This window comes from Perca fluviatilis, chromosome 4, assembly GCF_010015445.1.
Source record: "Perca fluviatilis chromosome 4, GENO_Pfluv_1.0, whole genome shotgun sequence".
NCBI lineage: Eukaryota > Metazoa > Chordata > Actinopteri > Perciformes > Percidae > Perca > Perca fluviatilis.
In genome coordinates this window covers 27345824-27415846 of record NC_053115.1, presented here as the reverse complement: position 1 = coordinate 27415846, position 70023 = coordinate 27345824, and the positions used below count along the sequence as shown (strand labels likewise).

The window sequence follows — 70023 nt, the reverse complement described above, 5'->3', positions numbered from 1 at the left end:
AAGCTTGGCCGAAACAGAAGAAGCTCTGGCTCAAGCGGTGTGGTGTTGGGCTGGTATCGCAGCGTGAGTGGCACTTGTACATTTGACGTAAATGCCTTTTCTGGCCCTTACTTTTTCTTGAGTTTGTCAGTGTTTTTTTTCTTTTTTCTTCTTCTAACTGTGTATCTTCTGGTATTTCAGTGACCACAGCTTTTCCCTGCTTGCAGACGATGTTTTGGGATCGTACCTCCTGTGCCCACATCCTAAAAAACCCAAATGTGGCTCACTCATCATTCGCTTCCCCTCTGGCCTGAAAACCTACCTCATCGAACACACAAGTAAAGGGAAATTAGTGCTGGAGGTAAGTGTGTGTGTGTGTGGCACGTGTGTGTGTGTGTGTGTGGCGCGTTGGTTGTGTTGGTGCGTGTGTGTGTGTGTGTGTACGCGTGTGTGTGTGGGACGCGTGTGTGTGTGTGTGTGTGTGTGGGGCACGTGTGTGTGTGTGTGTGTGTGGCACGTGTGTGTGTGTGTGTGGCGTGTGTGTGTGTGGCGTATTGTGTGTGGCGCGTGTGTGTGGGCACATGTGTGTGTGTGTGGCTGTGGCACGTGTGTGTGGCGTGTGGCACGTGTGTGGCGTGTGTGTGTGTGGCACGTGCGTGTGTGTGTGTGTGGCATGTGTGTGTATATGTATATATACATACATACTGTATAAATACTAGTTGGATGTTGATATTAAGTGAGGCCAAAGTTTAAAATAATGTGGTAATGTAGGTAAAAGCCATCCCTGTGAGCAAAAACCTCAGGCTCAATCAGTTTTTTTCTGTTCTCTACTCAAGCTGACATCAACAAATGTATATGTAAATAAATACATATAACACAAAATTGTAATAGTCTGAAAACTACAGTGGACTGACTTAATACTTTTTTACTCAAACTGTAACAAAACTTTCAACCTCTGTAGCACCAGTGCTATGTTCAAGAAGGGTTAACGTACAGTACAGCCCTGTACATAATGGTTAGCAAACAGTGAGTGTGCCAGGATATTTGCTTAGATTTGTAGTGTAAACAAAATCACAAGCTGTAAAGTGAATTACAGAGGAACTATTTCACTCCCCAGAAATGTATCTTTTGATTCTTTCACACTAGTTGCTTACATATGTATTGCATGCAAAGTCCCATAAATTGAGCACTTAGACAACCATATTCACTCTAAAACTCCACTGAAACCAAAAATCATTGTTATTTTTGGCATTTGAATATAAATGTCTTGGCAAACCAATTCTGTGTAACCCAAGTTGTGACTTATGAATTTACAGTCATTTTCTTGTTTCTTTTTTTGAATCTTTGGGGCAGAAATGCAAGACCGAATTCAGTTCCATAGTAGAACTGATCGAACACTATACAGAGAATTGGGATGAGCTGGCCTGTCTGCTGAGCTGTGCCCGGGTAAACCACTGTTACGAGTGGGAGGAAAATACCAGCAAACAGCAGGCTGGAAAGCCACACAAAAGCCAGAACAAAGCCAACATTAAAAGTACCCCCAGAAAGGACTGGGTTTAAACCCATGACACTGGACCTTGTGGATTGCCAACCTCAGAATAAGTGACAACTTTTTACTTTTTATTTTGCACATATATCCTCCCCCTTTAAATCCTATTTGGTGTTTTTGTTTTTGGGAGGCTTTACAAACTGTATAACACAATGCACCTATTAACAGTTTTGGCACTTAATGTAATCAAAGGGTACTTATTTGTAAAAGTGTAATATTTTGTGCTTGCTGCTTTCTTTGGTATTTTTTTTTTTTTTTTTTTTAGAATCTTTAAAAAAAAATTTTTTTAATTGTGTCTTGAGGGCATCTGAGGAGTTTGTGTTTTTTAACATGTGAAAGTTAACAAATGGGTAGATTGAAATTGATCGAGGAAATTGATCAAATTTTTTTTTTTTTTTTTCTAAATAAAAAAATATAAATCTTTTTTTTTTGTAAAGATAATGAACAAAGATATATGATTATTCCTTGAATTTTATCTAGTTTACACATTTATCTTTGTGTTTAGACATTAGACCTGGATGATATGTATGCATTAATCCTATACACCAAATATGTTCTATATCCTGACTCTGTTGTGTATTAGTGCACTTATATCATGGCCACTACAAAGCGACGTGTTCAAATGTTATGCGTTTTTAAAGGTTGTGTGCAGTCAGTTTCTGGTCATGTTTGTATGCAGCAATATACCTTGCACACTGATTTTAACAGTGGTATGAAATTAGTTCTTTATCATAAGATTGTCTGTGATCTTGTTATCTGGTGAAGAGGCAGCATTACAGTTTAACTAATTTGAGTACTTTGTACCATCTTTTCCACATATGCCAACAAACAATTTGCATTCGGCTGTTTGAGATTAAACCACAAAATTAATGTTTTTTGTTATTTCTCAGTCTGCATAGCACAACCTCACCTGCAGCTTTGGTATTAAGATATGAATTACTGCTGTGAATTATTAGGCAACTCGTACTGTACACAGTTTCTAAATCTTAGAGCAGAACTCCACATTGATTGGGATTGCTTCATGTGTGCAAATAGATTCACAGATTTCTACACTGATTGGATTATACGCTCAGTTGCCAGTTTATAGGTACACCTAGTTTAAACTAATGCAATGTTAAATAAATTTAGATAGGTGTTAATTCAACCCCATCAACGAGGTTAGGCTAAATAACAGAAATGCCTCTCTATAATAGTTTAACAGCACCACAGTCAGTATCCTCCAAAATAATCATAAAGTTGAATCATTCAACACATCTCAAACCGTTCTTAAAAAAACTGACCATTTACCTTTTATGAATATAGGAATTATTGCAGAATTGCTGTAGCTAGACTGAATTTGTTTTAGCTATGTGTAATTGCTAGCCTAACTAATAAACTGTCATCTGAGTGTATTTGGTAAAAATATATTTAAGAAACATAATATATTTCAAACCTATTAAATTTCTTTAATCTATTAAGAATTTCCTCCCTGCAGTAAAACCTTATTTGACGTAACATTTATTCCTCTGAAGAAAAAAAAAACCTCATCCAGTGTGTTAGCTTAGCTTACTTTTGCTACCCAGCATTTACCTAGTATGTAAAAAGAAAAGAAAAAAAAGGCACCATTTATAAAATCTCCTGGCAAGGAGACACCGGGGTAATTTGACAAGGCAGACAAAATGAGTAGCCAAGTGTTAATCCGTCTCTGGTTAAAGATATCTAGTCAGATTTGGATTAAAACATCTCGAGTTTAGCTAAGTAACGTTAGCTGGAAGGACGAAAGAAAGATGTAACAGTAGCTGGATGGATATGTAGATGAAGACTCCAAATATTCATAAAGGGACTGTAGTTTTCTTTCTTGGAAAACATGGTTTTGTGGTAATATACAAGGATATAAATGTTTGTGTTCTTGCACTCGACCTCACTCGCTCCTCACCAAAATGGCCGCAGGTCTGCTCTGGAGTACCTCAACGGTTGTTTTTGGTTGCCAAGTAACTTCAAAACGCCGTGTGGAAGAAGAGCAGAATGGCAGGAGACCTGCAACTATAAGCGTACCTGAAGAGGACAATATACTTTCAAGTAGACAAGTAGAATTTCAATCTACTATGAGTATTTTCGTACCTTGCGTTTGAAAGCTTTTCTCAGAGGACTTAAACCGGGATGCCGCTAACGTTAGTCGGCACTGCAGCGCTTGCCTGATTGTCTGCTGCAACTCAGCTTTATAGACATGATGTATTCAAGCAGAATTTAACGTTTTCCTTGCTTTTATCCGTTATCTACTGTACAAGCCAACTGGCGTGGAGTGGATGTTGAGACATGGGGTCAGAGTCGGTGAAGGTGGTGGTCAGGTGCAGGCCCCTGAATGACAGGGAGAAGGCTCTGGGTTCTAAGATGGTGCTATCAATGGACCTGCACCGCTGCCAGTGCTTCCTAGTGAAGACTGGGGCAGTAGATGAGCCGCCCAAACAGTTCACCTTTGATGGGACCTACTTCATTGATCAAACCACTGAGCAGATGTACAACGAGATTGCCTATCCTTTGGTTGAGGTAAGCTGTTTTTTTGTTTGTTTTGTTTACAGTGACAATGCACAGCAACAGTCTTGAGATCCAGGCATTACAAAAGTAGCACGCTGGTCACTGGACACCCTCAGTCCAACAACAGTAGCCTATATCTTATTGCCAATGACTGCAGAGCTCATTATTTACTTAACAGTCTACTGTCAGTCACTTACAAAGGTCAGCAGAGTGTTGATCCTTTTAAGAAGCCTCATGCAAAAGGTCATTTATGTGCTATTCTTTTTTTTTTTTTACAGGGTGTCACTCAGGGATACAATGGCACAATCTTTGCCTATGGACAAACTGGAAGTGGGAAGTCTTTCACCATGCAGGGAGTACACGATCCTGCAGCCCAGAGGGGGGTCATTCCACGAGCCTTTGAGCACATCTTTGAGAGTATTCAGGTAGGCTGGGCAAACTGTTATTAATTGGTGCAACATATCCCACTTATGAATTTGGGTGATTGAGTCTTCCGCATTCCAGTGTGTAGCTATAACTTGTTTTTTCTGTCAGTCTGGTGCTTCTAGTCTCTGCCCAGGCTTGTCTTAACTTTGTGTGCTCAGAGAGAATAATTTTATGTTTGTGTCTGTGTGCAAGCTAGTGTGCAGAAAATACAAAATTCCTGGTGAGGGCCTCCTACTTGGAGATTTACAATGAAGAAATCCGAGACCTTTTGGGAAATGACACTAAACAGAGATTGGAGGTAAGTCTTGTCTTGAAGCACTGTTGTTGTTGTTGTTGCAATAAACAAATCAGGATAGACCGTGTAACTTTAGAAGCCAGAATAGTTATTGTTTTTTTCTAAGTACAGTCATTATGGAACTTGTTGCTCAGACTATTCTCTCACGGTGAGCCCCGTGCTTAAGGTTTTGTGCACATGGTTGGCATGGTGACTCAAAAGCACAGTAGTTACAGTGATTCCTTGAAAGGTCAAGGTGTTTGAACAAGGTGACAGATTTGGTGTGTGTGTGTGTGTGTGTGTGTGTGTGTGTGTGTGTGTGTGTGTGTGTGTGTGTGTGTGTGTGTGTGTGTGTGTGTGTGTGTGTGTGTGTGTTTGTGTGTTTGTGTGGTTGTGTGGTTGATGGAATGCTTAGCTGAAAGAGCACCCAGAGCGTGGGGTGTATGTGCAGGACCTCTCCATGCACACTGTGCACAGTGTGGGGGAGTGCGAGAGAATTGTAGAGCGAGGCTGGGGGAACCGGGCAGTGGGCTACACGCTGATGAACAAGGACTCCTCCCGCTCACACTCCATCTTCACCATCCATTTGGAGATCTGCAACACAGGTGAACACACAATGATACAAAACATGTTGAGACATATCTACAATAATGTATCATAGAGGTATTTTTATTTGCATAAACACGTGCTTGTTCCTATCACATCTCCTAACATCACCAGCTGCTCAACATCAGAGAGTTATTCTACCTTCTGATGTCGTCAAGCTGTTATGCTTAGGGTTTCAAGAGTTATTTTTATCCTAGCGTGTTCGTTGTTCTTTTTTGTGCACCCACTTTCCACTGAACTTATATTTTCAATAAATGTTCAGTCAGTTCGTAATATGTTGCTTTAAGAAAATGTGGCAGATGAAAGACAAAACCATTTAAAATAATTGTATGAATTCAATGTTAGCCAGGTAGCTAACATGTTTTTGAACAAAAAACACAATGTGCCTCATGGCCCTAATTGCATCCTGCTTTATTTGCCATTTTGGGTAGAGAAATTGCCGTCCCATGATGAATTTAAATGCAAAGTGCAAAAAGGCTAAACAATATACTAGCCAACTCAGGTCTTTTTATTTATAGAGCACATTCAAAAGCAACATAAGTGCTTTGCAGAGAGATGACAATTCTTAACAATTAAACCACAAAAAGAAATACGAAATCCAAAAAATTAATAACTGCATGAAATGGCTGAAAGTATAAAAACACAATAGGCACATTGCACAGAAACAAAAGAGTAATAAAAGTAGTGTGACTAGCTATGTCTGCAAAAAGTCGTAGTGACTCCCTTTGTCACCCCGCATTCATCAGATGCAGCTGGCCAGGATCATCTACGAGCAGGTAAACTCAACCTTGTTGACCTGGCGGGAAGCGAGCGTCAGTCGAAAACCGGTGCTACAGGTGAGCGACTCCGCGAGGCCACCAAGATCAACCTCTCCCTCTCGGCCCTGGGTAACGTCATCTCTGCCCTGGTGGACGGACGCTCCAAACACATCCCCTACCGGGACTCCAAGCTGACCAGACTGCTGCAGGACTCTCTGGGAGGAAACATGCGCACCTTGATGATCGCCTGTCTCTCCCCCGCCGACAGCAACTATGAGGAAAGCCTAAGCACAATGCGCTACGCCAACCGGGCCAAGAGCATCCAGAACAGGCCTCGTATCAATGAGGACCCAAAGGATGCTCTGCTCCGAGAGTATCGGGAGGAGATCAAGAAGTTGCGGACTCTCATCTCAGGCCAGCTGGGCACTGCTAACCTTGCGTGTATGTGCTATATTTTGGGACTAGCCTTTTACAATAAGGGAAACAACATTTTTATTTGAACAAAAATGTCTAATGGTTTAAATGCAGATTTTGAGAGATCTTTCATTTGCAGTTGCTTCTTTGTGTAAAGATTTGTATTACGTGTATCCTACGTGGCTGTTGTTTATCATGCAGCTCTGCTGGCTGGTCAGTTGTCGGAGGCGTCTCCTGCTGTTCCTTCGAGGCCACCGTCCAGCACCACAGAAGCAGAGAAGGAAAAAATTAAAGAGGCAACTACAGGCCGTTCCCGCACCAATATATCACTTCACATCTCTACAGGCTTTGTCTAAGAACCAGGTGATTTATAGGACTGTATTCTGCTCTCGCCACAGGAGTACGAAGAGAGGCTGGCCAAGTTGCAGGCTGAGTACAATGCAGAGCAGGAATCCAAAGCAAAGCTGCAGGAGGACATCACTGCCCTGCGTTCCTCCTATGAATCCAAGCTGTCTAATCTGGAAAAGGCTCGAGCCAGCAGGGGGAGCTCTGTCCCAAAGAATGAGAACAGAAAATCACCTGGCGCCAACAAAGAACCATGTAAATAGTTTATAAATTTGTTCTGTTAGTCTGTTTAAAAAGCACTAGTAAATCAAAACTTCTGACAAAGTCTGAACAAAATCTGAACACAAGCAAAGTTGTTGTATATTATTGCATTGTTTACCAAGAGTTCTTGTTATTGTGTCCAATCCCTGTATACTGACACTGCTTTGGATTGTCTTGCTTGTTGCATCAGTGAGCTCTAGCTGTATGATGACAGAAGAGCTCTGCAACAACACTGATCCCATGTGCCACATTACATCTGGAGAAACTTCCCTGACCAAGGTACTGTTCACTAGCACCTTCCACCATTACCACTAAACATGTTATACAGTAGTTCCTAAACGAGAGGTATCAACCACTTCAGAAAACAACTGTTTGCATGAAAATGCAATTATGGAGTATTAGAAACTTATCGGGTATTGTTTCCTCGGGTCGGTGAGCCAGCCCGATGAACCTGGTGCTGCAAGCGGTGCCCCAAAAGGTCCAGATGGGCTCATAGACTCGTCTGACATCACTGCAGGGCCTCTGGACCAGCAACACGTCCTGGAAAGGTTTGTGACTAAGGCTGCACAATATATTGGTTTTTTTTTATCCTCATCGCGATATCAACTGCCGCAATAAACACATCGCGAAAGGCTGCGACATATCGCAAAGTGGTGCCTTTTATATTCAATTCGTTGTTCAGTTTGTTCAATATAATGAAAGGAAATAATTTCCTTTCATTTGTTCTAAATTCAACAAGCAATTTGTTGTATTTTAGCAGAACTGAGTATACATGTACATAATATTGGTTTATTTATCGCAAGTTATATCTTTATCTCGATATTCAACGTTATTGCATATTTTCCTCATATTGTGCAGCCCTATTTGTGAGCACACATTTTTACCAACCATCAGCACTGCTTGCACTTTATGAAAAGGTCTTTCTTCATCATATCTTGCCAACAACGTCTTGTGAACACACTGATTGAAGATAATATTTTAGCTATAAATCAACTAGGCCAATATATCGGCCGATATTAGCTCATTGAAGATATATTGGTATCCATGCCTATGCTATGCTATTAGGGCTGGGGAAAAAATCGATTTGATTTAAAAATCGAGTTGGTAGGTCAAATCGATTCATTTTTTTTTTTTTTTGATTTTTTTCAATCCAAATACAGTATAAATAATTTGGATGTTTAACAATCTTTGTTGCACACTGCACAGTGACTTTTCAGTTAGAGAAAGGGTTTGCCTTTGCAATTTTGTTTATGTTGATGCACTTTAATTAAATACAGTAAATATATATTTTTTAAATATATTTACAGTTCGCAGTTATTTTGTTTTAAATGGCAGAGGGGGGGAATCGAATCGTAAATCGAATTTTTTTAGGGAAAGAAATCTCCCAGCTCTATATGCTATATAAATAAAGTTGCCTGTATTGGCCAATAAGCTAAAAAAAATTGCAGTACAGAAATGCCAAAAAAGGTTTGAAGTAGTCCCACATTGCCAGACCTATCTCCACAGCGCTGCGGAGAAAGGTCTGGCACCTCCACACAAACACTCCTGGATAGGAGAAATGAAAAAACAGTCAGGGGTTGTTTGCATTTCTTTAAACCAATCACAACCGCCTTGGGCGGGGCTAAGCTCTGGATGCCAACTCTGCAAAATGATCTCTGGTAGGAACATCTTTAGGTTTAACATTTGCACCCCGCAAAAGAAAATGCCACAATATTAAATGAAGTTAGCTGGATACATGGTTAAATGTAATGTGCTCTTACCAGTGTATCGCCATATGTATTTTGTCCATAGCAAATCCCCGCCAATATGTCCCAAAACGTCCCAGTTAGATAGTAAATGTCGTAAACATATTCTTTGTAAATATTTGCGTGTAGCGTTGCTCAGAGGTTCTGGTTAATTTTCCTGGATGCGACCAGAGTTTAAAGTAAACGCAAAGAAATTGGAAAGTGAGGGACATCCGGCGGAACTTCTGGCGGCGCCGGAACTATCCAATAAATCGTCTGGATAGTCGTCTATCCAGACTAGGTTAGAAGCAATCTAGAAACAGTGTCACCATTACATAGTTTGTCCACCAGAGAGCAAGTTTAAAACATCCTGCTCGGAATGCTTTTCATTTGTGTCTATAACAATTTAACCAATAAAAGGAAGAGATCTTTTACTCTTTATATTGATATCGGTTTCGGCCTCAAAAACCCATTCTCAGTCTTATCCCATTCATCCATCTCTCCCCAGACTGCAGCAGCTGGAACAGGAGGTGGTAGGGGGAGAACAGGCCAGGAACAAAGAGTTACAGCAGAGACAGAGGCAGAGGAAGAACCTTGCTGACCAGAGAGTCCAGCTTATCTGCACTTTGTCAGAGAACAGCGAGGACAGTGAAAATGTGCTGTTGAACGTCTACAACTCCATCCAAGAAGAGGTCCATGCCAAAAGCCAAATGCTGGACAAGGTCCAGGGCAAGGTGGGTCACAGCGACTGTAGGTCGAGTTTGAGTCCGACCTGCGGCCCTTTGCTGCGTGTCATCCCCCATCTCTCTCCCACCTTTCCTGTCTATCTACTGTCACTATCTAATAAAGGGGGGGGAAAAAAACCAAAATAATGGGTTTGGAGCAATATTCAACAATTTGCAGAGTCTCTAAGCTTTCAGTGTTGAATTATGTGCTCTGCCATTCAACCGTGAAACCAGCTGAAAGCAGCAAAACTGGAGATCCGTGACCTGCAGGCAGAGTTCGAGGTGGAAAGAGATGACTACCTGGCAACAATCCGGCGGCTGGAGAGGGATCGCCAGTTACTGCACAGCCTGCTGGAGCGTATGGTGTCCCTGGTGCGCCGTGACTGCAACTACAGCAACCTGGACCGCTTGAAGAAAGAATCTGTCTGGGACGAGGACAGCGCCAGCTGGAGGCTGCCGGACGTGATGGTGCAGAAAACAACACTGCCTTCAGGTGCAAAGTGCGAAGACGGCATTTGGAAAATAGACTAGAAGTTATCAGTTTGATGATATAAGTTGTGAGACTGTAAATCCTATGTGTTTTGCAGATTCTTTCCCTTAAATATCTTGTTCTATTTCTCTCTCATAGCTGTGGCTCCGAAACTTCCAGCTGGCAGAGGTTCAGCTGCTGATACTGGAGAGCCATTCCTGGTTTGTGTTCATGTGTTCATGTTCCATGCATGATCTTTTACACACACAAACTGAAACACAGAGCCTCATCCCTCTGTGTGTTTTTAGCAGGTGGAGGAGGACAGGTACAAGGAGATGCTAGACCGTAGTGACAGTGAGAACATTGCCAGCAGCTACTTCAAGTCAAAGAGAGCAAGCCAACTGCTGGGATGTGAAGCTACCAAGGGACACGGTAAGACCAGGATGTAGACTTCCCCCACTGACTCGAAATTTCAACTCTCATAAACACATAAATGCTAGAGGCTACAACTGAACCGACTTTCTGCAGCAGTCACAATGCCAAACCAGTTCACATTTAGGTGTTTACCTCTCTTATGTTTACCCCTCTTATGTTGGTTTTACCCATCTGATGGCGCTCTTCTCCCACAGGCATCTACTCTCCACCCCTGGTTAACGGGGCGGCCCACCTCACGGTGACTGGTTCCACCATGAACCCACCTGTCAGCTCAGACTCCGTCCTGCCACGCCCCTTCCGCCTGGAGTCATTGGGTGTCCCAGTGTCTAATGGTAAGGTGAGGCGCAAAAAAAGCAAATCTCACATCCATAATGAGGGGATATGAAAAGGCTGTTCCCATGCCCTGCAATACTTAAACACATATCACTGTCATCTGTTTTTTAACCCAAAGATTGTATACACTGTGATTGATCACAGTATATATTAAATTATTTAAATGGAATTTCTGATAACCCTTGCTAACCAGAAATGTATACAACAGACATGTTTTGTGGACATTACGAGTCCAGTTGTGTCATGTGTTTTAAATCACATTTTGAATGTTTATTTTAAACAAAAAAAACTACCATAAGTACGGTCCATCTACTATAATATTTATCTTCTAATGTAATTTGCTGTTGCTGATTGTAAACCACAATTTCAACTTGTTTCTTATCTAACATCTAAAATTCTTTCTGCTGAATAGAAAAAATAAAATGATTTAATATATCCAATGTATGGCTAGTTTCATTTCCTTAACAAAAAGCTATTTAAACGTGACATGTTTAGAGTGTTATGAACAGTAATAAGAAATAAGATCTTAGTAGACAACATGTCAGACCGGTAGTGTTGCATCAAATGGATGGCTGTTGTCAAGGCAGCACTGTCGACAGGTAGTAGACGGTAATCTCCTGTTACAGTACATATGACCTCTGGGGTCAGCAGTGTGGGTTTACTTTAGACTTATAAAGATGAGATAACCCTAATTTATTCTTTAGACAAATGTGTTAATCTTGAAAAGTGCTTTTGATGCCAAAATCAAAAGGTTGCTTTATTTTATTTTAATAATGAATTATGTAAAATAATCCTATGATGTAGTCTCTATTTCTAGTGTGGGAGTTACAGCAGATACAGAAAATGTTTTTCAACACAGCAGCAACATTTGAAAATGCCATTTTTGCATTAGTATCTCTACTGATAAACTCAATCCGTATGCAGCTCACTTTTCTGTCCAGGTATCTAATTCCTAAATTTGACTATGGCCTGATTTCTTCATCCATTGTTTAATATTACTTGACCGGCAGAGTGCCGTGTCAGTTTCACAATTTGACACCCTTTGTTTGCCTGCGCGCAGACATACTCGACACAGATCCTGGCCCCATTAGGCGACCCCCTCGCCTTACTGATAGATAACACTACAGAGAAGGTAACTGTAATCGTCTCTCGCAATAATCGACCACACACTAATTCAAGACTGTTGCATAACGAATGCCTAGCCATTCAAATAAGTCAGTGGTAGGAATTAGAAGTCTTACATGCAAGGGTTATTAAGAAAACAGAGAAGGGAAAGCACTGGTCTGCTCACACGGAGGCGGGGCTCAGGATAATCGGATAATGGATGAGCAGCTGAGCAGGCTTTCTCGTTGCTCGAGTGGCGTGTAAGATGAGTAGTGTGACTGTCTTGATAGTCATTGTGTAAGTGGAGTGTTGGATGAAGCGGAGATGTAAAATCCACAGTGCATGTTTACAGCGATGATGGTTTGGCTGAATTAAAGGGCCTGTGCTTCTTTGTGTCACACTTGCTCTGAAAAAGCAAACCATTAAGTACAAGTTCAAGTTAATCCCATTTCAAATCACAAGTCTATATTGGGCTGACGTAAGGTGTGATACTGTGTTTAAATGTGTGAGGATAATGATAACAATACACAATATATAACCTGCAGACTTTATTTCCACTGGTATTTATGGAAATGGTAGAGTGGGTAAAAATAACACACTATATCACATTAGCCTTGTTTTCCATTCTTGAACATTTCCAGTATTTAGACAATGAAGGCAGTCACATTGACACGGTCGGTCACACATTTTTTTTAAACCATCTAAACCATAAAATAGTAGAAACAAATCAAAAGCTATTGATTGATCAGCATACCTTCCAACATTCCCGATTTTCATGGGTTCTCACCTTTGTCCCACTTTGCCCCATATTGATAATTTCTTAATTTCTTTTTTCACAGCCTAATGTTGGTAGGTATGCATCAGATCTCAATGATGATGTATTGCTGATTGCTACTCAAGCTTAGAAAACACTGAAAAATCAAACCAAAACACTTCAAAATTTGGTTTTACAATAATTATGATCTTCTTCTGTGAGGCTTTGCTCCAAGAAATGTACTCAACAATCCACTTCTAGGCACATTTGTGAGTTATGAAACAATCAGTAATTATTTAGTAACAATTCTGTTGACGTTTCCTTTAAGTAGAATTACAGTGGAGCAGCATATTATGCGCAATATAATGAGGAAGGATTTTGAGATTAACGGAAAGCCACACTATGGCTTGCTTCAGTATCTAAAATGTTATTTTTGTGCACATACAGGGTTATTACAATATCTCTTTCTGTTGATGAATTCAGACAAATCATTTCTTACAGCCATAAACTTGTGTGTGCATGCTAGTTAATGCAGAAATCTATTTTAAATATTCAGCAACCTAGTCGTATGCACTCTTAGGATTGTTAGGTGTCCTGTTGGGTCTTGTCAAGTCGTATTTAACAGAAATTTGATAAAGCAAACATAATAAGAGATTCTGATTAGAGGGCATTACATTAACCTATACTTTTAATCAATTTGTAAAAAGTAGAGCCTCGGGCGTTTGAAAGGTAGAATTTGCATTTTCAGATTAAAACCTACAGAAAAACAATAGTTGGAACTTGGAAAAAAACTGCTTAGTGTCAAGCACGTAACCCCTATTTTCCACCGGGCGCGTCTGCGCTGCGTTCTGGAGGCGCTGCGGGCGCCGCGGGCCCCGCGATCAATCACTGCCATACAAGTCAATGCTTGATATTCCATCAGCTGTGCCATGGCGCGTCCCAGAAGCGTGCGTGAAGCTGCTCTCCGCTCCGCTAAAGATACGCACCAGGTCTATTTTCACGTGAGCCACGGGGGGGTTCGGACAGCCGAGTAGGAAGTAAAACAGCGAGACTATCAAGTCAATTCACCAAAAGACACCCCCCAATATCGTTTATGTCTCCTACACCACCACAGATTACAATCTTGGAAGTTGAAAACCATAATAGATATCACAGTTTTCTTTTTAAGGACCACACCAGAAAAGAGAAGGCATGGAGTTTAATTGCAGGAATGCTTGGACTGGAAGGTAGATACTAGCTTAATAAACACGTGATTGTTCTGTAAAGTATTTGTGGAGACAATCAAATCTGCGAGTCGGGCAGCAAGACACGCCGCTTCTGAGACGCTCCCGGTGTGGTATGGCGCGTGGCGTGGACGGAACAAAACCGGAACGCAGCACACCGTGCCCAGTGGAGAATCGGAGTAAGTCCAGTCCCCTGTATTAAAACCTTTATTAAAAGTGCTGGTCTGGCCCTTTAAATTTGTCCTCCTCTCTTCATCCTCTTCTGCTTTAGTTTGCCATGGTTGCCAAGTTCCCACTTAATGCTTTAACTCTCTTTAAGAGGATGGTACTCTGGCAGGCAGACTGCTGTTTACCTGTTTTAGTCTTTGAGCAGTCCAAGCTTTCGGAGTGCTTCTTTTCGATCGGCTCCCATCCCAGGCACCACCATCACCGTGTATCCCACCGAGTTTGCGGGTTTGCGGGGTACAGGCTGACAGTTTCCACCGTTTCTGTGGTTGTCCAGGGTAGCAGAGCGCTCCAGACCAGTTGCCTTCAATCCACTGGATTGAGACGGATGTGGTACAGACACATGCTGTTGCTCACGTCTGGAGTAGTGATGGAAACTGGCACTGTTCTGCAGAGGCTTGTTTTTGGGCTCTGTGGGCACTTTAGAATGACAAAACGATGGGCTTCTTGATGGATTAACATTTGATGGACCTCTTGTAGATCTGTTGTGTGTGTGGTCCAGAGAGGAGTGAGATTTAGGGGGAGACAGCAGGGCTACTGTCTCAACCTCTGGCGGTTGGTCTTTGAGGAGACCCAGCTTCTGCAAAGCTTCCAGTCTTACGACCTGGGGATCTGTTGCATTCTTCACATTGTGTGAAGAGTCTGAGGTTATGGATGCTTCATTTTGTGTTTTCACGGATATATTGGAAGGAATCTTTTTTGGTTTGGGGGCCACAACCGGAGGACCTGTCTTAGACTTAAAAGCCTCTGAGTGGGATCTGTCAAATCTTGGCAGATTTCCGAGTTTTGGGTCTTCCACTGTGACAGGAAGGTGCTTGTCCAACTCTATAGTATGATCAATTGTGGGACATAGAGGCGTTTTCTTTGTGGAGGCACTTCTTCGCAGATGAACAAGTGCCTCATAGGACAGAGGACCTCTGGCTAAACCTTCAGCTGTCCTAACTGAGTAGTCCCTGGGTTTGGTGGGAGGAGGTATCACAACATCGACCTCTAAAGGTACTTGGTTGTGTTTATGATCGGGTTTGTTGCTTGAAGGAGTGAAGTGAGGTTTAGAGCTGATGTTTTTGTCTGGAGGGACACTCAACTTTCCACTGGGTACAGAACATGGAGAGCTGCTTGCCAGAACAAAAGGTGTCGGAACCAGGTAGCTCAGCATGAGTTTGGTGTCAATGTTTTCCTTCTTGTGTTCCGCAGAGGCATGTTTCTGTGAACCTGAAAAACAAACAATTAGAACATTAGAAAGTATTTTATTCATTAATGTTAATTCTGCATCTGTGCCTAGAGATGAACTCACTGTTGAGCTTGCTTTTGCTCACGTAGGCTGACAGGTCAGCCCGTTTGGTAGCAAGGTTGCCAGGGCTGGGCAGTTGGTCAGGTTCGTCATTGGACAGTCCACTATCTTCCTCAGTATCCAAAGACTCAATAGTCTCCTCCAAAAACATGAGACAGGCCTTCTCTTCAGCAGACAGGTGCTCCAGACTATCATCACTCTGTAATACATAAAAGAAGGGTTTTCTTTTTGACATCAATTCCACAATTCCATATCCCATAGGTGACATACACTCTTAGAAATGAACAAAACAGAACAATTAACATCCCTGTTTCATAGGAGATTGTTTAAGGCCTTAAAGTGTTCACTTCTAAATACAAAACTATGAAACCAGATGCATCCCTAGGCTTTTATGTTTCAGCTCAGTTACCTACATGGTTTTGTCTTGATATTTCCTGTTGTTTTGTATGAGTTGTAGTAGAACTAATACGTTTCTCAGATTCAAGAGGGTAAGGTCAGTAACTTACAAAGGCAGAATTGGCGCTGACAACGCTGTCACAGCTGCCAGCACTGTCCATGCCAGTCATCGTCTCTAATCCAGTACCACCTGGCCAGGTATCGCTTTTTGGCATCTTAGTGCCCTAGTGTATCCAAGGTTGGTGGCACAGATTGTTGTGTTTCACTCTGTGAAAAGGGAATACATTCAAATGGTTACTTTACAAGCTTTAAACAAAAGTAGATTTCTATTTAATGGACCATACTAGTTTGCCTATTTTAACCACATTCTTTATACTTTGTCTTTGTGGACCATTTTCCCACAGGTTTTTAGTTCTATCTTCCAAACAGTCGTTGGTTTGCTTGCATTTTTGTACAGTATAAAAGTATAACGTATGAAATCTATCCCTAAAGGACCACATTGGGAAGTTTCTTTAAAATACTTCCCTACTGCATTCTCTTGCAGTAGTTTAACATTATATCTCTGGCAATATTTTTACGCTAACCTTACACTTGCTTTAGTTCTAACCTTATGCAGCAATTGCTAATCAGCATAAAAGTGTATCTAGTTAACAAATAGCACACTGGTGTGATGTCATGGAGGCTCAATAGACATTTGTTTTATTATTAAGTAATAGCCAATATGCTTGAAAAAACAGTAAAATAAAGTTTTAAGAGTATATCTGACACATGGACTTCAATGAGAGTAGTAAGTAGTAAGTGAGACAGTAATATGTACACTGGACTTAACCAATAAGTTGGTTCTTGTTATTAAAAAAAAAACAGATTCCAGCAATGTCCAGACCACCAATGAACAGTAAAGATTAAGAACACAGAGGCTATCAATACTGATATTCTGTATGAGGTTTTTGAGGATACTCATCATGCCAGATGTCCGGCAAAGAAAACTCATTCTGCAGGGCTCAACATGCACTTACTGACCAACAAAGCACAGATCAGAGTTTGACAAATTGTTGCATTAAAGCAGACCAAAAGTTTCAGTGACATTCAGTATGTTTCTCTCTGGATTGTCTGTCAAAGCATCAACCACAGAGCTTCGAGAGCTTTGACCACATCTGATGTAACTGCCATAGGGCAATATTTTAGCTGGAAAATAATTTAGACTTCCTTTATAATAATGGGTAGTAAAATGTGCACAGACACTGATCAACAACACATGGCTTGGAGCCAATCTAAATGTACGCAGACATGGGGAGGATGGAAAATAAACTGCAATCAGCACCACAGGGGACTGGACAGCTCCAGATCTGGCTGATCTGTCTTTACTATTAGCTCAGGACTAAATATTCACACAGTCAAACATGTAAGGATAACCCGGTGTTATATCAACCCAGGATTTAAATTAGTTCTGGGTTATTTTAATGTTATTAGCATATACTGTAACATGGCATATATTGTGTGATTCTGTGCCTTAATAGTGCATTTATAATATCTTAGCATGACTTGGACAAGAGTGCACAATTTTGACTTCACACATTAAATAACAAATGTATCCAGTGGTTGGCACAGCATTATTGTATGCATTGCAGGAGCTCTAGGGATAATATCATAAAATAATGTAAGAAATATTGTGAGAGAATTCAAAAAAGTTGTTGAAAGACAATTTATAAAAAAAGTATTTCAAGCGAATTAAAAGTGTTTATAAATTCCTAAAACAAAAAGCCCTTTGCGGCCTCTGTAGATTAAGTCTATCTACAATGTTTCTAGATAGGCAATACATTCTTTGGTAAGTTTTGTTTTAGTAAAAAGTAAGAATTTCTTTGCTCAGTTTTAGGCAGTTTCAGAAAACTATTGTTGCATTGAAGTGTAAGTGGTCAAACCCCAACACGGAAGAATCCATTGCTGCAGAACAGCAACCATATTAATGCAAGACAAGAAAAATGTAAACTGTTATTTTCACAACATCCATATTTTCTTAGTCTTCTCCTAGGTCTGGACTCCTGATAACATAGGTTTGTGAAGGCAACTTTTGTTTTTAGCTCTAAAAAGCTACCAACTAGTTTTCAAAACAATCCATACTTACAACTGCATTACTGTGCAAGTGTAATCTACATTTTGAGAAAAACGAAACCAATTAAAGGTGACTAAATGTTAACTAAAAGATCATCTAATGTTAGTCTTAAGACTCTACATGTACTAAAAATGATGAGTGGCTGCCTGGACGTCCATCTTAAAGAGTACAGTATATTTGGCATATGGTTCACAACGATGTAAAGCATAGTCTAGTAGCTAATTGGCGAAAAACCGCTGCAATGGTCCTTTTTTTAGAAGCTGCATGTATTTAGATGGACGAGTAAAGTTTGAGCAATTTCGAAATCTAGAAAATCTTTTAATCAATCGGTCATTTCTGTTTACTGGACAGACTACTGACAGGGTATCATAGTTTAGTATGTTTCTGACAGATATCTAACTAGTCCTCTAACTGCATGTGACTCAGATTACAGCACACATGCCACTCCTAATCCTCCTCAACCGGATCAGTTTCAGAGGGAGTAGGGGGCAGCAGCAATGATCCCCTGAAAGCCATATGATATCCATTTTGACCCTTTTGTCTTACTGCAACATTATTAATGTGGGTGTATGTTCGTCCACAGAAATTATCATTAGTTTTACGTGGTGAGATACAAAGAGAACGTAAATGGTGATACAATGATTAGGGATTAGTCTTCTTCTGGGGATGCTAAAATGTAGGCACTATTCTGGCAATGTGAGACACTTTTTACTGTAAATGAGCATTCAAAATTGTTGGTTGTTTGTTTTTAAAGTTGTTTAATTTGAGCGTGCAATTTCTACCAGAACAAACACATTTTAGAAAATAAATACATTTTCCTTTCCTACTATAAAGCTGGACATTTTGGTATAAAGGAACCTCTGTCTGATCCTAGTGAAAAGAAATCCACATTTGGATAAGTTTCAATACCTGAGAAGGAAGGGCTGCTATATGGGCCAATCGAGGCACAAAAGCACGCCTGTTCTCTGTTCATGCTTTGCCATGTCATCCCATCCCTGTAAAAACAATTGAAGTCCCTATTGCCAGGCTAATATGTAAATGTCCCCATATCCTGTTATTATGTTATCTCAGGATATGAACCTGAGATAACATTTATTGTGTTAACCTGACACAATATGGGTTGATCACATGCAAATAACAATATCGATAGTCTTTTAAACTTTAAAGCTATTCATTTTTGGTAATCAAATTGACCTTCCCTAAGTATTAAGTATTATAGTATATAGTCCTGTGCTGTTAAGTGTGTAGTGTGACCTGGGTTTTTTCCCTTGTCATAACAAAACCTCAGACTAAGACTTTAGTCAGTCATTAACCCCTGTTTCCAGTGAAAACACATCACAATGTTATCTCCGTATATAGATACACCTATCAGCACAGCAACTGCCACAAAAGACAATACATGTAAGTGCCCTGTGAAACTCCTTGGAACATTAATCTCTGTTCCAATAACACCGTTGCAGTTACGTTTTATTGTGGCTATAAAAGAGCAACTGACCAAGCTTGTATTATCCTTAATGCATTATTTGCATTGGGATTGTACAGCTGGTTCAAATCATCCCTAATTTTAGTTTAAGTTTATTTTAACCCTCACAGGTCTTTTAGCCTCTGCCTTCAGATTCAGGTTTAAAGTAGGGCTGTGCAATTAATTGAAATGTAATCGTATCGTCATAAATCATTATGATTTTGGCTCCCAATGATCACAAAAACAGAATAATTGAGAATCAATTATTTAGCTCATTACGTTTTGCAAGTAAACTCTTATTTATTTATTTTTTACTGTTGATTTATTTAACGTTTTCCACTGTTTTTTAAGTTCAATAATTGCAACAGGTTTCCAAAAGTCAACGAGTAATCATGTTAAATTATCGTGATTTCAATATTGACCGAAATAATCGTGATTATATTTTTTTCCATAATCGAGCAGACCTAGTTTAAAGTAGATTGGGCTCCCTGTCCTTTTGTGATAAAGAGTATCTTCCCCAAAAGCTGTCTTTTACAAAATATGCAAAAACATCCATGTCAACTAAATTATATAAAGAGGTGTTTGAACTAACTTTTTAAGTAGATTAAACTGACCACAAACTGGAAATAGCATTCATTGAGCACATACCTGTTTGAATCACCGTTCATTAGTCTTTAGTTATCCATCTTCTGCTTATTGTCCAAGTGAAGACGCGGGTTAGTGAGCCGCCGGCTCTGTGTTACCTGGGGGACTTTGTGCCCTAAGCTTTAAGCCAATCGGAGAGCAGCATTCTCCTTAAGACGCACGAGCCTTTGTCGTCCTACAACTGCAGTAATCTGCTAATCATTATCTCCTGTTTGCAACTCTCTCCGCTAACCGCGCCGTTATTCGAAAAGTAAGTCGTTTCTATACTGTAAAAGGAAATGTAAGCCGTCTTTTCGTTGCATAAACGTCACTGGAGATTGTTACTATAGTAACCCTTGCTGGCTAGTTAAACGACGTGTTGTAGTTAAGTCACCTTTGCGACAACACACAATCTTAAAAAAAAAAGTACACCTTTGACATTATTCCTTTGTATTTTCATTGATCCTGTAAGTACTGCTTTTCATTATCGATCGGTCTGCCAATTAGTTTCTCAATAAATCAATGAAATGCCAGAAAATTGTCAATCTACAAATTGCTTGTTTTGCAAAACAAATTCTCACGATTGAGAAACTAAAGAAGTAGAGAATGAGTGGCTTGTTTTCTCCAAAAATGTATTAAATGGCAATGGATTATCAAAACTGCTTATTTCTGTTGATCAACAAAACAATGAATTGGCCAATACTGGTAATCAATAATGGTGAATGAGTTATACCAAGAGTTTGATTGACATGTCAGCTTTTATCATTATACTGTAGCTATACAAGTGGTGGAAGAAGTGTTCAGATCCTTTACTTAAGTAAAAGTACTAATACACACTGTGAATACTGATCCAAGAGGGTTTATAAATAGTTTATTTATTGCAATCAATCAGTTTTATTTGTCACGTGAGCTGGTAGGAGGTAGAATCCAGGTGAAATGTTAGCCCATCTGCTCCTTAAGAAGTAGGAGAGTTTCAAGGTATGAAAATTGTAATCTGAAAAGTAACTAAAGCTGTCAGACAAATGTAGTGGAGTAAAAAGTACAATATTTGCCTCTGAGATGTAGTGGATTAGAAGTATAACATTGCAATAAATGGAAATAAAGTACAACTGCTTCTAATTTATACTTGTTACATGTTACTATTACTGTCTACTATAACATAGTTTGTATAAACTTGGGACACAGCTAAAATCCCACCACTAACTAAAATACTGTTCCAAGCTGCAAGCTGGCAAGACAGGATGTTTCTAGGCAGACGTGTACAAAAATGTGTAATCACAATGATGGCTCCATCTCCACCTGTGGGTTTTCCGCTATAGGTCAACATGAATGCCATCAAAAATGCCTGTGAAGGAAACAAATGAAAATCCAAGTGAGGCATGGGAAAAGGTCCATACGGCTTTATCAAACATTTGTTTTTTTTAAATAGCCCATCCTCATAGACACAAACTTTATTAGGCCTAAAATCTAACTGCAAATGATAAGTGCAATGTAGCTCTGTATCTTTCACATAACCTCTTTGACCAACAGCAGCAGCTATCACTGCTGCTACAAACAGCTGGTGAACAAATCTTAAGATCCTATTAAGAAAGGGTAGATTTTCCTTAAAATAACACGTAGGTAGTGTAATCCCACTACGATGGCACAGGATCAGTGTTGTGTAGCCAACAGGGTTTATTTCCAGTGGCCATGGATTGTCAACAGGAGCTATAAATAGTTGGTTGATGTAGGGACAAGTATTATTACAATAATTATAAGAAAATAAGTTGAACAGAATTGTGACAATCACTACCAACATGAAACATAAAAAAATATCTAAGAGTAAACTGAAGAAAAAAAAAAAAGTTACCGGTAATACAAAATGACTCATACACAACATCATCGGCTATAACTTTTAATTGTGACACAACACTGAAAGAGAAAAAAAAAAATCAAGTAAATCCAGTTATTCTGTAGTGCTTTGTGTGCAACATTCATTGTTATTGTCCTTAAAGAGTCATGAGAACTTGGTAAATATAAAATACAACAAAGCCATTTCATAGTTTTACTTTTATGCAAGCTGACTAATCCATAATCAATGTTAAAATAAACTACCTAATAGGTAATAAATGAAGGGGGAAATCATAGTAATTCACATTCAAATGACATTTATGCCTTTTGTTAATCTCGGAGTCTAAAAGACAAATCAACAAAAGAAAGAAGCCCCAATCAAAGTCGTTCACTGTCAAACTCCATTTTTTTGGCAACAACTCGGTACCAGTATTGTCACCATATATACTGTATGTGAAGTAGAAATAATGGTTCTGCACAACATGAAGCCACAATAAACTGGGCTTTAAGGAAAAAAAGCTAATCCTACAACTATCTTAATGGCAAATGTAACATTTTTGAGCTGTGGTTCAACATAAACAAGTGTGTGCTTCATTCTTCTCGGCAGTGAGTATAGTATTAAAGGAATTAGTACAGAGATGATTTCTAAAATGTGAGAACATGCTCCAGTTGTGCAAAACATACAGTGAAACAGAATGGTGCTTTTTATGGCCAACATGCACTACATGTTAAACCAAAATGGCCTTTAACTTATAGTTTTAGGCTGCAAATGTCAACTGAAATTAAAATTGCAAAGGTAAATGGTTAATGCTGAATAAGCATTCACAGCATTGCTGCTTAGCTAAACACAATGTATGGACTGTACCTAAACAGTACTGTAAATGCATTAAGTGAGCAGGATGTATCTCATACGGCATGTCTTGCACTCACTCGTTTCAGATTTCTAGTCACTACACTCCCCTCTCATCATAACTCGTGTTCTGAAATACAACGCTCAAACACCTCATCCCGCTTAAAGTGTTGTTTTTTTAAATAAGCAGCCATGTAAAACAAACACAATTTTTTAAAAGATTTCAGCATGATGACATTTGAAAATTACACACTAGAATTAAAAATTACACTCCTGAAAAACTGCCGTACCCATGAAGAAAAAACTAAGAGCTACAGATTTTGTTTTCAGCACCATTATTTCTTCTGTCAAATCTAAAATGAGATCACTGATCAACCATGTTGCAACATCAAAAAAAGCACGGGAAAAATAAAAAATCCAATCAATCTGAATGGCCACCGCTCAGTAAAATCAAAGAGATGTCATGTATAACAATTAATCCAGCTTAGCATTAACACAGCCCACCTGTGCTGTGCTGAACAATTTGGACATCCACATTGACTTAATTATCAGTTTTTAGTATTGGAAGAGAAATAAAAAACATGCTACATAACCAACATGATGAATAACAGTCATACTGTGTGTGCCGCGCTTAAGACAACAGTGAATAGGATCACATCATAGTGCAAAGAATTCTCAGTGGTTGTTTTAAACTTATTCTAGAGCCAAATGGCAGGGTTTTATCAAGTATACCTTTAGTCAGTCACAGGTAAATAATGGCTATTTGATGCATTTTCTAATTGACAACACATCAGCCACTATTTGGTTTGTTATCAATACAACCCAGCCATCGAGTTACCGAAAGAGAAGAAGACAAATCCTAAGAATGGTTTGCATATTTTCCTTGACCCAGTTAAAAACACATTTGAAACCATCTCTAAACAGACTAAAATGACGGTTTGAAGACATCGGAGCGCTGCAGTAGCATTTCTGACTTTGAGAACTGACAGCAGTTAGAAAGTAATACTGAACAGGTTAGAGGCTGCACACAGTGTCTGCAGATTCTCCACAGATGTTGCTGGACAATGTGAGGTAGAGGATCACACAAGCAGATTGACAGAATAGTTGTATTTGTGAGGAGGGAGAAAAGACAAAACCGTGTTCACACTTCGCCAAAATTGGTGTGGCCTGTCTCCTTGGCATGCTCGCGAGCTTCCTTTTGTCCCACCAGGCCCGTCTGGCACACCATGCAGCGCAACGCAAAACGGTTAACGTCCGTGAATTGCCGCTTGCGTCGAGCCTCATCTGCCAGCTCGAGGGCCTGCGCCAGGATTACGTCGTCAGTGGTGGAGAAGATAGTATGGGGCGGTGCGTCAGAGCCGGGTGTTTCTTTCTGCAGGGGGTCGTAGTGGATGCCGTCGTAGATGAGCAGCACGCGTTTGTGGTAGCCAGCATCCTCCCCAAACCGATCCACTCGGACTGTCTGAGTGTCCACCACACAGATCTCACATTTGTAAAACTTGGACAGGATAGACACCTCGATGGCTCCCCCCCAGGTGTCGTCACGTTTTATCCAAGAGCAGTACTCCTCATTGGTCTTTCCCAGCACCGCTTCCGAGTAAGCTGTGGGATCACTTGACACGATCTGGGCGATGAGGCCTCGCATCTCAGGGGCACAAGCAGGGTCATACACACCGCCTTCCACCACATAATACACACTGGTGAAGAGGCAGGAGTTGTCAGCTGGGACCACTCGACGCGCCAGCACGGGTGAGGGTTCCAGGCGTGGTGCTTTAGTCACAGTGGGGTGATCCTGACGAGGCTTTGGCTTGTTTTTTTCTTCCTCAACAATGAGTGTGTCTCCTATAAAGGATGACACAACACAGCCTGGTCAAACTTTTGTAAGAAGAGATTGAGAGGGGGAGGGGGGGGGGAATCTATCATGTTTACAGCTATCCAGTTGTTAACTAAATGTTGAGTTGAGGGTGAGTACACCTAAAAATTGCATAACAGGTTTGCCAAGTTTTGAGATTCTTCTGCTACTCCCAATACAATGGGGTGAACTGAATTTCATCTGGGTTCCTAAAAGCATTAAAGAATAAAGTTCAAAATATTCAACAGCAACTGGTCTTTAACAGAAACTGTGTCACAGTAATTCACAGAACACTGTCCCATAGTTTTCTTAATTTCTTTTTATATTTTTTTCCTAAAACATAAGTGTAATGACTTGATTATCATTTAAGTATGTCTTGAAAATGTGTAGTTCAATAAAATAGTCATATAAATGTGTTAATTCATCTGCATATTTTGGATGTTTTGACAACATACCGGATTTGATGGGGTAATCTTTGAGGTGAGCATCTCCATTTTTAAGATCAAGGCTGGAGGGTGGATAACCAACCATAATTTTCTGCACATCACAGGGGATACCAGTCAGCTCCTCCACCTTGCTCTTTAGCTCTTGCACACAGGACTGATGAGTTAAGCCCTGCATTATGTGGCTCCCATTTTTGGTCTTACAGCGAAGCCGCAACATCCTACCTGTAAAAACATGACAATTTATCAGTAACACTGCAGTTATTTGGAATGAACTTTGCTCAGTGTTGTCAAGACATTGTAATAGCTATCAAGAGGGCACTTTCTGGACATCTGCACATGATAAAGAATAATAAATCAACTTTGTCATTAGTTTTTTTTTTTTTTTTTTTACTATAAAAGCCTAACTGGAATATCAAAACATATTTACACCCAGGCATAATTGGATCTAATCGTTCTGCTCTTTCTGCTTCTAATGCTTACCGTTCTCATTAAATTGTTTAAAATACATTTTAAGAACGGGATAATCTTCAGTACAAACCTTACGCTATTTACTGTTTGTTGTTGTTTATTTTGGTGGGTCTTGAATGCAGCAAATTACACTTGTCATTCTAATGACACTTAAAAAAAAATAATTATATTGGTAAATAAATATCACCCTTTTATTTAGAAATAAAAATAAATGCCATTTCAAAGTAGATATGGGCTGTGTTAAAATGCTAATAATGGCTGATACAAATGAGCACAAAGTGTAGATGGTCTGTGTAAGTATAGTGTAAGTAGTTTTCTCATATCTGTGGCACAAAAGAAAACATTTTAGTTTTCCAAATTCAAGGTGCTATTTCAAGAATAGTTAGGCTACATAAATGTCACACGATCAGTTACTGTTTACCAAAAGTAAACAAAAGACAGTGTATCATTTAAAATGACTGTAGATTTTCAAATATTAACCTCAGGTGAGGAGTGACCTTTTTTGAGTGAAGTTTTCAAAGTGTGACTCATTCATTCATTAATGCAAAAGTTTAAAATGTACAAAGAGTGATTATGTGTTAGGCACAAACTGGGGCTGAAGCAGGACCAGATCCTATGAAGCCCCACTCTAACGTTAGCTACATAAAATGAAATCAAGCAAGAACGAAGTAACGTTACCCACTCGACTCATAACCATATAGCTAGAATTTTAAAAGTCGAGTTGCCCCTTAGTAACGTTAGCTAGCTACATAATTGAGGGAGTTTAGGGACATTGAATCTTTTAAACATAATTTTATCCGTACATAAAATATGTAGCGTAATGTTCCCCAAGATGCTGTCTACTCGAGTTGGTGATTAAATGGACTTCATCCACGTGTTTTTGTGGTGATTGTTTAACGTAAGCTAAGTTAGCTCGCTTGCTAATTGCATTTGCTAGCCTAACTTATGCAACACAGCAAGAATCAGGATGTCGGATACCTTACATTATGCTGGCCGTTGTGTAACAACTGCTTTCTAAATGGAACCGAAATAACAATTAAAAGTGCTGATGAGCAGCACCAGTAAAACACATGACAGCGACATTGCTTTGTTGTTTTTTCTTTGTTCTGTCAGTTAACGTTGACGACTCAGTGAAAACTCAACAGCAAGACAAACAGATATTGGGCTAAGCTAGGAACTCCCTGCCAAGCAAGAAACATGCTGCATTATGCGGAGCCTCTTGTCATATAACGTTAACTCGACAATTAGCTAGCTAGCCAAAGCGTTTGAGGCATTTATCCTTAACATGTATGAAAGAAACATACTTGCCCCGATTCCGTTATGAACGGTACCTAACGTTATATCGTGTATCATCTGCTAAAGTTAGCATGCTAACTTGAACAATAACTTTGCGTTAAGTGGACTGTTTTTCCCAGCGTTTTGCATCCAGATAAACCTTGGTAAATTCTGTAATCTGCCAATTAGCATGTATATAACGCGACATGACAACGAGTGGTATGTTGTATTCTTACCTGCTGTTGACTGCGGCTCTAACGTTAGCTACCTCAAACAATAAACATTCAGCAGTGAGAGACTGATGTGTAGAACGTCTGTCTACGTCAGTCTACGTCGGTACGACGCCATGACGTTCTCTGTCTGATAACCGTTCTCTATAAATAAAATACATCCATGCCGATAACCCATACAAGGAACCACGACTTGTAATAACCATTGACATATAGGTAATAACCACCGTTCTGCTTGTAACCTTATATACTGTCTATGCTTGTAACCTGCTTGTTTCAACCATGGATATATTAAGAGAACGGTTACAACAGGGAACATTCTAATGTTGGCAGAAGCAGAATACAGCAGAGTGTTTTAGAAACTAACTGCTCATGTAGATCAAACAAATTCAAACAAAACAGCTGCAGGTCACACAGTTGACTTCAAAACTCATCTCAAAATGGAGAGTAGGATATATACTGTAAATTACTTGTACTTTTGGAAGTGGCAAGACGTATTAAAATACACAAGAAATATGGTATATTTGATATGACTTTTTTATGACATATGACTAAGACTATGGATTTTTTTTTTTTACATTTTTTGTGGCTACTAAGACTTTAGACATTTTAGTGCCATACTATACTATAGTTTTTTTATGACTTTTAATGACGTACTATTACATTTTTACATACTATACAATTACTTTTTTATGACATACTTTATTTATGATATACCGGTACTATACAATGACATTTTTACATTTGACATTGTTTTGTAACATACTATGGCTACTATGACTTTTTTTTTACTATACTATGACTATTTTATGACATACTAAACTATGACTTTTTATTACATACTATACTACAATATGACTTTTTAATGACATCTCTGATGACTATACTATGAAGTTTTTTTTCTTTTTTGACTACACTTTGACTTTGTTTTGACAATTTTATGACTTTTTTATGACAAACTATTCTATGATATTTTATGACATTTTATAAAATATTATACTTTGACTTTTTATGAGGTTTTTATGACATACAGTACTATGAATTTTCTATGACATAGGTTACTATTACATTTTTGACATTTTTATGATATATATTTTACAATATTTGTATGACATACTATACTATAACCTTTTTATTGACATTTTAATGTATACTACTACTTTTTGAATGACATACTATGACTTTGTTAATGACATACCATGCTATGACTTTTTATGACATACAATACTATAGACCCTATGAGAGCCAACGGGTCTGTAGACGACGCAGTCAACATGGCTCTTCATTTCATCTTCCGGCACCTGGACTCCTCAGGAACCTACACCAGGATCCTGTTTGTGGGCTTCAGTTCTGCCTTCACCACCAGCCTCCTGGCTCTGCTACAGGACAAGCTGTCCCAGCTGCATGTGCCTGATTCCACCTGATGGTGGATCACAGACTTCCTGTCTGACCAGATGCAGCGTGTGAAGCTGGGGAAATACGTCTCTGACTCTCTGACCATCAACACCGGTTCCCCTCAAAGCTGCGTCCTTTCCCCTCTGCTCTTCTCCCTGTACACCAACAGCTGCAGCTCCAGTCACCAATCGGTCAAGCTCCTGAAGTTCGCGGATGACCACTCTCATTGGACACCACATCTCTGGTGGGGATGATTCTGCCTAGGTGGGAGATTGACCACCTGGTGACTTGGTGCAGTCAGTTCTTGGAGCTAAATACTCTGAAGACAATGGAGATGGTTGTGGATTTTAGGAAGGACGCAGCCCCACCTGCCCCCATCACCCTGGGGATACTCCACAGTCAACATTGTGGAGTCCTTTTGCTTCCTGGGCTCCATCATCTCCCAGGACCTCAAGTGGGAGCCCAGCCCCCTTATAAAAAAAGCCCAGCAGAGGATGTACTTCCTGCGGCAGCTGAAGAAGTTCAACCTGTTAAAGACTGTGATGTTTCACTTCTACACTGCCATCATTGAGTCCATCCTCACTTGCTCCATCACCGTCTGGTACGCTGCTGCCACTGCTAAGGACAAGGGCAGACTGCAGCGTATCATCCGCTCTGCAGAGAAGGTGATTGGCTGCAATCTGCCTTCTCTCCAGGACCTGTACGCCTCCAAGACGCTGAGACGGGCAGGAAAGATTGTAGCCGATTCCTCTAACCCAGGACAAAAACTCTTTAAACCTCTCCCCTTTGGCAGGAGACTGTGGTCCATTAGGACCAAAACCTCATGCCATAAACTGCACTAACTATATTTTAACTGCACTAACTATATTTTAACGTCCCCTGATGTGGGTGATTGTTCTGTGTTGGTACTTCTTGACCTCAGCTCAGCATTCGACACAGCAGAGACCATCACATCCGGCATATCAGGCATAGCTCTAGATTGGTTTTCATCCTATCTCACCGACAGAAGCTTTACCATTTCTGTAGGAGACTGTGTGTCAGATTCCTCTCCACTGTCCTGCGGTGTCCACATGGCTCGATTGTGGGGCCCCTGCTATTCTCTTTATATTTGCTGCCCTTGGGACGGATCATAAACCGATACAACATTGCTTACCAGGTATGCAGATTATATCCAATTTAATTTTTCATTTAAACCAAATGAGTACTCTGGGTTATCTTGGCTGTCTTAATGCTATCAGGGACTGGTTAGCAGTAAATTCATTACAGCTCAATACTGATAAGACAGAGGTTGTGATTGTTGCTCCAAAAAAGGTCGTCCTCACAATCGTCTTCTGCTGTCCGTTCTAATCTGCGCAATTAAGGGTGATGTTTGATTAATTGACATTGTTGGACACACATGTAAAGCAGCTGACCAGAAGTTGTTTTTTCTACCTGAAGAATATTTGCAAACTGAGATCTGTCGTTTTTACTGCTGAACAAGAGATGCTCATACATGCCTTTATCTCCTCCCGCATCGACTAATGCAACTCACTGTTTTCTGCACTCAGTATGTCTGCCCTCGATCGCTTTCAGTCCATCCAAAACGCTGCCGCAAGGCTGCTTACAAGATCATCCAGACCGTCTCACATCACCCCTGTACTCAAGTCTTCAAATATAGGATTCAGTTTAAGATTACTATTCTCACATACAGATCATTGCATGGTCAGTCACCTGCATATGTGGCTGACCTACTGTAGGACAACCATCCGGCTTAAGACCCCGTGGGGACAGTTCTTTTGAGTCCGTAGGACCGAGACTCTGGAACGCTCTGCCTCGTTCAATACGGTCTGCAGACCTTCTTTTTTAAACAGGCCTTTGGATGACCTCTCCACACTTTATTTTTTTGTATTACATTGTGATATTAATTGTACATTTTACTTACTTCCTTATTTACTTAATAACCTTCATCTTGAACTATACATCTACCCATTGCACACAGTGCTTAAACTACTTAAACAGTCTATTTTGTACGTATGTGTTTCTGTTTCTGTATTTATTGTTTATTCTTATTAATAGTTAGTATATTTGTTTGTTAATGTACTGTATGTACCAATCACCAAGGCAAATTCCACATAGGGTAACTACTGTGGCAATAAATTCCTTTCTGATTCTAATTTCTGAATTTATGACTTTTTATGACATACTATGCTATGGCTTTTTATGATATTTTTATGGCATACTATTACTATGACATTTTTTAACATACAATGCTTTAAATTATTTTATAGCTCAGTCTATTAGAAGACTGGTTGGGGAGGATTAGGTTGGGAGTTTGATTCCCATCAAGAGCTTATTATTTTTTTAAGTAAGATGTCCAAGGGAAAGTCACACTATACTATAACTTTTTTGACATACTATACTATGAATGTTTTCGACATACTATACTGTGACTTTAATGACTTTTTAATGACTTTTTTTGACTATTTCTATGACATATTATACTATGAATTTTTCTGACATACTATAGTATGACTTTTTCAACATACTATGACTATTTTTCCGATGACAATTTTTTCGACATACTATACTATGACTTTTTTCAACTTACTATACTAAGACTTTTTTCGATATCTTTTTATGGCATAGTATACCATGACTTTTTTCAACATACTATACTATGACTTTTTTATGACTTTTTTGACATACTATGACTATTTTTTCAACATACTATTCTATAACTTTTTTCGATATCTTTTTATGGCATACGATACCATGACTTTTTTCAACATACTATACTATGACTTTTTTCGAAATATTATACTATGACTTTTTATGACTTTTTTTTTTACATTTTTTTGACATTTTATACTATGACTTTTTTATCGACATACTATACTATGTGTTTTTTCGACATGCTATACTACGACTTTTGTCTTTTTGCGACATATACAATGACTTTTTTTCAACATACTATACTATGAATGTTTTTGACATACTATACTATGACAATTTTTTCGACATTCTATACTATGACTATATTTTCGACATACTATACTATGACAATTTTTTAGACATACTATACTATGACTATATTTTCGACATACTATACTATGACTATTTTTTTGACATACTATACTAAGACTTTTCGATATTTTTTTATGGCATACTATACCATGACTTTTTTCAACATACTATACTATGACTTTTTTATGACTTTTTTCGAAATACTATACTATGACTTTTTATGACTTTTTTATGACTTTTTCCGACATAATATACTATGTGTTTTTTCGACATCCTATACTATGACTTTTTATGTCATTTTTTTAAATACAATGATATGACTTATTTTATAGCTCAGTCTGTTAGACGACTGGTAGGGGAGGCTTAGGTTGGGAGTTTGATTCCCATCAAGACCTAACTAATTTTTAAGTAAGATGTCCAAGGGAAAGTCAAACTATACTATGACCTTTTTTTGACCTACTATACAATGACTTCTTTGACATACTATACTGTGATTTTTTTTGACATACTATACTATGACTTTTTTCGCTATACAATGCTATTTCTTATTTCATAGCTACTTCTATTAGAAGATTGGTCGGGGAGGCTTAGGTTGGGAGTTTGATTCCCATCAAGAGCTTATTATTTTTTAAGCAAGATATCCAAAGGAAAGTCACACTATACTTTGACCTTTTTTTTGACATACTATACCATGACTTTTTTTATGATTTTTTTTGAGATACTATACTGTGACTTTTTTTCGACATACTATACTATGACTTTTTATGTCATTTTTCAAAAATAATGCTATAACTAATTTTATAGCTCAGTTTGTTAGAAGACTGGTTGGGGAGGCTTAGGTTGGGAGTTTGATTCCCATCAAGAGCTAACTATTTTTTAAGTAAGATGTCCAAGGGAAAGTCACACTATACTATGGCTTTTTTGACATACTATACCATGACTTTTTTCGACGTACTATGCTATGACTATTTTCAAAATACTATACTGTGACTGTTTTTGATGACGTGCTATACTATGACTTTTTATGATTTTTTTCGACATACTATACTATGACTTTTTTATGATTTTTTTGGACATACTATACTATGACTTTTTTATGATTTTTTTGGACATACTATACTATGACTTTTTATGATTTTTTTCGACATACTATACTATGACTTTTTTATGATTTTTTTGGACATACTATACTATGACTTTTTATGTCTTTTTCGACATACAATGCTATGACTTGTTTTATAGCTCAGTCTATTTGAAGACTGGTTGGGGAGGCTTAGGTTGGGAGTTTGATTCCCATCAAGAGCTTATTATTTTTTAAGTAAGATATCCAAAGAAAAGTCACACTATACTTTGACCTTTTTTTGACATACTATACCATGACTTTTTTATGACTTTTTTCGAGATACTATACTGTGATATTTTTCGACATACTATACTATGACTTTTTATGTAATTTTTCAACAAATAATGTTATAACAAATTTTATAGCTCAGTCTGTTAGAAGACTGTTTAGGGAGGCTTAGGTTGGGTGTTTGATTCCCAACAAGGGCTAACTATTTTTTAAGTAAGATGTCCAAGGGAAAGTCACACTATACTATGGCTTTTTTGACATACTATACTATGACTTTTTTCGACGTACTATACTGTGACTTGTTTTTCAACATACTATACTGTGATTTGTTTTTCAACATACTATACTGTGACTGTTTTTGATGACATGCTATACCATGACTTTCTTATGACTTTTTTCGACATAATATACTATGTTTTTTCGACATGCTACACTACAACTTTTTATGACTTTTTGCGACATACTATACTATGACTTTTTTTCAACATACTATGCTATGACTTTTTTGACATGCTATACTAAGACTTTCTTATGACTTTTTCGAAATACTATACTATACTATGACTTTTTATGACTTTTTATGACTTTTTATTACTTTTTTATGACTTTTTTCAACATAATATACTATGTGTTTTTTCGACATGCTATACTACAACTTTTTATGACTTTTTGCGACATACTATACTATGACTTTTTACATCATTTTTTGAAATACAATGACATAACTTGTTTTACAGCTCAGTTTGTTAGAAGACTGGTTGGGGAGGCTCAAGTTGGGAGTTTGATTCCCATCAAGAGCAAATCATTTTTTAAGTAAGATGTCCAAGGGAAAGTCACACTATACTATGGCTTTTTTGACATACTATACTATGACTTTTTTCAACATACTATACTGTGACTGTTTTTGATGACATGTTACACTATGACTTTTTTATGACTTTTTTCGATATTTTTTTATGGCATACTATACCATGACTTTTTTCGACATTTTTTACTATGACTTTTTTCGACATAATATACTATGTGTTTTTTCGACATGCTATACTACGACTTTTCATGACTTTTTTGCGACATACTATACTATGACTTTTTTTGACATACTATACTATGACTATTTTTTTGACATACTATACTATGACTATTTTTTCGACATACTATACTATGACTTTTTACATCATTTTTTGAAATACAATGATATAACTTGTTTTATAGCTCAGTTTGTTAGAAGACTGGTTGGGGAGGCTTAGGTTGGGAGTTTGACACACTATACTATGACTTTTTTGACATACTACGGTATACTATGACTTTATTCGACGTACTATACTATGACTTTTTTCGACATACTATACTGTGACTGTTTTTGATGACATGGTATACTATGACTTTTTTCTGACTTTTTTCAACATACTATACTATGACTTTTTTCGACGTACTATACTATAACTTGTTTATGTCATTTTTCGACATACTATATATGACTATTTATGTCATTTTTTGACAAATAATGCTATGATTAATTTTATAGCTCAGTCTATTAGAAGACTGGTTGGGGAGGCTCAGGTTGGGTGTTTGATTCTCATCAAGAGCTTATTATCTTTTAAGTAAGATATCCAAAGGAAAGTCACACTATACTGTGACTTTTTTTCGACATACTATACTATGATTTTTTATGTCATTTTTTGAAATACAATTATATAACTTGTTTTACAGCTCAGTTTGTTAGAAGACTGGTTGGGGAGGCTCAAGTTGGGAGTTTGATTCCCATCAAGAGCAAATAATAATGTCCAAGGGAAAGTCACACTATACTATGACTTTTTTGACATACTAAACTATGACTTTATTCGACGTACTACACTATGACTTTTTTTTCGACATACTACACTGTGACTGTTTTTGATGACATGGTATACTATGACTTTTTTATGACTTTTTTCGACATACTATACTATGACTTTTTTTGACATACTATACTATAACTTGTTTATGACTTTTTTCGACATACTTTACCATGACTTTTTATGTCTTTTTCGACATACAATGTTATGACCTGTTTTATAGCTCATTCTATTAGAAGACTGGTCGGGGAGGCTTAGGTTGGGAGTTTGATTCCCATCAAGAGCTTATTATTTTTTTAGTAAGATATCCAAAGGAAAGTCACACTACTTTGACATTTTTTGATATACTATACCATGACTTTTTTACGACTTTTTTTCGAGATACTATACTGTGACTTTTTTTCGACATACTATACTATGACTTTTTATGTTATTTTTCAACAAATATTGCTATAGTTAACTTTATAGCTCAGTTTGTTAGAAGACTGGTTGGGGAGGCTTAGGTTGGGAGTTTGATTCCCATCAAGAGCTTACATTTTTTAAGTAAGATGTCCAAGGGAAAGTCACACTATACTATGACTTTTTTTGACATACTATACTATGACTTTTTTCAACATACTATACTGTGACTGTTTTTGATGACATGCTATACTATGACTTTTTTATGACTTTTTTCAACATACTATACTGTGTTTTTTCGACATGCTATACTACGACTTTTTATGACTTTTTGCGACATACTATACTATGACTTTTTTCAACATACTATACTGTGACTGTTTTTGATGACATGCTATACTACGACTTTTTATGACTTTTTTCAACATACTATACTATGACTTTTTTCAACATACTATACTATGACCTTTTTGACATACTATAGTATGACTATTTTTGACATACTATACTAAGACTTTTTTAGATATTTTTTTATGGCATACTATACCATGACTTTTTTCGACATTTTTTACTAGGACTTTTTTCGACATAATATACTATGTGTTTTTTCGACATGCTATACTACGACTTTTCATGACTTTTTTGCGACATACTATACTATGACTTTTTTTGACATACTATACTATGACTATTATTGTCATTTTTTGACAAATAATGCTATGATTAATTTTATAGCTCAGTCTATTAGAAGACTGGTTGGGGAGGCTTAGGTTGGGAGTTTGATTCTCATCAAGAGCTTGTTATCTTTTAAGTAAGATATCCAAAGGAAAGTCACACTATACTGTGACTTTTTTCGACATACTATACTATGATTTTTTATGTCATTTTTCGATATACTATACTATGACAATTTTTTCGACATACTATACTATGACTTTTTTTACATACTATACAATGACTTTTTTTTGACATACTATACTTTGACTTTTTCCGACATACTATACTGTAACATTTTAATGACTTTTTTCAATACAGTGCGATATAGTTTTCTATTACTTTTTTAGATATGGCAACATACCATAGTTACCTTTTTTCAGCTTTTCAACATACTATACTATGACTTTTTTTCTACATTCTATACTATGACATTTTTTGACATACTATACTATGACTTTTTATCACGTTTTCCAACATACTATACAATGACTTGTCCTGACATACTATACTACTGTATGACTTTTTTTCGACATACTATACTATGCCTTTTTATGACTTTTTTTTTACATACTTTACTATGACATTTTTGACACACTGTATTATGCCTTTTCATGACTTCATTTGACACACAATATTATGACTTTTTTCAACATACTATACTATGCCTTTTCAGGACTTTTTATGACATACTATACTATGACTTGGGGATTCTTAGGTTGGGAATTTGATTCCCATCAAGAGGTAACTATTTAAGTAAGATGTCCAAAGGAAAGTCACACTATATTATGACTTTTTTTTCGACCTACTATACTATGGCTTTTTTTGACGTACTATACTATGACTTTTTTCGAAATACTATACTGTGACTTTTTTGATGACATACTATACTATGATAATTTCATGACATTTTTATGACATACTGTACTATGACTTTATTTATGGCTTATGACTTTTTTTTTTTTTTACAACATACTATACTATATCGTTTTCATGATATTGGTGGCAGTAGTTCAGTCTGTAGGGAGTAGGATTGGGAACTAGAAGATCCCTGGTTCAAGTCCCCATATGGTGGTGGACTGGTAGCTGGAGAGGTGCTGGTAGCTGGAGCTGGAGAGGTGCCAGTTCACCTCCTGGTGCTCTTGAGCAAGGCACCAAACCCAGTGCCTGTCCGTCGACAGCTGCAATCCCCTCAGTCTGACATCTCTCCATTAGTGCATGTATAGGTACTGAGCGTGTGTGTATTTCAGGCCTGTGTATTTCTTGTGGGGTTAATAAAGTATGAATTATTATACTATGACTTTTACTAACATGCTACACTATCACTTTATTTATGACACTCTTTTTATGTTTTTTTTTATGTACTATGACTTTTTTCTTTTAAAACTTTCCTTTAACTTTTTTATGATATAATAAAAATGTAATGAAACTCTCAAACTGTATGGTGAACTTTAGAGGAATAATGTATGTATTTTGCTATTATAAGTTTCTATTATTGAAGTTTATTTAGCCCAATTACATTGTATGTATTCAGTATTACATAAATATTCTTTTTTCTCTGAACCATTATGTTGAGTAGGTTTGCATGTTTGCAATGTGTGTATGTTTGATTATTTTTTGAAGGAAGTATTGGTGTTTTTGTATATGTTCATTTTGTATATGCAGGGGTGAATCCTTAAATTATGACATGCCAGTATAACAGAAAATAACTATGTGTGGAAGTGAAAAATCACAAAGGTCTAAATTCCTTATAGTAAGTGTTGTAGTGGATGCCAATTTATGAGAATACAGACAGTAAACCCCAGGAACAGGCTTTAAGAGAATAATAACACATTTAATCTGTTAATTAGGCTGAAACAAGTCATCACATGCTGCAAAGATTTGAGCAAATCTTTATCAACAACACAAATGACAGTCAGAGAGTGAAACTTTCCCTACAGTGAAACGGTCTATTATTAAGTAAAATTAAAGGATGTTTGAATATGGCTGATGTAAAAAAAAATTTAATGAGTAAAGATACATTTGCATAAAGCAATTAAAACAGTATAACATAAACACAAAAGTCAGGAAATAGACAGAATATCATCAACATGTTATGTTTTGGTTGCACATAACCCCTTCCTATAGAATATACAGGCAAAAAGAACAATAGATTAACAGATGGACATTTAGGATTTAGTGTACATTGTGACAGATAACACCAGTCTAATACATTAGGTATTTAAATGGCAGCTTGTGACAGAAAAGTAAGTTTCTTTATCTGCTGCAGTATGTCCAGCAAAGTGGTGTATTTATTTAACAATACATACAGCATGCAAAGCTTCCAAAACTTAAGAAAGAAACTCAGTTTATACAGAAATACAGTATTTTAATTTCCTTCAGAACTCAACAAGTACATTCTCTCAAATCTAAACCAATCAATAAAATAAGACATAAAAGATTATGGCTAGAAATACAGAATACAGTTAGAAATATATTTTATATAAATCACAACTACAGATTGTTTGCATGATAGATGAAAGAATATGTGTTATAAAAATATTTATATATACTTTATGACATGTTCTATTCGCACAAGTGAAAATTGGCTTTCATCATAATGACGCATAACTTGCTCTTGTTAAATTCATACAGAGAACCTAATTCTATCAATGTATTTAAAGTTCAGTAAGGCATTGTAGTATTTACAATGAGTTACATGCAGAAGTGTTTATGATGCTAATGATAAGGCTTCCAGTTCGAGGCCTCAGCATGCAGAGTAAAGTTAAACAGAGGTTGAGATAGACATGGCCAAAAAAATGACCTCATAATCCGACCATCACTTCTTAGAATGTGGTAAAGAAAAAAATCATGACTTAACCCAGAACTTTTTTCCCCCATTGTGCCATGAAGAAAGAGGCCATCATCTTCACTCAGAAGCGGACACAGCCACTCGTTTCTTCGGGGCTGTCAAAGTCGCTTCCTTCGCACAGGGACTCCTTCAAGAAAAAGATCATGTCACTTACAACAAATTAATGACTTACAGCAGCAAATCCTATTCAAGCTAACAGCTTCCCAGGGGGACCAGGAGTCTTAAAAATAAAAATAAAATTCACATTTTTCTTATCTTACCTGTAGTGCTATTCATCAGTCTAGATTGTTTTGGTGCGAGTTGCCCAATGTTGGGGATATCGGCTGTAGAAATGTCTGCCTTCTCTCCAATATAATGGAACCAGATGCTAGATGGCACTCGGTTTGTGGTGCTCAAAGCACCAAAAAAATAAATAAAAATAAAAACTTAACAGCAATGTCTCTTTCCAGAAATCCTGACCCGGTTACTCAATAATAATAATAATGCTATAATCCACATACCTGGTGAACAGTTTTCATTTTTAACCAAACTACACTAGAAGGTAAACATCTCTGAGGACGATATCGCCAACACTGGGCAACTCACACCAAAACAATCTACATGTATATTAATAAATAGAACTACGGAGCTATCATTAACTACTATCATCAAAGAGTTTTACTGAAGTTGATTAAATTGTTGCAGCCATTTATTAAACTACCACAGAATTAGTGTCTGATAGAGTGCTCTTGATAAGGCTGCTTAGAAGAACCAAAGCCGACAGCTTCTGTTCAAAGTGCAAAGGTGATTTGAGGTTAGAGAAATCCAAAGACTGAAAACCATAAAAATACACCGCTGTGACAACATATTGACATGGGTTACGATGACATGAGTTGAATTGTGGGAAAGAAAAATGAAGGGCTGGCTACATGTACTAAATCTCCAAAATACTCTCAGAAAACTGCTTCCTATCCAAGACTGTAAGACAGGTTTAGAAGAAAGAGAGAGATAGACAGAAATGTGGAGAGGGGCTGAAGCACTGTACCCACAAGGCAAGGCCAACAAATACACAACACAAATATGCATTTTTAAACATTATTTTTTTTGAAAGTTTGAAATGTGTCATTTGTGTGTTATCTCTAATTGTTCTCAAATGGGATTCCATTTTTAAAAAAGTGCAATCATCACTGTATATTTATGAAGGTTATGTCCAGCTAATAATGTACCCTTGTAACAAAATACAGTACAAAAAGTCTTGTGCAATGTTTGTGTGTCTTTTGTATCCCATAAAGGCTAAATCAAAAACGTAGACATGCTGTGCTGCATATTCAAGCCAGAGACAGCCCAGTGGTGAAGCAGCGGTCATGCAAACTTTGGAAACAGACCGATGCAACATAAAAAGAAGAGAGCAACCCATTTCAGATCTAAAAACATGCCCTGAGAGAGAAAGACATACATAGAGATGGATTCCATGAACGTCATTTTCAACACAGGCACTAAATCATCGAGAGGATCCAACACTGAGGCGAGGGAATGCCAGACACAGGGTTACAACTGTGGTGGGACATGACTGATTACAGCTGACGGTGACTGATTTAGAGGGGGAGCCTGTAACTCTGGCACTAACTTGGCTTTGCCGTCCCTCTGGCATCAGAGCTGATGGGGTGGGGGCGAGCGGTAGCCAGGGCTGGTTGCCCGCGCTGTAGAGCCTGGGACGCTTGACCTGGTCGTGACTGGACAAGGGAGTGTAACTATTCCGCCGATGTATGAGAGCAGAGCCCCTCGGGATTTTATCCTGGTAGGAGATGAAATACCGCAAGTGTTAAGGAAAAAAGATCAGGGAACATACAAACAGCTGGGGACGGACATCTGACACAGCCAAGCAAACTAGCCTTCCTCTCCACATGGATCCACAGAAGCCGTTTTAAGTGACAGACGCCGTTTCAATCACGTTATTCCACCACACAAGATAACACATTATTGAACTGTAATAGTGAAGGGACTAATAGTTCAAATACAGCAGTCTTTCACAAAGTATACATAATCTTAATATCAGGATGCAAACCAGAGCAATAGTAATGATTAGATCAGCCAAGCAAGGTAGCACGATCAGCCACTGCCTCCATCACAGTAAAATAACACCAAATTAAAACTGACTTAATTATTTGGCTCAAGCCAGACAACAATTTGCCAACATAACAATACAGGCATAAAGAAAAGGGAGTCAAGGCAGCAAAGCCTCACACAGGGGATGAAGTGCACTGAACTAGCAGACACAACAAACAGCAAGCCTATTAGACTTGGATTAGATGTTGAGATCTGCTGATAATTTGCATATATGATCACATTTGAAGCTTTAATTCAACAATACTGAATGCACATTTATGCAACAATGTGTTTCAGCTCGATTCAGAGCGACTTACAAGAGGCCTGTCTCGATGAGTGTTTACTGACTCCACATTAAGATAAAACATTTCCACTTTACAACCTAGAAGATAAAAGACAGAATACATTTAAATAATGCATGCATATTATTAGAGTTATGCTATGGTGCAACACAGGGAGCTAAGGTAAAGACCTACCATATGCAACAGGGGTTAGCTTGAGTATTGTGTGCAGTGGACATTTCATGTATGGTAGATCTTCTATGGGATGAAGAAGAGAGTATATGAAATGTTATCATCTGCTGGTGTGATGTAGTATGTGTATATTGTGTGTTGTGTGTGTGTGTGTGTGTGTGTGTGTGTGTGTGTGTGTGTGGTGTGTGTGTGTGTGTACACTTGTGCTTATCTGACCTGCACTCTTGTCCAGGAAGTAAGCTAGCAGACAGCGCATCACAGCCTGGTGGCAGATGACCAACACGTTGCCCTGTCTCTCCAACTCCATGATAACCGGCTCCAAACGTTGAACTAAATCTTGGTAGGACTGGAAAAAGAGAAGAGACTATTTAAACCTTAAAACTGCAGAAGGCCAAGCTTAAACAAGATGAATTCAGCTTATTGAAACTAAAGTATGGAAGGAGCATGTCAGGTGACCTCTCCTCCTGGGTAGCGATAGTGGTACTTGTCCTGGTCCCTCAAAGCAAACTCCTCTGGGAATGTGTTCTCGATCATCTCATAAGTCATCTCCTCACACACACCCTGGACAAGGAGAACAGAGCATTTGTCTAAATGTTTAATTTTGCTACCGAGAAAACATGACTGCAGGATTTTAAAAGTAGATTATATAAAGAAAAATAGCAGCGGTATCTTTTGAAAGAAGAATGTCAGTTTCACATGTAGTAAGAGCAGAGTGATTGTGGTTGTTTCTTCTCTGGATGCTTGAAAAGCAGTGTTGGGAGCAACACCCTACAAAGTAACGCGTTTGTAGTAACGCGCTACAAAGTGACGCTACAAAGTGACGCTACAAAGTGACGCTACAAAGTGACGCTACAAAGTGACGCTACAAAGTGACGCTACAAAGTGACGCTACAAAGTGACGCTACAAAGTGACGCGTTACTGTAATTCCACTACTTTTAGCGGTAACAAGCATGTAACGAAATATTTTTTTTAATCAAGTAATGCAATCACAATTACTGAAATTTAAATGAGTTTGTTACTTGCGTTACTCTCTTTTGTGAAAAATGAACACAGATAGGCCTTCTTTAGCTGCATCTGATCTAACGTCACAGGACCTTATGGTGGCGCAATGACACACCAGTCGAACAATGAGTATTAAACCACAGCATGGCTGATAGTGCGGATAGAATAAGCTTTCTCTCCTGGAAGTATGGACATTACTTTTTCGCTAGTCGAAATTAAAGACAAAAATGTAGTGGTGAGTTGTCAATTATGTGCAGGTGTAAAGAACCTATCCACATCTAAGAGTAGCAATTCAAATCTTATGAAGCACCTGTTGAAGCAACACGCTTCGACAAAGCTAGTAGCGAAAGAGCCCAGCTCTACGGATGCTGAAGGCGCCACTCCACGCAACAACCAAAGCTAGATTTTACACGGACTGCAGTGCAGCCGATAAGCCAGACAGAGCTGAATAAATTGATTGCAAGGTATGTTGTCGATGACATGCATCCTCTGTCAACTGCTTGATTTGAAGGCCTGTTGCCCTGTTGATTACAATAAATAGGTGTAAAAATTATGTTTATTGTGTTTGACTGTTCATATTTACATTTAAAAAGCAGTAACTTAAAAGTTACTTTCCCTAGTAACTAATTACTTTTGATATACAGTAATTGTTAAGTAATTCAATTACTTTTAAAAGAAGTAACTAGTAACTGTAACTAATTAGTAATTTTCAGTAACTTGCCCAACACTGTTGAAAAGGAGCAAAAGCACTGAAATGCTTTGTGGCTGTTTAACTTATACTTCTACACCGAAGCCTTTTTTCCTTTTGTATTGTGCGGTGATGGAATGTAACTGAGTAACTTCACTCAAGTACTGTAGTAAGTTTGATTTTCTTTCCCTGCCACTTTCTACTTCTACTCCACTACATTTTAGAGGGAAATATTGTACTTTTTACTCCACTACAAATATCGGACATCAGTTACTTTACAAATTCAAATTGTTGCATACAAAACATACAAAGAGCTTATAAAATATGACGTGTTGTCCTAAATTAAACTATCCAACAAGTACAGTTGAAAAGGTTAGTTGTTTGATTGTTTAGTCGACAGAAAATGAATTGGCAAGAGGCCATTTTACTGCACTACTTTAATAACTACAGTTTTCCCATTAATACTTTTACTTAAAGTAATTAAGATTTTTTTCAGCACAAGACTTTTACTTGTAACAGAGTCACTTTTACCTAAAGCTGCAGTGGGTAGAATACAAAAAAAATCCAGAATTTGAAGTAGAGTGAGACCTCTTCCTGCAGCTCTCTCCTCTCTGTTGAACGGGCATATACAGTTAAGTAAATGATCTAAATACTTCCTTCCCCCATGGTATAGTGTTAGGTACTGTCAGGAAGCCCCCTTTCCCCAAAATACAGTTTCTATCTGAATCTGTAATGATTCATACAATTGTAAAATGTTGGAAGTTAGATGATGAGAATACTGACTGCATCAATCTCATTGAGTATCTTCCACTGTTCATAAGGGACACCCAGCTCCTCTGCTGTCTGGATGGTTCTTCTCAGTTGGCTCGTCCACACTTTCAAATCTGACAGTTTGTGCTCCTCAATGAAATCTCGCAGGGCATGGGCGAACTGGGATGTGAGAGAGACAGAGAGAGGTTTCCAAGCATCTGTCTGTTCATCATCTATCCATTATTAATTCCTTAATATTATGTATTCAAAGGTATTTCTAATTCACTAGATTCATTTTCTGTTGATAAAGACAAGAACATGGGAAATGGGAGAGGATTAAATGTGATAAAGGTTATGACTCAGGTGTTAAATACACCTTATCCCACTGAGCAGTCTCCCTGGAAGAGGCTTGTGATTGTTTTTTTTTGTTGTTTAGACACTGGCTTTGCAGTTCATAAAATGAGGATTATGAGAGAGAACCTGTTTCCCTCGAGGAGAAAGTTCAGAGTCTCCTCCGATACGGCCTTCAACGTTGTGGTTGCTCTCTCCATGCCGACACAGGTAGATGGAGTGAGAGTGCACGTGGATGTTCATGAGATAGTAGACAATCTTGCTCTGGATGTAGTCCTGCACCCGGTTCACCAGAAAACGCCGACCCACGTTCATCACCTTGATGAAAGATAGGTCCCTGCAGGTGGATTCATGATTGAATGAGTCAAATGGTTGTTTACTGACACCATCTAGTGTTTTCTTTCTGAACTGCAACTGTAATTCCACAAAATTATGTATGTACTGTATGTATGTATGCATGCATGTATTTATGGCTCAATGGTGTTTTAAGCCCCCAACGTTGACTTCAAGGCACCTAACCCTAACCTAATCCTAGTGCCTTTGTGACGTTGAAGGCTTAAAACGCCAAACACCGTATGTATGTATGTATGTATGTATGTATGTATGTATGTATGAAGCAAATAATTGTATTGCTTGTTTAAAAAACATTCCAAAGTAAGCTTTATATAAATAATCTCATAATGTTTTTTGAATGTAAACAGTATTAAATAATGTTTTAAAAAACATAAATAAAGCAGAAGGATCTCATCAGTCCTTACTTGTCGTAATCATCAGGATCTAATGGTTGGTAAGTAACCTTGTAGCACTCGATTCGTTTGAGGAAGTCATCCATTACTCTCTCTCTGTGTCTCTCAGGGTAGTCTGGACTGGACACTTTCACTTCCTGTTACAGGTATTCAGCACATTCAAACAATGTGAGCAAGCACAGCTGTTCTCACAGAACACTGTAGATAGTGTGAATAATAATAGATTATGGGTTTGAACCAGACAACAAGTCACAATCAAACCTCGTTGGTGACATGAGATCATACCAGAATATTAGCAGCAATGACCTCTGGGTCGTCACACACCGACTCCACAAAGAACACCTGTTGGAAAGAGGGCAGCCTACAGGGTCAACATGTGCAATAGCTTCCTGTAACTGTCCACAGACCAAACGCCATGTCACACAATCAGCCGCTTTATCGTCAGAGATAAAAGGCACCTTGGGAATGAAGGATAGTTTTTATCATTAAAATTCAAATAAAAAATAAAAAGAGATGAAATTACAAAGATTATTATTTTACTACACTACTGGGAATAATCAGGCCAAAATTAAACTTAAGAAGAAAAAGGAAATTTTAAATATTAAATGATTGGAAAATGGCAAAAATGAAAAAAGTGAAATTTAAATGGAAAAGCTCAAACTGAAAGCTTAAATTGAAAAGAACAAAACAGAAAATATTTTTGCATTTGCACTTTACCATTTGACATTTTACATTTTCAAATGATCATTTTATATTTTTAAATTTGCATGTAAAAATTAATGAATTACAAAATATAGACATATAATACATTTAGACAATCTTACCTTGAATGAATCCTTCACAAAAGCTAGAATGAGGTCTCGCCGTTCTCTTGTTGTGTTTGTTGCATCAAAAACCTAATAAAAGGAAAAATATTTGTCATATATAATGTAGGCGTTCTCTGGTAAAATGTTTGAAGGACAGTTTTGGCTTAAGGCTGTCTTAATGACTGATGTGTTTCTGTAACGGATATGTTTTCTAATTTTTGGAAACGAGACAACATTGAAACACAGACAGAGAGACAGATGAACAGAACGGCAGAGAGAGGACTCACCGCGATCTGACCTCCCTCCACCGACAGATACGCCTTCACATCCTTCAGAGCTACAAGAGCACACTGCCTGTGGTGGGGGGGGGGAAGAAAACATGGAAACAGTCCTCTCTAAGAGCCTCAATATGCTCTCATTCACTGAAACCCACAATCATTGAAATTTACATTGCATGTGTGTTGCCTATGATTTGTAAATGACATGGAAAATGGACTGTATTAATATAGCGCTTTTCTAGTCTTAACGACTACTCAAAGCACTTTTATGTAGTACAGGAACCATTCACAAACATTCATACACTGTGGCCGAGGCTGCCGTACAAGATGCTACCTGCTCATCAGATAAACAGTCACACACATACACACCGATGGTGCAGCATCGGGAGTGATTCGGTGTTCATCGTATTGCCAAAGGACACTTCGACATAGGACTGCAGGGCCAGGGATCAAACCACCAACCTTTCGATTGGTAGCCGACCGCTCTACCACCTCAGCCACAGCCACCCACAAATCAGAGTATTTAATAGCATAGTAAAGTAATACTAGTGGTCTGTTGTAGGTATCATATAGACCTTGATTCTCAGTGCTTTTCTAGTATTTGATTATTCTTTGTTTTCTTTCTTTTGCTCATCAGGTAGACTGGTAATCTATTTGTAGCATTTGTGCATTAAGAATATTGATGGTATTTGGGTTAAAAGATCAGTTATCTCAAACAAACAAATATTTTCCAAATCTCTCCTAATGGTTTCTAACCATGGAGACAGGTTAGGTTTTATGTGCCTAGGTTGTGATATACTGCATCTACCTCTGAGATTTCTGCTGCCACCCAAATAACAGTTTTAGAATTCATTCTATTTTATATTTGTGCTGCTCAAAGCAATGAAAAAATACATTTGGAAAACTTAGCCACAATATATTTTCAACAAACAATGTCTTTGTTACACCCTTGATATTTTATTGACCGTAGTGTTAGTTTTCATTAGGACTATTCTTTTTGGCATAAAAGTAATATTTTTTGGGGGGTTGATTTAGTCTACCTTGAGGGCAGATGGGTGGAATTTACTCAACAGAACAACACTAAAATTGTCCCATTGAGTTAAAGAAACAAATGGACACCTTGGGAAATATGCTAAGTCGTTTTCCTGAAAAGAGTTAGATGAGGAGATCGATACCACTCTTATTTAACGTCTGAGGAATAAAAAGCTACAGCCATGAGACAGTTAGCTTAGCTTAGCTTAGCATAAAAACTGGAAACAGGGAAAAAGGTAGACTGACTGAGATTTAGAGGTGCTGATAGTTGGATCTTGTTGCCTCTGGAGAAAGCTAGGCTAGCCGTTTCCCCTTGTCTCCAGTATTTATGCTAAGCCAATAGGCTGCTGGCAGTGGCCTTATATTTAAAAAAATAAATAAAAATTAAACCATTATATAAAACTTTATATTTAAACAGATGAGAATGGGGCGAAGAAGCGAAGAGGCTTATATCCCAACATGTCTAACAATCACTTAAACTCAATGTTGTGAATATGTTACATTCCATTCTGTAAAAAAAAAGAAAAAGCCTCTCTCATCTGTTTTGTGTCATAAATTGTAAAAGTGATTTCCTCCCTGAAGATTTATCTGTGTGAACCAACCTTGAACCAATCCTTCTTTCCTATGGAGCCTCTCTCCTATCTTTCTACTCTCATGTCATCTAAGCGAACGGAGCGATTGTTAAAATATGTATACCGTATATCCTTGTGTGTCTCATTAAACCTTTAGAACATTGTGAACTGAACGATGCTTTGGGTGACTTTGTTCTCCGAGCTTGCCACTGCTTTCAGAATCAACTCATAGAGTCAATTCAGAGGATAGGATACAAACCACAAAACGATCGTGGTCAGATTATTTCCTAACACTCAATGTGACAATTTAGATCTGGGACAATCTAGTGCTGTTTTGTTCAGTGTATCCCACCCATCTTTTAACCAATGCTCATCTAACTCTCGGCAACAAAGCAAAAAGGCGTATTTTACAAAATGACAAACTATTCCTTTAACCCCACACAGCTGGTACTTCCAATAGCAAAAAGAGAAACTCTTAACAGCTACTGTTTGACCCAGGTTAGACAGCCATGCAACACCCTGGATCCTGGCGGGTTTGTGTCAGCTTCAGAGTGACAGCAGCAGCTTGTTTAATATCTAGGTCATGATTTCAGCACTGGGACGCTGTCAAGAGCCTGTCGTATTTTAACGATAGCCATGAACGACAAACTCCATTTGAATTACCACTACTGGATAAGACCATGAAGGACAGAGAAATACAGTTATATTCTTTAAACTATATCTTCTTGGAGAAATCAGCAGTGATTTACAGTTGATGTTAATCCAAACGCAAGAATTTGGTAGTGATACTTTGTCAAGTGGTGTGTCTGTGTGTGCACATTAATTATAGATCAGTGCCAGTCTAAGGTAGTAAACACTGTGCTGACCCCGCCTGAACATTGACTGTTGGCCCAAAAACAGCTTAGTCACTGATGCAGCAGTGGAGACTGTAGAATACCAAACAGACCCATGGTGACTGGGGGAATGCTATATTCAGACATTAGAGATGTTACAGCTTCCTTTACTTATACTGTAGATAATGTCATCTGTAATGATGAGCACATTAGTTGAAGTGGAACTTACTTCCGTATTTTCATGGCTTCCTCATTGTCGTGGCGGAAGAAATCATAGGACTTATAAGCTCTGACAGCCTCTCTGCGGTATACGCCCAAGTTAAACACTGAAAAGTGAACAAATGACATTAACACTCTGCCCGCGCTGTACTTGTTTGAAGTCACAGATTGGGTAGTTTGTAAGTAATTACAATTATTTTGACTCACGTTATGCTAAATTTATTCTCCTATTCTGAGATACCCTTACATACACGTAGATGTACATGTCAAATGGGATGAGGGTTACTACCATAGACTGTATATTAATTGACAGCGCATGTGTGACGTCACCCATTGGTTTGTGGAGATCTGCTATCCGTCGTTGAGTTTGCCGTTACGGGCGCAGCCATCCTGGTTGCGGATGTTACGATTTTAGACGAGAGGGAGGAGTGAGGGAGGAGCCCTTACACTCTACGTTATATTACACACTTTCACTGGCCATCACATCATAGCCACGCCCTAAAACACCCCCCGCTTTATCGCCGATTTTAAAATCAACGAGACCATAAATCAAAAAATTAACATCAATCTGTGTTTCAGACGACTTGAAACTAGCGATTGAGACCATAAACTCATTATGAAAATGTTTACTGAGGTAATAAATCAAGTGAGAAGTGGATCACTTTCTCATAGACTTCTACAGAAACTGAACTCCTTTTGCAACCGCATGTGTCGCCCCCTGCTGGAAATCAGATAGAATGCAGGTTTAAAGGTACTTCCGCATTTGCAGCACTTCGCCGAACTGGATGCGTTGTCTATTAATATACAGTTTATGGTTACTACATACAAATTATATGAAACAGGGGCGGGGCTAGAAGGGGGGCACAGGGAATATGATTGCCCCCTCCCCCCAATCCATTGAGTGCTGTCAATCTGACAATTGCGATTTCCATTGGATCAGAGTACTGTCACTTGGCTGCCAATCTTCCCAGCCCTTATGACTCATTAATGTTTCCATGATGACTATCCAAAATTCTGATATAATAGAACCAGCATTGGAATTGATTTTTTTTTTTTTTTTTTTTTTTTTTAAAGTGGCAGACTGAGCTTATAGAAAATGTGTATTGTATTCGGGTATACAATAAAAAAAAAAGAAAACAAGTGAAATTAGTAATGAATGTAATGTTTTATTCAGCAGAAATAGACGGTGTTGTTCTATCCTATCCAATATTTCTAAGCAGATTTTCTATGCTGTATTCTGATAAAATGTCCCCATGTACAGTCAAGATAAATTGAAAGACACTTAAAAAGGTGTTCTCACATGTCATGTACTACCTTTAGTTGGGACTCCGATCCAGTTGAGGTAGCGCGTGAGTTTCTTTGACATGTAAGTCTTTCCTCTTGCAGGCAGGCCGATCATTACGATCACCGTTGGAGAATTTGTCATATAGGAGGCCCATGCTACACAGAGAACAGGCTATACATTTGTCAAGCACATTAATAGTAACCCTACACAGCTGTATAATGTCTGACCCTTCAATGTTAATCACCTACACGATAAATGCTGCATAACAGGCAGACAGATTACGTAAAATAGATATCAAATTTCTTGGAAAATTATTTTTAAAATAAATGAAAAGTGCCTTTTGTTGCCATCCTTGCAGGGTTAAGGCAATATAATAACTAGGCCATGTGTGTAATGGACAAACATAATTATCTCTTTAAAAGCAATTATCAGTGGACTGCATGGGATCAAAGACAGGATATGAAGAAATTAGAAAAAAAACTCCTGGGAGAGATAGGCAATTTTCTCAAGGACATGGAAACCACAGGTGTCACTCTTTTCTTTTTCACCTACAGAGATTACATTTGTCATTTGTCTTTCTTGTGTTGGAGTCTAAATGAAGGGGCTGCAGTGTCCCAGAGAGTTGATTTAGAAACTACTTGTGAATTCAATCCAGAGTGAACAATAAAAGGTGTTTCACTTAAGTGCACCTGTAGACTAGAGCAGTCATGCAGAAAAGCTTGTTCATATCTAATTATTGTGGGAGACTTTACTTACAGCATTTCTTCTCTTTCATTCTCAGGTCTGTTTTCTTGGCTTCTACTGAGTTTGCAGAGCCATTGTCTATGTGAGTGCTCGACATGTTGAAAGTCTAGTTGGAGTCCAAATCAGCTCTCTTTTTCAGAAGGAGATTGTCCAAGCTGGTCTGAAACAGAGGAGTCAGATAAACGGTATACACATGTATTAGCGTACTTTCATGAATTTCTGATCTTGCACACAAAGCTATGGATTCTCTAAAAATACCTGTAAAACCTGTTATGGGTAAGGCTTTATGTATCGTAGGCTAACATCAACCAGAAGATTGCGCTGCCACATCATAAAAGAAAATGAATCCGCTTGGCTAAACGCATTGTATTTACAAAGCCGCAGATGAGCAAGCAATGATTTCCTCTCCGACCGGGGTGACAAAGTTCATGAGACACTAACTCCGACATGAAAATGTGTCTTCTTCTTTCTAGCAGCATCATATTCGGTTGGTTTATTTATTCTTTACCTGGTCGGTAAGAAAATAAGGAGTCCCGCTGGGCAGCAAGCCTCTGCGGACGCCGTTGAACACGGTCGGCACGGGGATGTCACGGTCTGCCGGACCGAGAGTTTGCGAACGCCGCTGCGGCCGAAGGAGCCAGTCTGTCGGCCTGTCCTTGGTGCCGAGGTGCTTCGTCGGCCGGCTGGTGTCCTTCCAAGCTGTAGGTGTACCTCTACGTCATATTCCTCTCCGCCCCCGCCCCATTACCGTAACGTTGATAATAGATAATATGTCAACGCACAGCCTAGGATGACTAACTCAAAACACAGTAAGGGCTCTGAAGAGGATGCGGTGCAAGCCAGCATTAAAGAGAAGCATTACAAAACAGATCCACGGATGACAAACATTTATTCACCTCTATCAAATATTTTCTTAAAGCATAACTATACAAACGTTGCATAGTTATTTTCATCAATTATGGTCCTCAACACAAAAGACAGATAGTGGTCAGAGAGTCATGATTTACAGGTACCATTACAAGTTTAAGCGCTAAAACAGAACCCCAAAATAAATAAAGCCCATTTACAATCACAATGTTTTTTCGTTATTAAATAGTGCAAAAGATCGAAAAAGTTTGAGTCCTATGAAAATTCATTTAATTAAGCTGGCAGCCCAATTTTGATTTACCGGCTTTAAAAAGCACATAGCTTGTCTTACAGTTAGTTGTAGCCTACTACTGATGATGAGGCACATCAGCCAATAAGACTAAACAAACTATCTGCATTATCATCAGCATTTACATTTCACTTTGTGTCCACACATCTGTCCAAGACACATTTGGAAATCCGGATGCCACAGAAGCCTGAAATGATCTCCGACCTCAAACTCACCACTATTTTTAACCACATACTGAGAAACATTCAAGGGTCCAAGGTTAGGCACTGGGTTAGTGGCGTGGCGGATGGACACCAGCTGAGTTGCCAGTAACGGTGTGTAAGCGACTGTCAGAGCATCTCAGGCCTGTGAATGAATGATGAATATCAAGAGACAGAAGTTTCAGGCACAGACAATGATTCAGTCAGTAGGTTTGCACTCTTTTTGTAGATGAGACGCTGTATGCAGCAGACACGTGGAGTTTCTGGTCTCCAGTGTCCGACTGTTAGTGGTTTGCCGTTTTCACATTAAGGCTTGATTTTCCACAGCTGGAAATTAAGCAGAAGAGATAAAACTTTCATTAGAGAAAAACACAGACATCTTACAAACGCAGTATAACAAGTCAGAATGTAGCATCACCAGCTTATCTCTCATTAGAGGAACAGTTCAACATTTAGTGAAGTATGCTTAATAATTTTCTCGCAGAGAGTTTTGATCGATAACAGTCTCATGTCTGTGCTATAAATACGTAGCTAGAAGCCAGGATTCTATTATTATCATTATTATCATGAAGAAAGCAAATTAATGAAAATGTTGAACTATTGCTTTAACTCTGAAAGCACTTATTTAGATAATATTCTTGATCAGTCACATCTTGAATTTTTTCAAGTCTAAATATCCATACTTAGATTAGTTTATCTACCATATGGTATGACTGTAGCAAGAGGGTTTCTATGATATCCTAGTAGGCTGCTTACAACACCAACACATGTAATATGCAACTATAAATGGAAAATTTCATGTAAAGGCCAAGAAATCTGAGATATGAAAGGGGAGAGAGAGGGGGGAAGACATGCAGGAAAACCATCACAGGTCGGACTCGAACCCTGGACCTTCTGCGTCGAGGAATAAACCCCCGCACATGTTCGCCCGTTCTACCAACTAAGCCAACCGGCCACGACTGGACTTAATTAACTAAACTGATGTTGCGTGGTGTTTTCCCCCAACATGCTAAATTACTTGAGTGGATATGTATGAAGTTGTGACTGCCGATTAACAGTGCCTGGGTGCCCGTTTGTGAATTGTTACAGTGTCTTTACCATGTGCTATCCACAATCAGTTACGAAGCCTTGGTCAAATTCATACACCTGCCTGACTAATCGCGAGTCAATCAGAGCGGTCAGTCATGATGTTTCACCCTGTTTTTGTAGCAGCAAACAACTAATAAAACCCAAACTTATCAGAAAAATAACTCTTGAACAAACATCAGCGTGATAAGAACTACTTTAAATGACAGAAACAATCTTAGGCAAAATGTATTTGACGTGTACTCCAATTTTTTTGTCTGGCCCATGTCCCATCCACTAACATGGAAGGGGAGGGATTTATGACATATACTGCAGCCAGCCACCAGAGGGTGATCGAGATGTTTTGGCTTCATTTATACAATCTATGCATCAACCCCTGGTTGTTATAGGTTGTTGAGATGTTCATAAAAGGGAGATAGATCGTTAAAAAACTGTCCATACTTCAGCAGCTGAAGCCAAGATGACAAGTTTTAGTCCCTGGTCAAGCATGAAAATCACTGGATCCTACATTTCCCACAATGCAACTGACTCGTAAATACCTATGCTTGTTGTCTCCATGAAAAAGTCAAACCTTAGAAAGCTCCCTCTAGAGCCACAGAAGGCATAATACAACCTGTTTTCACAGGCTGACCTCTGCTTCAGGTGGCAAATAAACTTGATGTGTGTAAAATTGAGTTGAGTTTAATGTATTTTGTTCTGTCTCTATAAACATTCAGCAGAAAGATTCTCACTCTGATGTTGAAGCCGAGCAGGTCGCTGACCACAGCAGACACAGCGGACAGGATAACCACTCTGGTGAGGTTGTAGATCAGAGGGTTCACGGTCAGACCTAGCAGTCGGAATGGAATATCCAGCTCCTGGGGGAGGTAAGAGGGAAAACCGTGTCATTTGAACTTATCAACATGGGTCAACACCAGAATTTATTATAGATGTTATGAGGGATGTCCTGAGGTAATCATAATCATTTTTCACAACATAAGATGGTGCCAGTAGAGGGATGACTGGAAATGAGAAACGCAACAAAGTTTGGATCCAAACCAGGAACATTGCAGTTCATGGTTGGCGTCTTTACCCCTAAACCGTGGGGACACCCATTGAGGAACAAATCTAACTGACTGATATTAGCTATCAGTGGTAGTAACAGCTGTTATCTACATGGCCAACAGCTGGGGCATTACTTAATTGGAATTTAAATGCCCTTGTGTTCCAACCTATGGGCAGCGTTTCATATTTGTAAGATCTAAATTATATATTTTAGTTTTTGTTGCTTAAAAATAAAACATTAGCATAAACATTGAAGGAAAGTTCTGATTCAGACGGTTTCATACATTCAAACTATTCAGATGTCAAATGACTCTTCCCTAAGTCAGGGTACATTTAAATGTGCTTGTTAAATGCTGTGTGTATGCAGTCAAGTATAAATAATGGTTTAAGACACAGTGTCAGTGAATCATTATTAAAAGACTTGTTTTAGGATCTGGAGACAAAAATGATTTTGAAAACTCTTATAATACAGGCGTTTTCATAGTTTGATGGGGTTAACATACTTCAAATTAAAGTATTTACAATATTTTACAACAAATTATTGTACAAATTATTTATAAACAATTATGAGTGAAAGGTTTCAGTTCCGCTGTTGAGATACTGTATTCCAAAGAAAAAAATATCTACAATAAGTTAGATAAAGGCACTGTATTGTAAAGAAAACAACAATTTCTTATTCAACAGCTGTATAACAGAAGGAGCTGGATGTTGCTTACCTTCATCAGTTTTGTAGCCAGTTTCAAAACATTGTTTACTATATTGAGTTCTTCTTTCTTGTTGGGCTTTTTCTCCATCTTGAGATACAAATTGATCTGCAACCAAGAACAGTTTTACATTGTAAATTGTACAATAAAGTCAAAGTTATTTATTCAAACCTACATTAAATGATGCATTAGCCAATGGTGTTGTCCATAGCGGTGAACCCATTGAGAAATAACCTGCGACTCCATGTGTTTTGCAGACCCGGGTTCTTACCTGCTCAGTGAGCAGCACTGAGGAGTTACTGTATTTGCAGTTAGTCTCCGAGCCCAGCGTGGCCAGCCGTAACAGAAAGAGGACGAGGGAGGAGGCCCACACCATCAGCTCCCAGTTTGTCAGGGACTCTAGGAATGTCTTGTGGTTGTGCAGTAGCTGAGGAAGGGCAACAAAAACAGAAAAAAACCAAAAAGAACAGTATTCACGTTGGTAGCCCCCAGCACTTTGTTGTTGTGAAAATAAGGATGTCTCTGTATCAAGCAGAGCTTATAAAAAAATGTTCTATCTTCATTTCAGGTAATATGATTAGATGGTTGCATGTCTTGTGGCGGTCTCCCTGTTATTTCGTCTCTATGCAAAAATCACTATATAAACAATGTTAGTAAATGTGTGTCCTCTGAACAGATCCGATCTGTTCCAGCGGATAAATGACTGACCTGGGCACAAATGATGAACGAAATGGAAAGCGCCAAAAGGAAGATAGTAGAGACGATGACGTCAACAGAGCGCTGCGGCCCTCGTCTCTGCAATGAGAGAGCAAGTCAGTGACACACCGTTACAAACAAAGGCAAGTAGTCCATGGCAACCCCTGCAGTGGTGAAACCACGTACCGTAATAAAAGAACAGGGTGGGTGTTAAAGCAGGAAAATACAAACCCTGAGAAAAGAGCGTAGTGACAACCACATCTTTATGTTCTGGACTTTCTTCAGCCTGAAATGAGGGATCTCAGATTTCTTGGCCTTGCGAGCTGAAGTGAGGTGGCTGAAGTACTTAGCAAACAACAGTCTCTGTTGGGGGAACATGAACGTACGGATTTTAGCAGTCTTGCAAAGAGTCAAGTGTGTGATTCTTTTTCAGGGTTTCTTAACTGCCACTAGAGGGAAGACAAGCTAACATGAGATGAATAAACAGAATGATGAGTATGGATGAGTTGTGCACTATATGTATACATTTAAGTACATTGCATCTAAACATTAAAAAAAAAAAAACCCAATCAGCAGTAATACTACTTGATGGTGTTTTACCTCAGTTTACTACATGTCTAGCCAGGCATGCCATACTGTATATTGTTGTTTTCAGGATAAGTTGTTTGAGTTTTGTTGCCAGTTTGTCTGGTTCTTCAATTTCTGTACTGAAGTGGGTAGAGTTTGGGGCACCTGGATAGCTCATCTGGTAGAGCATGCGCCCCATGTACAAAGGCTTAGTCTTCGTCGCAGCGACCGCAGGTTCAACTCCGACCTGCGGCCCTTTGCTGCATGTCATTCCCTCTCTCTCCCCTTTCACATCTTCAGCTGTCCTATTGTTTTAAAATTATCTTAAAAATAAATAAATGGGTAGAGTATCAGCGGTCTTGGGATATAAAAGCCATGTTGATTGAAGTAGTAATGTTTTAAAAAAAACAGTGATATTGCGAACCGAAAAAAGGCCAATATTAATAGATTTTGTCTCTCCTGTTTCTTACTTTCACTTTTGGAAATAATGTAAAGGTTTGGAACAGTTACCATAATGTTTTGGGGAATGCAAGTAGGAAGTATAATATGGAGGTATAATATTGTTAGTTAGTGAGAGGCCACACCTTGAGTGATTATGAGGCAATAACTGAAGTTATAAGGAACATATTTATTTCTATAATATCTAAGAAGATTCAGGGACCCTTATTTGAGATGTAAATCAAACTGAATCAAAAAATACATATTAGGGGTATAACAATTCTCCCAATCCACGATTTGATTTGATTTTTGATTTTAGGGTTACGATTAGATTCAATTTTTCATATAAACTTCTTTTTTTCAGCCCCAATGGCTATTCCACTGATAGACTGTGGACTATTGAGTCGTAGAGATCAACAGATTGTTGGTTTTATGCCCTGACAAATTTCCCCACTCAATCTGGCACAGCCGTTAAACATAAAAACAAATAGAAGAGCCACTAGATGGCAGAAGGGTACTTTACAGAAACAGCTTGAGTTTTCTCACCAGCAAAAAGCCCCCAGATCCTGTCTAAATGAGGATTATATACGTTTTTGTTGTTGTTGTTTATTTTGTTGTTATTTATTTTGCCTTTTATGCCAGGGAAACAAAGGAACCATCATTATAAAAAACAACTGAACTGTTTTAAAGTCATTCGGCATTTTATTATACTATCTTTGAACATTAACATAACCTTCTTTCAAATAAATATTCTCTTCTTTTTTTTTTTAATAACTGCTTCAAAAGCCTTTTTAGCTACTATACAACTACCAACTCAGTGAGAAGAATTTTTCAGTTTCAGTTTTAATTTCGATGAAATTGAAAGCTCATTTTGATCGATTTTCGATTTAGAATCGGAATCGTGACACACCTATTATGTATCATGTCTATGTATTAAGATTTTACCGAGTTATGGCTCTATGATGAAGGAATGCATCAATCAGGTTTAAAGATAATTTTTTGGGCTTTTCCGCCTTTAATTGATAGGACAGTTAGGTGAGAAGGGGGAAGAAATGCAGGAAATCGTCACCCTGGACCTCTGCGTCGCGGCATAAACCTCTCAGTATATGTGCGCCTACTCTACCCACTTAGCCAATCCGGCCACGCATCAATCAGGTTTAATAGGTTAAAATGGGAGTGGTTTTAATGTACATCAGTATAATGTTAGGAAAGTAAAAACTCACAGATTATTGTTGTTATTACTTTGTACACATTCCATAGTGGAACGACATAGCTGGAAATAAAGAGAAAGATTCAAACGATACAAAGTCAGAGCTCACCTGTTTGTACGTTCTCTCCGCCACACACATCATGAAGAAGAACAGTCCTATGAGGCAGACTCTTTGCACCGTTGTGATGAAGTAAAAGGCGTAGGCCTGGCCATCATGCTGCCAAAACGCCATTTCTCCCAGCTCTTTTAGGGACAGGGAGCAAAAGCTCGACATGTCCAGATGCTGAGCCAAGTGGAAGAAAAAGGGAAGCAGCGCCAGGGTGGCGGTCATCAGTCCACCAAGCACAAGGTAACCCATACCCTGCTCCACCAACTTCACCTGGGAACAAGAAACACAAGAGAGGGATCGACAGGAGGCATCTTGTTACGCTGCAACTTTTTTATGCTAATAAAAGCTAAAGCAACAAAATATTTGTGTTGAATGAACACAGCCTGTGTATGTCTACATGTGATAATATTTGACAGTTAAATGCTCACCAAAGTGAGAATATCACATTTTGGCATCTTAGTAATCATATAAAATGTTAACTCAAATTTTTATCTGTCAACTTAATAACAAGACTTATAATCACATTATTATCATATTTCCTGCCACAGATGTGACAGATATAATTTATTACTGTATTGTATATATTACTTAGCTTTTTTTTGTATATATTACTTATCGTTTATATTATACTTGTTGTACGTGTCCCCATTGCACCATGGGTCGGAGAGAAAGTATTTTCTATTGCTCTGTATGTCTGGCACATATTGCAGAATTGACAAAGTTGACTTGACAAACTGGAAGATAGTATGTGTAAATACTGGGTTTCAGTTGATAACTTTCATAAAAATAACTTGTCATGTTTGCTCCAACTGTCACTATACCCTGACAGTACTATATGAGACAGATATGTGAGAAACTCATGTTCCTCTCCCTCCTCTTGGTGCTCCTAATTCCATAAGTAAAACAACCAATCAGAGCCGAGGAGTCTCTAACAGTGTCTCTGACTACATTTATATGCGCATAATATTCCGTTTTTTTCTTATTCCGAAAAAGACGATATTCCGACTAAGCTGTTTACCAGCAGCGGCAGACTTTTTGGACCATACGAACAGTGTACCTCTTTCATTCCTTCAACCAGCTTCTTGAAAAAGTCATATCCAAAAACCTGTTGATGTCCAAGTATTTAATAATGTTTAAAATTAGCTGTGTTTCTTCTCCTTATCGGGTCTCCAGCCTTGCAAACTGTTGGCTGGTTGGTTTGTGTACAGAAACCATAGCAACACACAGAGCTGACCATAAGCCTGCGGTGAAAACCCTGATTGAGACGCATATTCCGAAATCCCTTTACACATGTCCAAAGAATGAAAATTCTGAATATTGTCATATTCGGAATAATAGTGGAATATTGGTGTGCATGTAAACGTACTGAATGAGAGCTCGTGAACTGTGTGAACTGCCAAACTAGGCAGCGCTGATCAAATATTAATCAAGATTCTGTTACTGCATTGTCCATTTCTCGCACAAATCTTTTCAGGTATATGCTCTGGCCAATCAGCCGGTGAGCGAGCGGTTTTGGCTGGACTGTTTTCAACATGGCGGCCCTGTCACAAACTTTTTCATTTTACAGCTAAACAGTACACTAAAATATGTTTCTGAAAACATTTGAGGCAAGAGGCAATGCAGAAAAAGAATCTTGATTCATATTTGATTAGCTCTGCCTAGATTGACTGCAGTTCACCAACAGTGACTAACACTACTTTGACGTTAAAGACTCCTCTGCACTGATTGGTTTTCCTTCGTAATCTTGCAAATACCATTAGGACACTAGGAAGAGGCAGAGGAAATTGTTTTTTCCCCCACAGATTATCCGTCTCATCTACAAGTGTCAGGATATCTCTTATAGTTTCAGCAAAAAACATATTTTTATAAAAGTTACCTACTTTAAGGCACACAGTCCAGTTGTTTAGCTTCAAATACCTGCATTATGCTGAACATGCTGTTTTAGTTTTTAGGGTTAACTTCGAGCAATCTTTACCCACAGAATTAATAACAACATAAAGAGGATAAAGTGTACCCGTGTGAGGATGATCCCACTGATCTCCAATACTGACATGTCTGCTTTTTTACACTCGCCCTGCTCCCATATTATGGCACTGACACGGTCCTTGGATGGGTGACATGCCTGCAGCCAAGACAGCTGGCTCTGAAATCAAACACAATAAATAACATATAGTTTGTTGGTGGTTTCCAATGTGTAAAGTAGTGCAGTGTGGAGTTCTGCAATTGGGCTTACACTAAATTTAGATTATAGGAGATGGTTATAGACATGTGGCAAACAAGTCTACAAAAAGTCCACCATAGGATTTTGACAAATTTTATCGATTGAATATAACATTTAAAATTACAAACATCATAACGTTACATCCCTTCGGAGTGTTTGACATACATGAATGAAATATACCTATACAACTACATTGTGACACAGACACAAAACCAGTCAAAGAAGAGTATTCAAGATTTTGGTTGATCTTACTCCGGTGATTCCCTCCTGTATGCTCTCATCATCATTGCTCAGAGCGGTGGTTTGTGGGAGCGAAATGCCAGCGTTGTACCTCCCGTTCGAGTCGCTGTCACTGCTTCCTGTGGAGGCGGAGTCAGGCCCTTGGAGAAGCTCCTCCCACAGTGTGTCATCAGTGTCGGAGGCGGGATGAGAGCCCACGCTCGGCCTGAGGCGCTCCACAGCTTGTGGCTTCACCTTGATGGAAGCCCCACTGCCTTCCTGTTTTCAGTAAATCATAGAGTTGTTTCAAATCATGCTGAACTGGACTAGGGATGTTAATGAATAACAGATTAACTGTTAAAGGTGCAGTAGGTAAGACTTATAAAACTAACTTTCTGTCATATTTGCTGAAATTGACCCCAGTAGAACTACATGAAGCAGGTCATTAAAAAAAAGATGCACCAATCAGGTTTGGGGGGGGAGGTGGGGGGGGGGTCTAACTGCATGTCAATCACTGCTCATGCATACACATTCATTCTCCCTTGTGGGGGGAGGGGCTTAGGAGACCATTTTGGGCTTTAGCAGAAAGTGGGGAGGGACTGAGAAGTTGTCGATGTTCAAATTTTTTTTTTGGCTAAGTCCTGGATCTTCGCAATCCTACCTACAGCACCTTTAACCGTCAATAAGACTTTTGACCGATCAATGCTATCAGTTAAACAGTATAAAACTATATTAAAACAAAAGTAACAAAGTAATTAAGGACGGCTCTCTGCCGGCTGACGACCCTGACGGTGAATGCGGTGGAAACTTGGACATACGCTTCTGTAGACTTGTGTCGGTACCGACGGGCAAGTGGTTCCAGAAAAGTGTCTGCATGTGTCTACAATGCACCGAACATCATGGCTGCGTTCCTATAAGCCAACATGAAACGGTAAAATAAAGCAGATATAGAAACTAAACTTCAAACCACAGAGATTCAGTTAGAAGCTACTGTAAGCAGTGCTTTTTCATTAGTCATCGCACATTTCTGATGTAGGATATATGTGAGAGTAACAACAACACATTTACACACAACACACAAGCCGGGAAGTGAGATCCGATCACAAGTGGTCACTCAAGGCGCATTTGGAGACACATTTTACTGCCAGGTGTACCTACGCGTACTTAGAGCTGGCCACTTGTGATCAAGTCACTCAAGATGGATGTATATACCAGGTAAGAATGGGGCCTAACACACAGTGTAACTATGAGGTTTACCTGAGGTCTTAATGTGAGTTTGGAGTTCGACTTTAGAGTTCTCTTCCTAACAGAAGACACTGGTGTAGATGTCGGCCATGTTGTAGCAGGGTGTCTCTCTTGATGAGATACTGGAAGAATTACTTCCACTGGTTGTAACCCCTCCTCTTCCTCACTGGAAAGCTCATCCGATGCCCCAAATGACTTTCTTGTGGTCTTTGAGAGGATATCCGGATAGAAAACACATTTTAAAAATGTGTTCCAAAACATGCAGGAATTTGACAAATGCTAAAGACTTTACTACCATTGTGTGATATAAAGCGACCCACATTACACACTAGGCCAGTAAAGCTAGACTTAGATACACTTGAATGTATTTGTACATCGAAAAGCTGCTGAATTTACATTTTGCTCAAACCTGCAGAGTGGAGTCAAATTATGCTTACATTTCGACAGTGGACCTAGAGTTTAATTCTAGCTTCTTTCCAATACAGCCTACCTGGATTTATTGACTGTTTTTATTTATTTATTCTGACCATTACTTTTTACTGCGGTCATAAGTTAGTTCCTTCTTTGCTTGATACAGCAGTACTGAGACTGACGAGATGAGTGACTGTACCCTCCTTTCTTCTTTCCTGTACAATCGCTGGCTTTCTTCAAACTGCTCCTGCTGCTCTGTGTCCCTGCTGCCGTTCTTTTCTTCTGTTTTTTTCAGTCCTCTGCCCTTCCTGGGCCTGAAGGAGACAGAATAAAAATAACAGTAAAATACGAGGGAGTGTAGCTACAGCAGGCATTACAAAATGAGCTAAAACCACAGGAGTGAGTGAGAGAATTTTGAAAGTATCAGAGAGGCTTTACTGAATAGAATAACTTTAGGTTTGTCAAATCAGTTGTTTGAGAGAAAGAAATAGTGCTAATTTGAAGTTCATGCTCAGGGTTGTGTACATAATGTGGTAGCTTATGCATGTGCCAAGAGGTGAGAGTGTGTTTGTAAATTAAAATGAGTGTGCAGTGCCTAACAATGAGAAAACCACCTCCGTCTGCGAGTCGGGCTGGTGGTGCGGCTGGCAGCTGGACTGCCTGAGGGCCACCGGCTGGACTCAGTCGACACAATCTGGCAGTGTACGGTACCCAGCAGCAGCATCAGACACATTGGCCCAAACACCTCGCTGGCACACGCCCCAGGGACCTCCAAGTACAGCACCACTGCTGCCACTGAGGGGAGCAAAACATTTGGCAACAGCAAACAAAACGGTCTCTTAGGGGAGCCATTAGAACAGAATTTTTCTTACTAATGAGGTCTTTCTGTGTTGCTCAGATGTGATGGGTAACACGTTTATCGTTGCACATAACTGAATGTAAACTGTGACAAATGGAGATACGGAATCAAGAACATATCAAAAACCAGATACTGTATTTATTTCCTTTATTGACCAAGTGTCATTGTGCTTCAATGGCTTAGCAAAGACAAAATCCAAAAAGATCGAACGACACACCCTCAAAATGTCACTGATGCAATAGTGTATACAGGAGTATAAAGTGTGTAGATTCTCTCTCTACTTTGTAAGTTAGTTTTAAAACCATTACTCGATGTGCACGTCATGTTTGTTAATTTATTACAGCTTGGCTCCATATTCTTCTCTGTGGATCTTACAGCACATGAATGATTGTTAATGGTTTCATAAAAGAGGCTCATGAAGGGATTACTATTCTTCCAAATCTCTTCTCAAGTGACTTTTAACGATATCTTCAGTAAAAGTATGAGCAGGACTGCAATCTTTCGTGAATATGAATAGTGTTAAGACAACACAGAATGAGTCAGTTTGCAGTGTGTAGTCTGTTACTTGTACCCTAGTTCTTGTCTAGTAAATTTACATTTACTTGTTAGGTAAATGTAAATGTATAAATTCATTTTCAAATTCAGTTTTCTGAGAAACTTACAGCTCCAGTATGAATACAATTAGATGAGAAATAGTGAGCTAACCTTGCATGAAGTACAGCACGAGGATACATAAGGAGATGGACTTGGAGGTCACCTGGATCCACCACGGGAAGAAGAACGGGAACAGCAGCACTCTGACCAGACCCTTTCGAGCCAGAGCTGTCCAGGGACTGTCTGGTTTGGCTTTGCTGAAAGTTGATCCTAAGGGTAGGAATGAGAAAATCTCTTACAGAGCTGCATTAAAACCACTATAGCTATGACAATGGCTAAGTTCACACTGCAGGTAATTTTGAATTGTTTCTCAAATCAGATCTTTAAGACAAACTGTCCACACCATTATTTGCAAGTGCAAGCCTCTGGAGTGAGACGCATCTGTACAAATCCGATTGGAATCACATAAAAAATAAAAATAAAAAAATAAAAAACACCTCTAAATGTAGTTTGGATACGATTTTCCCGTCCAGACTTTCGAAAATGAATCTGGATACAATCTGAATATGCCAAAAAACTGATTTGGATTTGGATAAGGCTATCTCTCGACTATACAAAGTTTGTTTTGTTGCCTTTTTGTTATTTTACTATAATTATAGGGGCTGACGCAAGACAAAAGAAAACAGGTAATTTAACAGAAGTTAGAGAAACAGAACATATACACAGGCAGCAATTCCATAGGTTGGGGTGGTATTAACTGACAGGGGAGGCAGAAACTGTATTTGTTGGTGTGTAGCTGTGTGTATGCAGATGTTGTAAATGTATCTGTGATCAAACAAACTTAACAACAGACGGAGAACTACTCTTTATTGAGCCTGACCTCTTACTAAGTCGACATCGATGAGGTCTGCTTTGATGTGACCCGTCTTCCTTGGTTTGCTGTCCAAGCCCTAGATGAATGGCAAGTGTTATTTTTGATTTAGTGGTAATGCACAAGATAAATACACAAATATTTCCCTTCTCTGCAGGCATTTGCAGGTGTCTCACATTTAGATCTGTCTGCTCCAGAGATTTCTCCCAGACTTGTTGATCATAGGCCCCGATCTGTAGCAACAACAGAACTTCATACATTACATAACATAACATCATTTTCATACAAATTAAGCACCAGAGGGTTATTTACTAAAATTGAGTTTGTCCATATTTACAGCGCCAAGGTTTTGCCCAGTTAAAATGGAAGGAAAGTTTAAAACGGTTTAAAATTGCATGTTTGGGCTCACGCTTATGGAAACATATTTCAATTAAAGGGAAAACAGAATGCTTTTATATCTGTTTCTGTAAAGAGAGGCAGAGCTGATCAGAGAGTCTGATTAAATGCATTGAGGTGTATGGCTGTAAAAACTGCCACGAAAATAAACTGGAATGTATTTAAAAATGAAAAAATGGGAGTATTTCTTTTTGTGAAATGCAGCTAAGCTCATACTGTAACATGAGTTGAAAAATGACATTGGTGTACAATGTTGTTCCCCTGGCAGCCTCAGTAAATATCCCCCTACAGGTTTCAACATAACCTGTTGAAGAGGGCACACCTGTTTTTCCAACTTTTTGTGGTTTGTACACAAAACGTCATACAAAACCAGAAAAGGTACACAGGAAAAACAGGTGTTTTTGTATATCTATGAGCAGTAGTCCTGTCAAATAAACTAGTACAATAAATCAATAAATCTCAGTCTTGAACTGGTGTGTGCTGGGTTTTCTCCGATTTATTAATATAAAACTTGCCATCTCAAATCAAATTCTTCATAAAAAAATCAAATAGTTGCACACATCTTTTTAAATACATTTTCTACATAAATCTCCCAAAATTTCACACACATACACTTATAACTAGGGCTGGGACGATATGCTTTTGTCCCGATCTGATTGTTTCCCAATAAATAGATGCCGATTTGATTTGTATTGCGATTTTCATTTATTGCGATTCTGTAAGTATTGCGATTTGATAGTATTGCGATTTTCCTTTTCCTTCTTTAACAAAACAGAAGTTGAACAATACACTTCCAGAGACAATATATTGTGAGACATTTCTAAAACTAATTGTTTTCTAAGAAGATTAGATTGGCATCGCGTGTCAGTCAGTCTGACATTTATTTAATTTGTAAAGAAGAACATAACTTCAGATTTTCTGCATTTTCTGCTTTCACTCTGTTTTGCTGGATACCGATGTAGTTGCCGTCGGCGGTACCGTATAAACATAAAATATTTAGGTCAATCATTGGTTTAAAAAAGACGAAAAAAACTAAATAAATCACGATTCTAGGGAAAAGAATCGATTCTAAAATCGGCACACAAAAAAATAACCACGATACATACGATTTTCATATAAACATAAATGTATAGCTGTTTCTGTGCCAAAATCACAAAATTCACATTTTAAATGGCATGCCTGTATAACATTTGGTTTGTTGGATACATTTAAATAAATAAAATGAATGTAAGCTTTTAAAACAGGTCTTTAACAAAAAACATTTGTCTTACCTTCTCTTGATACCAGGCTATTCTGGCCATTGTCATCTGATGCTGGAACCAGTGAATTCGCAGTCAGGCCATTTCACAGAGTACAGGAGACAGAGAGGACTGGGCAGAAATCCAGATTTGTTCACTAAACAAAAAAGCGGCACAAACACATTAAACCTGACATAAAAGCAGTGGTGGAATGTAACTAAGTATGTTTACTCAGGCACTGTACTTAAGTACAATTTTGAGGTACTTCCCTAGAGTATAGCCATTGTACGCTACTTTATACTTCTATTGCACTACAACTCAGAGGGAAATATATTTACTTTACTTCGCTATATGTATTTGACAACATTTACTAGTTACTTTACAGATGGAGATTATTAAAACAAAATATAATCAACAAATAAAGTATAATGCATTATTATGGATGATATACATATTATGTATATCATCCATAATAACCAGCTGCAACATGATTTACTAATCCAGTGATATTATATGTATTATTCTGAAATGTATGTTATTCTGAAATGGGCCATTCTGCATTTTGGATATTTTTACTTTTGGTACTAGGGAAATTTAAATGCAAATATACTTTTACTTAAGTAAGGTTTTGGATGCATGACTTTTGTAGAGTATTTTTGCACTGTGGTGTTGCTACTTTTAACGTACTTATGTAAAATACATGAGAACTTCTTCTAACACTGCATTAAAGCAACACAAAGAAAAGCAATGGTTAACAGAGAAAAACAAATACAAAGTTAGCTTTACGCGCATTGTGTAGCTAGCCTAGATGTAACGTTAGTTTATTTACGAAGCAAGCATCTGTTTACGTTCCACTAAATCGTTGTAAGTAAACGTTAGCTAACAGTAGCTGCCTGTTAGCAAGAAGCTAAAGTAACTTACCTATAATGAAACAGTACGGGTTGGTTTGACACAAACTGGAGGACAGCCTTAATAATCATAACAAACTGGTCGATAAATACTTTCTTTCCATCGGTTTCATGAGCGCTGCAGCCTCTTGTTGTTAAACTGAGCTAGCTAACGTTACCGTTACGAGCTAACGTAACACACCTTTACCTCAACTGACACTTGTCGACGCGATAAACGACTTGTAAATGTTGCATTTCTAAACTGTTTCTTCACACGCCTGTGTCTAGTTACCGATACAATTATTTCAGGTACCCTGAACTTCACTAATTTCAGTTTTGTTTAACATTTGGCTCTTCCGCTTCCCCTTTTCGGGGTTTGCGTTTGTGGCTTTGTTGTGCTTGTGTGGATTTTGGTATTCCCTATGCATTGTCTCTCAGGCTGAGCTCGCGCTCGCTAAGGCTGCATCCAGAATCCTTTTCCGTGGGTAAGATTGAGACAATAAATGCTAAAATCGTCATGAACATCAAATTAACAGATTGTGCCTTATATTTTAACATAAACATTGACTGATGAAGGTTCTCGCACACTAGCAAAGGGAAGGTACTGCCTGAGAAGCATTTCCACGGACAACACAAACCCATATTCTTTAAATTATTCCTAACGTTCAGCCAATCAGAGTGCAGCAAAAATAACACAGAGAAAGTAAATCAGACATGATGATATTATATATCAATATCATTGAATTATTAATTATTCTGACAATTACCTTCTCAATTAATCATTTTGTCTATAACATTTCCTTAAGCCCAAAGTGACATCTTCAAATTCAGGACCACGGTTTTAGAAATACTGCAACCACCCTATAAAAGGTTTATTAGCCACCACAAAAAAAGTCTGTAAAATTGTCTTTTTCCACATTTAGAACTATTTCCACAATGCCAGGAATTTAATTCTGGTGGATAATTTCCAAATCCCATGACTTTTGGCACATTTGCTTGTAAAATTACTTAAATGATGAATCAGTTTTAAAAATTGATGCAGATTTATTTACTGATTGACTAATTAACTAACTAATTGTTTTAGCTCTAATGCCAAGGATGATAATTATGTGTTTTTTTCTGGTATACAAAATGACCACAAACCACATGGCAGGTACAGACACCTGTATATTTATGATTTTGATGAAAGTAGGCCTATAGGCTACATACATGTAAGAGAAAACCCTGTAACACAATTGCAAAGTCACTACTGTTTGTACTACTTTCTAAGAGTCCATTGTTCAGGCATCTGTGCAGCAGTGTTGAAAATGATAAGGTCTGAGAGTACAACTCTGCTGTCTTGTTAGTCAGCAGCCTGTCAAGATAGGGAAAGAGGGTCATTTGTCTCTTGACTCCTGATTGTCCACTGACGGTTGGTCTTGCTCAGCTGCACACACAATCTTCGCCTTGATCTTCTTGTTGGAGGAAATTATAAAGTAGGGACTGAGAGAGGCGTAGCTGGAGGAGAAGAACACCCTCATATCAGCCACCACTGGTGACACCTTCGCCACCGTCAGCATGTAGATCCAGATGATGTTGTCAATCCCGAAGAAGACCACGTACAGAACCACCAAGGTGATCACTGTTTTGGCCGCCCTGGTCTCTGCCCCACCGCCCTGAGAGCGACGGATCCCTCTCACCTTTCGGCTGTGGCGGTGGAGCAGCAGCAAGATGTAACCACTTGAGCCCACCATCAGAGCGACAAAGGCAAAATCCCTCCCAGAGACAGCCACCCCATTAATTATATAGGACAGGTTGTCTCTGAAGTCCACATGACAGAAGCCCAGGTTGAGGGTAAAGGCAGGGACGGTGCCATTACGTGGAGCCATAGAGAAGAAAGGGGCCGCGATGCATATGGCCATGTTGAGGAGCCACAGTCCTGCAAAGGTAGGGAGGACCAGGGAGGGAAGTGCAGGCTTCAACTTGGACACACGGGGTCCAGCGGGGGCGATGGTGACCGCCTGAAACACACTGAGCATGCAGGTGATGCAGACTGACAAAGCCCGGCCAATGCGGTAGGCATAGATCACTACCTTACAGCCTGGATCATTTAGCAGGTCGCTCATCCCAAACGCAGTCATAGTCTGGGGGACGCAGCGGGTCAGTAGCAGCATCAGGTTGGCAAAGGCCAGGTGGCACAGGATCATGTCGACAGGAAGAAGCTTAGGCTCGGTGTACATGAGGTGGGCGTATGCCAGCAGCACCACAGTGTTCCCCAAGATGCCCACACCTGTTTGCAGGAGGAAGGAGACCCCTTTGATGGTCACACACAGATCCATGACACCAAGGTCTGCAGTGATAATGATTTGAGAAGCAGACAGAGAATCAAATCTGACGTGAATACACTGCACACAAGAAACATCCTCCAAGTTACCAGAGTCTTTAAAAGAAACCCAAAATATAATCATGTAATCTCTTTGATGTATTTCTGTAAAGAAATTGTGCTCACCTGAAGTTGAGATGAAAAGTATAGCCTATTGTGCATTGAATGTTCAATAGCCTGTGTAATTGCAATTTATAGTCTTAAATGCCCCTTGAGATCATTGGCTAGCATTGCAGTGTTCAGCCTCCAGTTTGGTAAATTAAAGCAACCAACTAAATCTGACTCAGGCGATCTCAGAGGACAAAGCACCACAAAGGGAATATAGTACGACTGAAGGATGCACATACTTTTTCAATTCTGAATTAAACAATAGTCAGGTGCCCTTATGAACGTTGATTTGAACAGATTTTGCTTTTTATAATCACTCATCCTGTTTAAACCTACAGGCTGATCTCATGAACCATTCGTACGTATAGCTACGAAAAGTAATGCACTGTAATTTGTATTTATTCCACGTATTATAGACTATATATAGACTGTCCTCACAAAAATAACGTCTGAAGGCCTTTATGTTGAATGTGCAAGCAGCTATAACAACTGATACTGTATTTACGCTTGTTGTTAGGTGATGACCCCTAATTGTCGTAGTAATTAATGCGGGAGCAAACCAAGGAACAAACGAGGAAGTAAGGTGACTAGTATAAAAGCCCCAAAATTTGTGTGGTGGCAGGTTGGGTGGTGGTCAGCAAAATTGTTTAATTTGAGCTTTAATAATTGAGCTGCCTTAGGCCATATGAATAATCAGTGTTGGAAGTAACAACATGTTACTGTAATTCCACTACTTTTGGCGGTAACTATAAAATGTAAATAATTATGAAATTAAATATAATACAATTACTAAAATTTAAATTCTCCTACTCGTTACTTTTGTGTTGATCATCATTGCAGACAAACAGCTGCGTTGGTCTGCAATGATGGCTGCAGACGCAACCTTCCCAGGATTTTTACCGGGGTATGATCTAAACGTCAACCTGACCGGAGATGGCACAATGAATCATGTACTGTAAATCAATCAATTTGACTGTCACTGCACACAATGGCTGACAGTTCAGGCAACTGAACTAAAAGAAAATGACTGTCAAATG

At 38.6% G+C, this 70023-nt stretch overlaps 7 protein-coding genes across 23 annotated transcripts in view; 2 read left to right on the top strand and 5 right to left on the bottom strand.

Annotated features, from left to right (window-relative positions):
• sh2d5 (SH2 domain containing 5) overlaps positions 1-1867 on the top strand; it is a 4595-nt gene extending 2728 nt beyond the window's left edge. For 3 of the 5 annotated variants that reach the window (XM_039798810.1, XM_039798813.1, XM_039798811.1), the window contains 3 exons: positions 1-63; positions 181-340; positions 1333-1866. The exon at positions 1-63 is cut by the window's left edge and continues 43 nt beyond it. In XM_039798810.1, coding sequence (XP_039654744.1) covers positions 1-63; positions 181-340; positions 1333-1539 — 430 coding nt within the window. In that variant the 3' untranslated portion in view covers positions 1540-1866. Of the gene's footprint in view, positions 64-180; positions 341-1332 lie in introns of those variants that run through there. The other 2 variants (XM_039798814.1, XM_039798815.1) reach the window with 2 other exon arrangements.
• A 1108-nt stretch (positions 1868-2975) lies between these two features.
• Positions 2976-11252, top strand: kif17 (kinesin family member 17). Of its 4 annotated transcripts, none has more exons than XM_039798807.1 (14): positions 2978-4054; positions 4321-4467; positions 4665-4766; positions 5158-5347; positions 6095-6547; positions 6722-6816; positions 6919-7120; positions 7317-7405; positions 7568-7674; positions 9359-9584; positions 9810-10068; positions 10204-10265; positions 10356-10476; positions 10674-11252. In XM_039798807.1, the coding sequence occupies exons 1-14, from the start codon at positions 3824-3826 to the stop codon at positions 10862-10864; spliced, it is 2475 nt and encodes an 824-aa protein (XP_039654741.1). In that variant the 5' UTR covers positions 2978-3823; the 3' UTR covers positions 10865-11252. The 4 variants fall into 4 exon arrangements, with proteins under 4 accessions (XP_039654743.1, XP_039654742.1, XP_039654741.1 ...); XM_039798806.1 differs by having other exon boundaries at positions 2982-4054; positions 10353-10476; XM_039798809.1 differs by lacking the exon at positions 10674-11252 and having other exon boundaries at positions 2976-4054; positions 9810-10075; positions 10356-10470.
• Positions 11253-12449: 1197 nt separating this feature from the next.
• On the bottom strand, positions 12450-20111 carry zgc:158258 (uncharacterized protein LOC791186 homolog). Its single transcript, XM_039799133.1, has 4 exons — positions 20026-20111; positions 15916-16072; positions 15413-15608; positions 12450-15330 (listed from the first exon to the last, which is right to left on the bottom strand). The coding sequence occupies exons 2-4, from the start codon at positions 16018-16020 to the stop codon at positions 14252-14254; spliced, it is 1380 nt and encodes a 459-aa protein (XP_039655067.1). The 5' UTR covers positions 16021-16072; positions 20026-20111; the 3' UTR covers positions 12450-14251.
• Positions 20112-21879: 1768 nt separating this feature from the next.
• yod1 (YOD1 deubiquitinase) lies at positions 21880-27078 on the bottom strand. Its single transcript, XM_039798805.1, has 3 exons — positions 26959-27078; positions 24989-25201; positions 21880-24523 (listed from the first exon to the last, which is right to left on the bottom strand). Exons 2-3 carry the CDS (start codon positions 25194-25196, stop codon positions 23823-23825), a joined length of 909 nt encoding a protein of 302 aa, XP_039654739.1. The 5' UTR covers positions 25197-25201; positions 26959-27078; the 3' UTR covers positions 21880-23822.
• Positions 27079-37525: 10447 nt separating this feature from the next.
• On the bottom strand, positions 37526-51147 carry pfkfb2b (6-phosphofructo-2-kinase/fructose-2,6-biphosphatase 2b). 9 transcript variants are annotated; one of them, XM_039797702.1, is made up of 16 exons: positions 50874-51147; positions 50378-50525; positions 49651-49776; positions 48347-48443; positions 45690-45756; positions 45421-45492; positions 44882-44938; positions 44609-44733; positions 43980-44187; positions 43533-43679; positions 41515-41619; positions 41275-41404; positions 41062-41124; positions 40903-40967; positions 39936-40274; positions 37526-38627 (listed from the first exon to the last, which is right to left on the bottom strand). In XM_039797702.1, exons 2-15 carry the CDS (start codon positions 50460-50462, stop codon positions 39981-39983), a joined length of 1641 nt encoding a protein of 546 aa, XP_039653636.1. In that variant the 5' UTR covers positions 50463-50525; positions 50874-51147; the 3' UTR covers positions 37526-38627; positions 39936-39980. The 9 variants fall into 9 exon arrangements, with proteins under 9 accessions (XP_039653636.1, XP_039653637.1, XP_039653640.1 ...); XM_039797703.1 differs by having other exon boundaries at positions 40107-40274; XM_039797706.1 differs by lacking the exon at positions 39936-40274.
• Positions 51148-51237: 90 nt separating this feature from the next.
• Positions 51238-66934, bottom strand: phtf1 (putative homeodomain transcription factor 1). 2 transcript variants are annotated; one of them, XM_039797700.1, is made up of 18 exons: positions 66551-66934; positions 65663-65786; positions 64172-64228; positions 64005-64074; positions 63236-63394; positions 62286-62466; positions 61871-61985; positions 61273-61467; positions 60834-60926; positions 60049-60294; positions 59590-59718; positions 57576-57845; positions 55483-55614; positions 55264-55350; positions 54827-54982; positions 54568-54663; positions 53539-53664; positions 51238-52048 (listed from the first exon to the last, which is right to left on the bottom strand). In XM_039797700.1, exons 2-18 carry the CDS (start codon positions 65696-65698, stop codon positions 52028-52030), a joined length of 2169 nt encoding a protein of 722 aa, XP_039653634.1. In that variant the 5' UTR covers positions 65699-65786; positions 66551-66934; the 3' UTR covers positions 51238-52027. The 2 variants fall into 2 exon arrangements, with proteins under 2 accessions (XP_039653634.1, XP_039653635.1); XM_039797701.1 differs by lacking the exon at positions 60834-60926 and having other exon boundaries at positions 66551-66933.
• Positions 66935-67746: 812 nt separating this feature from the next.
• On the bottom strand, positions 67747-68852 carry LOC120558010 (olfactory receptor class A-like protein 1). The gene has a single exon (XM_039798801.1). The coding sequence runs from the start codon at positions 68832-68834 to the stop codon at positions 67893-67895; it is 942 nt and encodes a 313-aa protein (XP_039654735.1). The 5' UTR covers positions 68835-68852; the 3' UTR covers positions 67747-67892.
• Between the last annotated feature and the right edge of the window lie 1171 nt (positions 68853-70023).

Bases quoted from the DNA above. Each gene is read 5' to 3' on its own strand.
- kif17 (XM_039798806.1), top strand. From the start codon at position 3,824: ATGGGGTCAGAGTCGGTGAAGGTGGTGGTCAGGTGCAGGCCCCTGAAT. The intron at 4,468-4,664 runs GTAGGCTGGGCA...TGTGCAAGCTAG, and splicing joins ACATCTTTGAGAGTATTCAG to TGTGCAGAAAATACAAAATT. The intron at 6,817-6,918 runs GCAACTACAGGC...CTCTCGCCACAG, and splicing joins AGAAGGAAAAAATTAAAGAG to GAGTACGAAGAGAGGCTGGC.
- zgc:158258 (XM_039799133.1), bottom strand. From the start codon at position 16,020: ATGCCAAAAAGCGATACCTGGCCAGGTGGTACTGGATTAGAGACGATG. The intron at 15,609-15,915 runs GTAAGTTACTGA...TATGTATTACAG, and splicing joins TCAGCGCCAATTCTGCCTTT to AGTGATGATAGTCTGGAGCA. The intron at 15,331-15,412 runs GTGAGTTCATCT...TTTGTTTTTCAG, and splicing joins GAGCAAAAGCAAGCTCAACA to GTTCACAGAAACATGCCTCT.
- yod1 (XM_039798805.1), bottom strand. From the start codon at position 25,196: ATGTTGCGGCTTCGCTGTAAGACCAAAAATGGGAGCCACATAATGCAG. The intron at 24,524-24,988 runs GTATGTTGTCAA...CATCCTTTATAG, and splicing joins AGATTACCCCATCAAATCCG to GAGACACACTCATTGTTGAG.
- pfkfb2b (XM_039797702.1), bottom strand. From the start codon at position 50,462: ATGTCGAGCACTCACATAGACAATGGCTCTGCAAACTCAGTAGAAGCC. The intron at 45,757-48,346 runs GTAAGTTCCACT...CCCCCACCACAG, and splicing joins GAAGCCATGAAAATACGGAA to GCAGTGTGCTCTTGTAGCTC. The intron at 41,125-41,274 runs GTCAGATAAGCA...TTCATCCCATAG, and splicing joins CTTCCTGGACAAGAGTGCAG to AAGATCTACCATACATGAAA.
- phtf1 (XM_039797700.1), bottom strand. From the start codon at position 65,698: ATGACAATGGCCAGAATAGCCTGGTATCAAGAGAAG. The intron at 63,395-64,004 runs GTCAGGCTCAAT...TCCTACCCTTAG, and splicing joins CGATGTCGACTTAGTAAGAG to GATCAACTTTCAGCAAAGCC. The intron at 54,664-54,826 runs GTAAGAACCCGG...TCTTGGTTGCAG, and splicing joins CAGTGCTGCTCACTGAGCAG to ATCAATTTGTATCTCAAGAT.
- LOC120558010 (XM_039798801.1), bottom strand. From the start codon at position 68,834: ATGGATCTGTGTGTGACCATCAAAGGGGTCTCCTTCCTCCTGCAAACA.